Genomic DNA, 72,089 nt, shown 5'->3' with positions numbered 1-72,089 from the left:
GATTCCAAACCTCACCTAAGCTTGGGTATCTTAAAGGACCTCTCATTGGTGTAGGTTTTTGGATCCTTGCTGCATCTTTAATTTTATCTTCACATATAATCAGAGGAGACAGACAGACACAAGAACATGTAGATGTGCACATGTGCATACACAGATTCATTCAACCCAGTCCATAGTTGACCCTGAAATGATTCAGAGGTTAGAAGTGCTGACTAGTGGCTCCAGTGTGGTTGAAAACCCTCCTGTATGCTCAGGATCCAAGGAAGAAGCAGAGGCAGAAAAAGAGATTCAGGGAGTCATCGGAGCAAGAAGAGTCAGAGTCAGAATCCAGAGGTCGGAGTGAGAGTCAAGATCCAGAGGTCAGAGTCAGAGAGTCAGAATCCGGGGATCTGGGATCTAGGAATGAGGGGCTAGGAAGGAAGAGTGTGTGAGATGGGAGAGATGAGAAATCAAATAAATGGCAACTAATCAGCAACCAGCGCGGTCCTCGTTCTTCCTTCACCTGCCCAACACCAACAGCAGTCCTGATCTAGTCCATACACAGTGGCTCGAGAGCACCAAATGCGGGCAGCAAGAGAGAGCCACCCGGAAAGCCCGCGAACAACACATCACCCTTCTGTGTGCGTATATGTGTATTTTTTACACTAGTATATAATATATATTAATTATATTATATCTTATAATATATATGGGCTGGAGCTATAGCACAACAGGTAGGGCGTTTGACTTGCATGCAGCCGACCCGGGTTTGATTCCTCTGCCCCTCTCGGAGAGCCCAGCAAGCTACCGAGAGTATCCCGCCCGCATGGCAGAGCCTGGCAAGCTCCCTGTGGCGTATTCGATATGCCAAAAACAGTAACAACAAGTCTCACAATGGAGACATTACTGGTGCCCGCTCAAGCAAATAGATGTGCAACAGGATGACAGTAATGACAGTGACAGTGATGCTCTCTTTTGGGAGTGGGGAGCTTCCAACCCATGTTCTGGAGGTCCTGTGCCCTCACCAGCAATTCTCAGTCAACCAGAGAATTTGTTTACTGCAAGGGCCCGAGGATGCAAGGTTCAGGCCCTCCAATACTGGGGTCACCCAGGCCACCCCAGCAGTGCTAGGCACCTCTAAGGACACACCTGAAACTCCTCAGGGAACCATGTGGCTCCAGGAGTTGAACCAAAGTGTGTATCAAGTATGGTCCCAACTTCTGTGCTATCTCCAGTCCAATAAATCTTGATTCGCTTAAAACTTAACTGCAAGTCTCCCCTTGATAGTATGCAGGGGATCTGTTTCAGGATCCGCACAGATGCCAAAATCCAAGAATGCCCAAGGCCTGGTGGTCAGGCTGGCTAGCTACATGGGTCCGTGAAGTTAACTGTTCCCTTAGAAATCATCAGACTGGATCAAGAATCATCAGAATCAGGACAGCACTTCCCTGGGAAGAAGCATCCGGATATCAGTCCCCAACCCAGAACATTCACCAGGTTGGTTCCTTCAGGACAGGGCAGGAGGGGGGTTTCAAAGGCTGAAGCAGGAAAGGGCTTGTTTGTAACTTGAGATTGCCAAGCAGGAGTCCATTGCAATGTGGGATCTTTGTGACCATCAGCAGATGGCGTTCCTGTTTCTTAATCAATGATAAGGAGAGAACAGGTTGTTGATGTTTTGTCATAGTCACGGATTAGGAGATATGAGGCAGTGTGTGTGTGTGTGTGTGTGTGTGTGTGTGTGTGTGTGTGTGTCCTTCCCGGCCACAGACCTGAGTCAGGTACTGAGTCAGCTGCTGACTTTTTACCTAGAAATCTCCTCAAGGCAGCTCAGAGAAACAAGGAGTCTTATTGGTTTAAAAAACCCATAGCTGGTTAAATCCATTCAAAGATACATAATGCCAACTGCATTTATGGAACAAAGTCAATTATATGAGTGACCCCATGGAGTTCAACTTTTCAAGGGCAATGATATCTGGATTAGGAAAAAAAAATCTTACCCTTTAGGTAGAATGTTCTGACTCTGAACCAGGTTGTCTTGACCAGGGCACCTGGGAGGGGGACAGGTTTGAGTTTCCCTCCCCACCCCAACAGAGCCCCAGCAACCAAAAACCTCCAGAACCCAACCACTGCCATGCTCAAGGCCACTCTCCACATGCTCGAATGAGCTTCACCCAAGAGAGAACCGGCAGAAAAACCCAGGTAATGTGGGACCCGTGACTGAGATCTCCAAGCCCACTCAGATCGGGACTGGGCCTCCTCCCCCCAGCTCCCCAGTTGTCTAGTAGCTTGGCAGTCACACCCACAAACTGCCCGTGGTGCCACATAATCTCATCAACAGCCAAGATCTAGAGACTATGAAATAAAGCTCCCGAAGAGAACGACACAGAACATCTTGGAGTAAATGTGACCATGTGACCTCTTACACTCTATCTCACCTACTTACCAAAAGTGGCACACTTTTGTGTGGTTTTTTTTTTTTTTTTGCTTTTTGGGTCACACCCGGCGATGCACAGGGTTTACTCCTGGCTCTACACTCAGGAATTACTCCTGGTGGTGCTCAGGGGACCATATGGGATGCTGGGAATCGAACTCGGGTTGGCCGCATGCAAGGCAAACAACGCCCTACCCGCTGTGCTATCACTCCAGCCCCACATTTGTGTGGTTTTAACATACTTGCTTGTATTCTCTTATATATGGGCTTAAAGGCTCCACAATGAAATACAACAACCTTCACACATTTCCCTCTTATTGTGGTGGGAAGGTGCTCGGTGGTGGGATTTGTGTTTGAATACAATCTGTAATGAACTATTGGGAACTGCTTTATGAAAATAAAATATATAAAAATTGCAAAAAAAATCTTATCCTTGAAATACACAACTGTGTACTTGTGTACACAAGCCCATAATGTAAGTAGTTGTTTTGTGTTTTTTTTTGGACAGAAATTGTCTTCTTAATCTAGTCCATTCTTCTTCAGATCTACCTCTAGCTTCCAGGGAATCTAACAGCATGTTTTCTTGAACTTCTGAGCTCTGCTGTACCTTGCTTTGGGCCCCATAATCTTTTAATTCTCATAAAAACTTTGGCAACCATGCCCCACTTCTCAGCATGACTTAATAACAGTGATCTTCAGTAGCTCTCATAATACTGGGTCATCATTATTTGGATAATATATGCCATTAAGAATTAATACAAATAATTGAAACTAAACTACACTTGTAAAAAATAAAGGAAGAAAGCACATACGTTGGCGTGGCCATTCAAGAGGATTCTCCCAGATACCGAGAGGGATGAGGAAAGGGTCAGAGGAGTATAATGGGAAACCAACAGTGAACAACAGTTTCACTCACCTATTGTTGCCTATCGTTTTGATCTGTTGAACTTTGCTTTGGTTTTTATTCACTGAAACTTAAATATACTTTATGACATTTTAAATAGCAGTCTTAAACATCTGTGCTCAGGTCACTAACACGCCCATAATAGACTTTATTCAATCTTCAACAACAGAATTAAAGTATATGGCAGCTGTGCCAGAAGTCCATCTGAATTATCATGAGAATAAATGAATTGCTGAACTGCAAGTCAAGGAACCATAAATGTCCAGCTCCACATGGACACCATTCTATTAAAACTGCCCAAGTGCAGATGTCATTTCTACTGTGATTTTTTGCATCCTCGGAATATATTCCCAGAGTGGTATTGCGGGGTCATACGGAAGCTCAATTTCTAGTTTTTGAAGGACTGTCATTTGTGGAGTATAAAATAACATCACATGAGGCTGACACCCAAGGACAGTAGATACAAGGGCCAGGGGGATTGCCCCATAGCTGGAAGACTGCTTCATGAGCGGAGGGGAGAAGGCAGATGGAATAGAGAAGGGATAACTAAGAAAATGATGGCTGGAGGAACCAGTTGGGATGGGAGATGCATGCCGAAAGTAGATAGTGGACCAAACATGATGACCTCTCAGTGTCTGTGTTGCAAGCCATAATGCCCCAAAGTAGAGAGAGAGTACGGGGAATATTGTCGGCCATGGAGGCAGGGGGGGGTGGGAAAGGAGGGGTATACCCGGGATATTGGTGGTGGGGAATGTGCACTGGTGGAGGGATGGGTGTTTGATCATTGTGTGATTGTAACCCAAACATGAAAGCTTGTAACTATCTCACGGTGATTCAATCAAATTTTAAAAATTTTAAAAAAACTACTCAAGTACCATATGGTTTTCGAGGAAACAGGCACGGAGAATCGCGGACTTGTCTGACATCTCATAGTTGTTGGTGGAACTGTGCGGGGAACGCAGATAGGTCTGACCAACTGCCACCCACCGTTGGTCGCATTTGTGCACCCACAAATATGGAGGGTTCACAGTGTTTATTGAACAATGTCTGCCTATGTGGACTGCAAACCTGGCCTGGCCAATACATTTGGACTAGGCAGAGAGGTCTCACCCTTCGTTGAAGGAAACAGCTTAGCTGCTGTCCAGCAACACTCTGCACTGCCGGGGAGGAAAAGGAAGATTCAGCCTCTGAAGGAGCTCACGGCCCTTTGTGGCTGCTGCTGGGACTCTCCCTTCCCTGCTGCGTACCTCGGGCAGGTCCTTGAACCCTCTGCCACACAAGCATGTACTCACTGACAGTGTCTTAGTAAGGAATTTGGGGAGGACAGTATAATTTCCCCCTGATACTGTCTTCTCGTTGCTGTCATGACTTCCAGAGGGGGATTCTCCACTACCTCTCTAAGGCAGGGAGACCCCTCAAGGACGCATTTGAGGAAGGGGTGCCCCTCTGGGCCCCCGCTGCTTAGTAAACAGGCCTAAACACCCACGTGAGCCCCAAGTGAAAATAAATTCATAGTCTGATGTGCATACAGGTCCCAGGACAGGAATTTATCAACAAAACCTCATCGGCCAAAGAAGAGAGATTCATTTAGTTTGTTCACTGTCCACAAAGCTCTATTTCAAGACAATATTTATGTGGGGATTGGGATTGTTTCCATCAAGATTCTCAGTGAGGGAGACTCATGGTCCCCCTCTAGCCAGGTCTCTTTGGGGGAGACATTGGTGGGAAGGCAGAAGACAATAACCTGTGGATCGCCAAAATCACCGAGCCTGGTGTCCACTGCTGGGCAGGACTGCAAACACAAAACTGGATTATTATGGGTCCACTCATCAGGGGAAATAGAGGTGGGCAGGAGGCACTGGGGGTGGTATAACAGTAGACCCTGCTGGTTTCTCCCTCCCTCCCTCCCTCCCTCCCTCCCTCCCTCCCTCCCTCCCTCCCTCCCTTCCTTCCTTCCTTCCTTCCTTCCTTCCTTCCTTCCTTCCTTCCTTCCTTCCTTCCTTCCTCCCTTCCTTCCTCCCTTCCTTCCTTCCTTCCTCCCTCCCTCCCTTTCTTCCTCCCTCCCTCCCTCCCTCCCTTCCTTCTTTCCTTCCTTCCTTCCTTCCTTCCTTCCTTCCTTCCTTCCTTCCTTCCTTCCTTCCTTCCTTCCTTCCTTCCTTCCTTCCTTCCTTCCTTCCTTCCTTCTTTCCCTCCTTCCTTCCCTCCTTCCTTCCCTCCTTCCCTTCTTCCCTCCTCTCTTCCTTCCTCCTTCTCCTCCTCTCCCCTCCCCACCTCTCCTCTCCCCTCCACTCCTCTCCACTCTCCTCCCCTTCCCCCTCCCCTCCCTTCTCTTTTCCTGCTCTCCCTTCCCCTCCTCTCTTTTCCTGCTCTCCCCTCAGTGTCTGTGTTGCAAGCCATAATGCTTGCAACACAGTTACCTAAACTCCCCCATGAACCAGCATTGAACTTTCCAGCCAGGGAGACTGGACATCACCCAGAGGGGCCCAGAGTTCTACTGAATGCTAAAAGAATAATTAAATAAAAACAAAAACAGTTTCATCAATATATAGAATAAAATAAAACTTTTTTTGGGTGGGGGGAAACACGGATTGGCATGTGGCAGTGCTCAGGGCTGACTCCTGGCAGGGTTCAGGGTCCCCTGTGTGGCGCCAGGGAGAAAACCGGGGTGAGCTGTGCACAAGGCGCCTGCCTTGCCCCTGGGACAATTGCTCCAACCCCAAGAGAGCGCTTCTGTTTTTAAACAGCAGAATTCCTATCTATAGGAATTATGGAAATTCAAAATTACCACTGGGCAAACAACAGTCATGTTGGTAAGAACTATGGGTTGATGATTTTTTAAAAATGAATGAGCAAGGGCTGGAGCGATAGCCCAGTGGGTAAGCCTTGCATGCGGCTTACTCAGGTTCGATTCCCAGCATCCCATATGGTCCCCCAAGCACTGCCAAAAGTAATTCTTGAGTGCGTGAGCCAGGAGTAACCCCTGTGCATCGCTGGGTGTGACTGACGTGTTACACTTTTTTGGGTGTGATGCAAAAAGTAAAATAGCACTCCACTGTAGCACTGTTGTCCCGTTGTTCATCGGTTTGCTTGAGTGGGCACCAGCAATGTCTCCATTGTGAGACTTGTTGTTACTGTTTTTGGCATATCGAATATGCCACCGTGCCACCGGTAGCTTGCCAGACTCTGCCGTGTGGGCAGGATACTCTCGGTAGCTTGCCGGGCTCTCTGAGAGGGATGGAGGAATTGAACCCAGGTCGGCCGTGTGCAAGGCAAACGCCCTACCCACTGTTCTATTGCTCCAGTCCAATGCCAAAAGCAAAATAATAATAATAATAATAATAATAATAATAATAATAAATGAGCAAAAGGATAAGGAGCAATAGAATAGTTGCACCGTGTCAAAGTATCGTTCTGTGAGAGAGTTCTTAGGGGCAGAGAATCTTATGCCGTTTGGTGCTGGTAGGGTATAGTCACTTTGCACCCTAATATCATAAACATTTGGAGTATTATAATTACCTAAACTTGTTACCTAAACTATCATAAATTAATTATATATAAAAATATATATATATTTTTATATATATATATATTTTATATATATATATAAAAGAACTCTGTGCATTACAAAGATAAAGTAGAAACCTGTTAGGTATCACCAGACATGCACCATGGAAGCCAGTGACCCCCCACCCCACCCCTGGAGGCCTTGGGCATCATGTACTGGGAACAGGAGGGTCTCTGCTGTGGAATGTCACCCCCAAAACATCGAGTGGATCTATCAGGCCAACACAACTCGAGGCACAGGCTATAGGAGAACTAGCTGGGACTCTCCCCACATGTCCCAGGGACAAAAGGCTGACCAAGACAGGAACAGGACTCGAGTTAGAAATGACTTAGGGTAGCCTGAGCGAAACCCAGTGGTTCACAACGACTTTGTAATTGTGTATCTCACGGCGATTCAATTAAAAAAAAAAGTGGGTTAGGAAGCGTTGAGGATTAGATACACAGCATGGGAGCTTGGCCCGGCTCCCAGATCAGATAGTGGCCGCGAGTGGCACCATTAGTGGAAGCAAAATAAGGTTTTCTGTGGACGAGTTAGAAGCATTGCACAATGTTGATTTTCTGCCTTTGATAATTGTTCTGTGGTTATGTACAACGACGCTGCAGAGCACTAAAGGAGCAGGGAAGGGCCATTCTTCTTGGATTGAATCTACCGTGTTTGTGAAAAGCCAGACATTATTTGAAAAAAAATCTAAACCCCCCCCTTTTTTTTTGTTGTTTGAAAACTTAACTTATTCTAAAATCCAAGCCTTGCCACTTCCTGGCCCTGTATAAACTTTAGGCAGTCAGATGGCACATACTGTCTCCTCAAAGTGACAAAAGTTCTCGCTCCACATGACTCCCAGTGGAACCATTTATTGAGCATCTACTATACCCTGTGTAAGTTCTCCAGGTATGGGCCTTGATGGTTAGGCTATGCTCTTCAGCATAACTTTCTGCACTCAGATGGAGAACTCATAGAAGTCCATTTTCATCCTTCTTTGGGATTTTCTATAGGATGTTTGGGACAAAGCCATTTTTATAACAGGTCCTCCATAAACATCATTGGGTGAATCTCTATTGCCTTATCTCTATTGCCTTCCTTTCGGGAATATGGATGGTTGGTCACCTGTCCGTTGCTCACGTAAAGGCAGGCTCTCCCTGGACCCGCCCCGTCTTCTGGGATGGAGCCATGCTGGCTGCTTTGGTCTGGCACGCCGCCAGCTGCCGGCACATTCCCACCACTCTTGCCCCCTCCAACTGGCAATAGCTCTGTGGGAACTAAGCATTGTCCCTGCAGAAGCAGGTATTGATGGAGAGATACGGCTTCCTCTCTGACCTTTGGCAAACGGCCTGACCTCACCGCGCCTCGCCTCCTCTGCCTCTAAAATGGGAATACGCTGGTAATCATTTGTCAAGGCCTTTGCCATCCTTCTTTCCCAAGGCTAAGTGCAAATCATCCCTCATTAAGGCAGCGATAAGCAGAGACCTGTGAGGAGTCGGCTCGCCCGCTGGGAGGCTGCAGCCAGAGGAAGCTCAGGCGCTCCAGAGCGGCCTTCAGCCAGGCTCTCGCCTTTAAATCAGGGCTGCCAAGGGACTCGTTCGTTCCTGAGAAACTTTATCTAGAAAGTCAACAAAGTCCTATCTCGGATCCCTGCTCCCCAACCCACTCTCTTTCAAAGCGTCACAACCATCAGAATAAATGGGGAAGATGCCTTGGGCAAGTGTGTAGAACCTGACCCACCCCCAGGAAAGAAGGAGAGCATCCTTTTTAAGAGGAAGACTGGAGTAACTGGGAATGAAAGGAGGGAAGTCCTCTCTACTGCAGAGGAAAGAGGCGCTGTGTCCTTCCTGGGGGCACGGGGGCCTAAGAAGGGGAGCCCCCACCCTTCCTTTCTCTTCTGAGCCTGACTTTGCTTTATCTAGAAGGTAAACAAAACCCTCTCGCAGGTGAGGGGGCTCTTTGGACAGAAGGATAAGAATTATTTCCCGTTCTGTTTTTTTTTTTTGGTCACACCTGGCGATGCACAGGGGTTACTCCTGGCTCATGCACTCAAGAATTACTCCAGGCAGTGCTCAGGGGACAATATGGGATGCTGGAATCGAATCCGGGTTGGCCGCGTGCAAGGCAAACGCCCTACCCACTGTGCTATTGCTCCAGCCCCGAGAATTATTTCCTTTCTTTCTTCCTTTCTCTCTTTCTTCCTTCCTTCCTTCCTTCCTTCCTTCCTTCCTTCTCTTCCTTTCTTTCTTTCTTTCTTTCTTTCTTTCTTTTCTTTCTTTCTTTCTTTCTTTCTTTCTTTCTTTCTTTCTTTCTTTCTTTCTTTCTCTTCCTTCCTTTCTTTCTCTCTTCCTTCCTTTCTTTCTCTCTTTCTTTCTTTCTTTCTCTCTTTCTTTCTTTCTTTCTTTCTTTCTTTCTTTCTTTCTTTCTTTCTTTCTTTCTTCTTTTCTTTCTTTCTTTCTTTCTTTCTTTCTTTCTTCCTTCCTTCCTTCCTTCCTTCCTTCCTTCCTTCCTTCCTTCCTTTCTTTCTTTCTTTCTTTCTTTCTTTCTTTCTTTCTTTCTTTCTTTCTTTCTTTCTTTCTTTCTTTCTTTCTTTCTTTCTGTCTTCTTTCCTTCTTTCTTTCCTTCTTCCTTCCTTCCTTCCTTCCTTCCTTCCTTCCTTCCTTCCTTCTTCCTTTCTTCCTTCTTTCTTTCTTTCTTTCTTTCTTTCTTTCTTTCTTTCTTTTCTTTTCTTTCTTTCTTTCTTTCTTTCTTTCTTTCTTTCTTTCTTTCTTTCTTTCTTTCTTTCTTTCTTTCTTCTTTCTTTCTTTCGTTCTTTCTTTCTTCCTTTCTTTCTTTTCTTGCTTTTTGGGTCACACCCAGTGGTGCACAGGGCTTACACTCCTGACTCTGGACTCAGGAATTACTCCTGGTGGTGCTCAGGGGACCGTATGGGTTGCTGGAAATCGAACCTGGGTTGGCCATGTGCAAGGCAAATGCCCTACCCACTGTGCTATCACCCCAACCCCCCCAAATTCTGTCATTGTCACAAAAAGTGTCATTCTGTGGATAGCATTGTAGCACTGTCATCCCATTGTTCATCGATTTGCTCAAGCGGGCACCAGTAATGTCTTCATTGTGAGACTTGTTCTTACTGTTTTTGGCATCTCAAATATAACACGGGGAGCTTGCCAGGCTCTGCCGTGCGAGTGGGATACTCTTGGTAGCTTGCCAGGCTCTCTGAGAGGGGCAGAGGAATTGAATTGAACCTGGGTTGGCCACATGCAAGTCAAATGCCCTACCCGCTGTGCTATCACTCCAGTCCCATTCTATGGGTACGGGGGACAAAGGGGGGTGCCCCCACTCTACCTTTTGCTTGCTGATCCTGAGTATGCCTGTGATGAAGAAAGGAGGAGGTTCATGGGAAACCAATCTGCTTCCTCACTCACACCCATGGCATCTGCAAAGGCATCATAGCAGCTCGTTACTGTGCCTACTAAAGTGGTCAGCATGCACATAGAGCTCTGCTTCTGGGGACAGGATGGGTCTGAGCTGGCTGATATCTGCAGGTATAAGTTCACTGGTGCCTTCACCAAGAACTTGGCCTAGAGGGGCTGGAGATATCCAGTCCAGAGTTCAGGCGCTTGCCTTGTATGAGGCCAAGCGCTGTTCAGAATCTTCAGCACCACATACAGCCTCCCAGCACTGCCAGGGGTCACTCCTGAGCACTGTTGTGTGTGGCCCAATTTAGAAAATAAAAAATAAAAATAGAAGCAATCACTCTCGAGCTGCCCACCCAAAGCGGCCAGGTGAGGATTCGGAATGAACTGCACACCTTTCAGAATAGTCGGCGAGGGGCTGGAGTGATAGCATAGCGGGGAGGGCGTTTGCCTTGCATGCGGCCGACCCGGGTTCAAATCCCAGCATCCCATAGGGTCCCCTGAGCACCACCAGGAGTAATTCCTGAGTGTAGAGCCAGGAGTAACTCCTGTGCATCGCCAGGTGTGACCCAAAAAAACAAACAAAAAAAAAACCCAGCATAGTCGGCGAGCTGCTGTGTCCATGGCGAGTGCAGCAAGAGGTGTATGAAGACTCAAAAGGAACCAGAAGACCAGGGCAAGCACATGTATGGCTAAGAAACTGTGATGGGGGCCATGTGCCAGCTTCCAAGCATGTAGCGGCATGTTCCCACGGGGGGTGGGGGGCCGGAGTTCTGCAGTTATGCTGAATGTCTCAGAAACAAACAGTATTTCAGGATTGGGAGAGAGAAGGGGGAAACCCACGTCTCTGTTAACTCAGGGAAGGGTACACAGAATATCCCCCCAAGGATGGGAAATTCAATAAACATATGCATGCTGTAGCAGCCGATAATAGGGACTCCGGCCGGGGAGGGGGCTGGATGGTGGAGACAGTCATTCACATCTTTGGTGTGGGCAGGAGCGATAGAAAAATAATCTCATTAACACCCTGGGTGGTAGCCAAGATGCCCCAGATGCAGCTGGGTCCTCCATCCGTGGGGTCTGTCATGCTGTGATGGGGACGTCACATCTCCCTCAGAAGTGGTAAACTGATGGAAATGGACCAGCTAGAGATGCATGATTAAGGAAGGAGACAGAGAGTGAGGGAGAGAACATCTTTAACGATAGATAAATAAGCCACCACAGCATCTTGAATCAGACAACTCTGCCTTGTCAAATGCAAGCTCCAAACGTTTTGTGCCTCCTGCGAGTAACTCCTTAACATTCAGCTAAGCTACCACTATGTTAACTTCAGCTGCTCACTGACCAACAGACCAAGAGCTGGCCAGCTAAGCAACTCTGGGACGTGAACTTACAATATCCTGACGAACAAGGAGAAGCGGGGGTACAAGCGGACCGAAAAGAAATGTGGTCCCATCTGATACAGATTGTAGATGCTGCCAACTGGTTGAGCATAAGAAATGGCTTGAAGAATGAAAGGTTGCTTTTCAAGATCTCCTGGGAAATGGAACACTGAAACTTTTCCTCCTTTTCTTCATCAAGCTCGATCATGCTACCATGTATATGTCCGAGCAGATGTTGGGAACTTTCCACGGGAAATTTGCCAGCTCAATGGGGCACCCAAATTGGTTTCCTAGCAGAAATTGGGTAGTTAATGGAAAGACTGGGCACCTGGAATGAGCCACACCCCTTCCAGCAGGCGATTTTTTTCCTCTCTTGGTGGACAATCTTCATGACATTTCTCCTACTCCAGGGTCTTCTGTCTCCATTTGCAAATCAGTGAATACCTCCCAAACCCAGTCCTTTGCAGATCCTCCTGTACGGTTTGCAGAGACCAAAATGGGGGTACAATGAAGGGAGGGCGTGGGATATGATAGATGACTTCTTGATGAAGAGCTTCCATGGAAATGTATTGTTAGGTTGACAATCAACTCTTTGCTTTGGGGTAAATATTGTAAAAAGAAGGTAGTGACTGGAAGCACAGCTGAGTGAAAATCAACATAAGCAATTAAGAGCCAGTATGAGGGTGACCTTTAGGATGGACACAGCTGCAGACAGTGGACACACAGAAGAGCAACAAACCTGGTAAGAAAACTTTGGAGAAGAAAATAGACACAGACAAATGTATTTGGATCCGCTTGCTTATTGGTTTGAGGGCCACATCTGCAGGTCTCAGGGCTTATTCTTGGCTCTGCACTCCAGGACCCACTCCTGGTGGGCTCTGGGGACCATATGAGGTGAGGGATCAAACCTTGATGGGCTGCCTGTGAAGCAAGCACTGCACTCACTGTACTATCACTCCAGCTGTGGTGAATGTCTTTAATATTGTAGGTGACTCATTCGATCTTGCACCTGCCTTATTTTCTCATTGCCTAGGAGATAGTTGGTTCTCCTTACCAGTTTACTCAGCATAACCCATTGATTCTTTCAGGTCAGTGACATCCACCCTTTTCGGAACAAGGGACCCATGGAGGAATTTTGAAGGACTCAGCTTTTATCCGTTTTAGGCTGTGCTGTCAGTGCCAGCACCACCAACCAGGGCAGAGCCGGGAAGACTGCTGGCATCAGCGTCTTTACCCAGGTCCTGAAGATTCACTTGTGGCTGTCAAGAGTGTGGAGATTGAACTGTGACGGTCCCTTACATTCTAGGAATGCACCTAATCTCAGCGTGGCTCTTCCGAGGGTTATGGAAAGTGTTTATGAAGAAAACTTTGTAGCGGTGGGGTTGTGTAGAAGTCACAATTAGTAAGTAGCTGGGAAGGATTCCTATGTGTTTATTCTAATTGGATTCTTTTGCGGTGCAGTGTCTTAATGAAAAGGAATCCAGAACTAGCATCGTCAAATCACGTACACAGACTGGGATCAGAGATACTAACTTGAGAACAAAAACTTTTCAGAAAAAACTCACCTTAGAATAGATATCAAGAGCTAGAAAAATAATTAACTAATTTCTATGGCATTAATTCCTGTGTAAAAGACCACAGGGGATAAGATATTTGGGAATCATTATTAGCAGCCTTGAAATGATAGGCGTGTCATGTGACTTTAACACTCACAATTTGTATGTTGAAAACTAAGGCGTTAATAGAAGGGCTGGCATGTGTGCGACACCTCATAGCTTCCAACGCTGCTTCTCAGCACTTTGTGGTCCCTGGGCTGGGAGCACTGAGAGGAACCACTTGGCTTTCACATGTTTGTCTCTTACTCCATGACACAGTGGCCTGAGTGTGACATCCGACATTCTGAACCCGAGTTTCCTTATCTAGGAGGTGAACCTACCAACAGCTTGAGGGAGTCGTTTTGTAGATTCAAGAGGGGTCATTTTCGATTAAATAGGTTTCTATTTTCTCTAGCGTGGGTACTTGGGCTTGAAATGTGTGTTAATCTCTACTGAGGTGAGATGGATGAGTTTGGGCAGCTTTCGGGAACCCACAGCGAAACGCCATGGACAAGGAGGACATTGAAGTCCGGAAACAAAGCATACGCGTAGTGCCACCTGTGTGAAATGTATTTGCTCTCTCCTAGCAGTGCAGCTCACGGCAGGTATTAATTTGAGTGGATCTGGTATAAGTTTTACTGGGGAGAGATCTATAGCCTAACGCCGAGCCTCAGCCGGCAGCAGCTCAGCACGCATTTGTTGAACACATGAATGAGTGAATGAACGACAGTCACCCCTCATGTGTTTCCTCTCCCCTACTCTTTTGGCTTGATTTTGAGCATTCCTACAATTTACACTCACACCATTTAGAAAGATTTTTCTCCGTGGACTTTCCTACCTCCTTGCCGCAGGTTGAGAATGCCCTCCATTATAGCCTCACCGAATAGGTTTGCCTTTGAGTTTTCTGCAGGTGTGTCCAGTGCAAAGCTCTGGCTAAGTGCTAAATGCTCAGTACAGATGAGACTTAGCCACCTCCCTGATGCCTGGCCCCTGGGTACTTCCACGCACAGAATTCTTTCTGCAGAGTGGCTGGCATGATCCTTATATTCCTCCCCACCTTCCCACTCCATGAATCTCTCCATCTCCTGGTCAATGTCCTTCCTTCCTTCTTTCCCTTCTTCCTTCCTTCCTTCCCTCCTTCCTCCCTCCCTCCTTCCCTCTACCCTTCCCTCCCTCCTTCCCTCCTTCCCTCCCTCCTTCCCTCCTTCCCTCCCTCCTTCCTTCCTTCCTACCTTCCTTTCTTCCCTCCCTCCCTCCCTCCTTCCCTCCCTCCTTCCTTCCTTCCTACCTTCCTTTCTTCCCTCCCTCCCTCCCTCCCTCCCTCCCTCCCTCCTTCCATCCCTCCCTCCAGTCTTTTCTCCTTCCTTCCTTCCTTCCTTCCTTCCTTCCTTCCTTCCTTCCTTCCTTCCTTCCTTCCTTCCTTCCTTCCTTCCTTCCTTCCTTCCTTCCTTCCTTTCCCCTTCCTTCCTCTCTCCTTCCCTCCCTCCCTTCCTTCTTTCTCTCCTCCCTCCCTTCCTCCTCCCCTCCCTTCCCCTTCCCTTCCTTTCCCTTCCCTTCCTTCCCCTTCCCTACCTTCCCCTTCCCTACCTTTCCCTTCCCTTCCTTTCCACCATCTTTTCATCTCTCTCTCTCTTTCTCTGTCTCTGTCACACACACACACACACACACACAAACATACACACACATTAAAAGTTACTGACAGCTCATTAAATAGTGCCTAGTCCCCAATGTTAGATTTTAAAACTCTGGAGTCCAGGATGGATCCATGGCAAAAAAGTACCTGCCTTGCTAGCACAAGGCTCCGAGTTCAAGGCCTGACGCTGCCCACATGTGCCCACTTCAGTTTGGAGACCCTGTTGATTGCACAACAGAGTATGGGCTGTCCAGCATTACAGCCAAGTGTGTGTGTGTGTGTGTGTGTGTGTGTGTGTGTGTGTGTGCAATGCCATCACAACAATAAAGGCAATGATGCAAGGCAGGAAAACCAACAGGACGAGGACAAAGAAATAGTTCAGGGATTGAGGCACTTGCCTTGTGTGCGGCCAACCTGGGTTTGATCCCCGACCACCTGGTGCTGTGACCACTGCTGGGTGCAGGCCCCCAAAGCCTGGTACAGGTCCCCAAACCTGGGTGGTCTGCAAGGCCAGAGAAGTCCCACATCCTCAGGCCCTTGCATTGCAAGCCCAGTTGGCTGAGAATGGATCAAAGGAACCCCCAGTCAGAAGCACTTGGGGATGCCCCCAATATGAAATGATATTTGTATGTTAAGATTGTATGTTAAGGAGATATAGGAGGGCTTGGCGCTGGTGAATGAGCCCGGTGTTCATATATGCAAGGCTTGTGCTTTACCACATGTTGGTTCCTAAAGCATGTTTTAGGAGTCCAGGTGAGGGGTGGGGGCAGGACTCCACTCGTAGAGCCTTATACCAGTGTAGCGTCTCTTAATCGATCATTTCCGTATTCCCAGTAATCCACTCTCTCAGTTTTTCCATCCAATAGATATGGATAGGATATGGTAATTTCTGTCCAAATCAGAAGAAATGACCACTTAGTGGGTATTTTGTTTTAAATCGAGAAACTGTAGGGAAACAGTAGGAAATTGGCAGTTCTTCAGTGTTTATAGAGTGTCTTTAATATGACAAGACTTCCATCAAATTCAAAAGATAAAGCATTGCCACATCAGGCAATGCTCTGGGATCACTCCTGGCAATGCTCAGGAGACTGACCTCAGAGCCTGGGCTACAGAGCAAACACCCTACCCACTGCCCTATCTCTCGGACCCATTGTGTTGGTTTTGTAACAGGAGTTTATGAAGCATTATTTAAAATATGTATTAATTATTCTGTCTGCCTGTGTTGTCAAAGTGTGAGTTTACCAGTATGTCTGCCCCGTGCACGTTTTCTGAGTGAGAAGGAGCAAGCCTAAAGCACTCAGTCTTAGTCATAACCCTGGGACCCCGCCCCCCACCCCCAAGTGAAAGGCTCCTTTAAGAAACAACAGCTAAACAATAAATTGGCTCCGGCATTTTTAGAGCAAAGAGCAGAACAAAAGTTGTCTTTTCTTTTCTTTTCCCTTTGAGGCTTGCACATAATTCAATATTTTAAAATTGAAAAATGTGCTGCCTCATGGACATGCAGAGACCGTTGTCTTTGGAAATTCGGGGGGGTGGGGAACAAATCAAGGAAAACTTTTCCTTAAACTGTAAGTGGGAAGTAGAGGAATGAATGTCTAGTAAATTATGCACTACCAGTCACAGTTCCAGCCTTAGAGGAAGGATGAAAGATTTCAGCTTACATATATTTCAGAGATCCCAGCTCTGAGGTCTGAGTTAAGATGACCTTCGAGGCACGACCAAGAAGTTGATCTTTTTTATTTTTATTTTTTTTCCTTTTTGGGTCACACCCGGCAATGCACAGGGGTCATTCCCGGCTCATGTACTCAGGAATTACCCCTGGCGGTGCTCAGGGGACCATATGGGATGCTGGGATTCGAACCCGGGTCGACCGCGTGCAACGCAAACGCCCTACCCACTGTGCTATCACTCCAGCCCCGAAGTTGATCTTTTTTAAATTAAAAAAAAAGTGATTTATTTACTTTTTGGTTTGGGGGCCACACCCAGCAATGCTCAGGGCTTAGTCTTCACTCTGCACTCCTGGCAGTGCTTGGGGGCTAGTATGGGATGCTGAGGATCGAACCCGGGGCGACTGCGGCCAGCAGGCACGGCAAGCACCCTACCTGCTGTGCTATCGCTTCAGCCCAGAAATTGATCTTTTGCAGATTTAATTATCTTTTAAGTCACCCTTGACAGTAAATTCAGGTGAGTGCGAAGGAAGCCCTTAGAGGGAGAAGAAGAAACGCGCGCCTCCAGAGCCCTGCAAGGCAGGCCCTTACATCACCTTCCACCAAATGAACTGCTTTGGAAAGAAAAAACGGCCTGAACCACGTCGCTGATTCTGCCTAGTCAGGGGAGGATGCCTTATAAACATCTCTGATGAATGAAATAGTTCTTTGCTTAGTGTTGATTTGAAAGACTGGGGGGGGGGGGGCGAACAATTAAAACCAAGCGGTGGGGCGCTGTCCACGGGGGCTGCGGCCGCAGCTGGGACCCGCAAAGGGTTTGCCAAGGTTTGCCAAGAACACGCCTTCAGTCCGCTCGCCGCCTGCCTTCTCGGGGCCGCAACTGACCTGAAATAACACCCGGCCGGCCGCTCAAGTTCACAGTTTCGGAGCCCAGGGCTGGCTGCCGCATAGAATTTCAATCTCCGTGTTTGGCCGGCACCGCGGCTGACTCCGTGCGTGCTACTCCGGGACTCCACCCCGAGCCCCGAGCTTCTTAAGTTACCCGGGAGTTGGAGCAAAAGACGGGGTGAGGGGACTGGGAGTGGGGTAGTGGGTGTGTGTGTGTGTGTTGGGGGGGAGGGTGTCTCTGCAGCGGAGCCGAAAAGGACAGCTCTGCTTAGGCGCTCAGGGCGGTCCTGGCTTTCCTCGCTCGTCCCCTGCCACCGCTGGAGACAGAGAGAGGGAGATGCTAGGGGCAAGCAGTGAGGGTTTGGGGTTTGTGCACGCAGACTCGGGATGCTGAGGCTGGAGCTGGCCGGAGAGCGGGGAAGGAGGGAGCTAAGACCCCTCAGCCGCGGGGTACCGAGCTGCCCGCGGCGGTGCTGACCGCGCCACCCACCACCCCGCCCCGGCTGCGCGCGCGCGCGCGCGCGCGCGCACTGCTCCGGCCCTTCTCCAGCGCGCGCAACGGAGCGGGAGGGGGGGAGATGGGGAACCGGGTCGGGGTCGCTGGAGATCAGAGCATCCCCCCACCCCCACCCCCTTCCGGCCCAGGAGGGGGCAACCGAGAGCCTCTGGGTCTCCGGATTTAACTTGCAGCCCGCTCTCCCCTAAGCCTCCCTCTGCTGCATCTAGTGCCCCCTCCCCTTGTCGCCCGCACCCCCCCCCCGGCCACAAAGCGCGCCCGGGACCCCCTCCCTCGCACGCCTACACCCCACACCCGACCCCTCCTCCAACACCACCACCGCGTCCGAGCCCGCATTTCAGAGGCGAGAACAGAAGGGGGAGCCAGGGACCCGTGCCCAAACCCGGAGCTGCCTCAGGGGTGGAGGAGAAGGTGGGGAAGGGGAGCCCCCCCAAACACCTCCGGGGAGGGGCGGTAGGGCGCGCGGGTAGGGGTGGGGGAGGAGTCGAGCTTGCAAGAGCCACCAAAAAATGGGGGTGGTGGTGGAAGGGCACCCGCTGCACCGATGCCATCTTCTGCACTCCCCTTCTGCCCTCCTCTTTTGGAAGGTCGAGGGTCGGGGGGAGGGAGCCCAGGCCGCACCCGGGGCTGCGCCTGGAGCCCCTTCAAAGCTATTGAGAGCCAGGCGCAGCTGCACCCCTGTGGGTTGGCAGGGGCGGGGTGGGGAGCGGGGTGTCCCCCCTCCCCGGGCGCGAGGGCTCGGCTGCACCGTCCCGCCCAGCAGGCCCCGCTGCTGGCTCGCGCCCGGTGGACGCGTGGAGGCCGGGCCGCCCCTGTCCCCCCGTCCCCGCTCCCAGCGAGCCCTGGGGGTCCCCGGCCCGCAGCAGCGCGGAGACCTGTTGAAATTTCTTGCACGCCAACTCGAAAGACAATCGGCAGCGCCAAACCGGGTCCGAGTCGCACTGCGGCGAGCCGGCGGCTCCCTTACACCCGCCAACCCGCCCCGGCCGTCTCCCCGGGCGCCCTCGGAGCGGGGACCGCGGCGGCGGAAAGCCACGCAAATAAGAAAAAAGCCACTTGATTGCTCTTCGAAAATTCGCATGCATTTATTCTGCTTAAAATTTGATATAGGGCATTTATTTTTTTGATATTCCCATTTATCGCTTGCCAAGAAATAATTAAGAATAGGAGCCCGAAGATTAATTTTAAATAAAAAAGTCTTCTCAAATGAAAATGTCAGGTCATAAAAATTCCTTTTAAATCATAACAGCATATAAATCTTTGAAATTAACCATGTAATTACAATGTCTATCAACTTTTACCTTGAGCTTTGAGCCTCTCTTTTTAATCTTCCATTCTTTTTTTAATGAATAGCTATTTTGAAATTAAAAAGTACTGTTCATTACACATGCCCCACTATAATAGGGTTTTTATCATATTTGCTCTATGTAAAAATACTTGCTACTTTGTAATTATTCACACACCGATCCTTGCCTATATTGAGTAGAAAATAAAAAATGAAATAGAAGTCAAAGGTGCTTTAGAGCTGAATGATTTACACAATTCATTAAGGACGGCGATTTTTCAGTTAGCATCAGATTAAATGGTTACTTACTCTCAAAGAGCCCTTGGGGAGTTGAATTGCTGGGTAGCAAACAGATTAAAGTTTGCATTGAAAGAAAAATTGAATTCAGAGGTAATCAATAGCATAATAGGGGCAGTGAGTGGTGCCTGCTCCCTGAAATGAAATTACCATATTTTTAATCTTAATTTTCCACTCTGTTTATCTGACAGTGTGGATGTGCAATCCAAACAGATAATGAGAGAGTGGGATATTGACACTGCTGTCCTCTGGAGTGCTTGTTTTCAGTGATTAAATGCTGTGATCTGTGATTACTTTGTGCTAGGATGTCGGGGCTGCCGGCCAGAAGCAGGGGCGGGGCTCCGCACGGCAGCTGGAGCTCTCAGCTCTCCCAGGTCCTAATGTCTGAAAGTCATTTTCCACCCGGCAATCCGGGGAAAAATAAAGATGACCTATTTATGTATATACTGCGGCTGCACAAATTACAACAATTAATCCCATTATTATTGTTGTCCTGACTCCAAACCATTTAATTAGATCAATATGGAGTGAGCCCTTCTGTGTAACTTTGGGGTTCATGAACCAACAAACTTGCTGCGGAGAGGAAGATGTGAGTTGTAGCAGGCGGTAGGCTGGGAAGTTTGGAAGGAAGAGTGTATGACATCCTGGAGAAGCTGTAGAGCGAAGAAAACTGGGGACACTGTCAAAGGCAGCGGCTGTGATTACATAACAAGCTGTGATAATTTTTTTAAAAAATGCAAATTGTCTTCTTTGGCTATTGAGAGAAAAGTCCTCTTGTTCATTTCATTAAATGAATACCTCTCTCCAAACAACAACAGCAACAAAATCCCAAAGTTTTAAAGTTTTACCAACTCTCTATTTTCTAAACTCAGTGTTTTAATTCTAAATACACTTTGTGCAGGGTTAGCACGGTCTGACAAATGCCTTCTATTGAAAGCATCATGCCATTTTGAGACAGGACATTTACAAAGCTTCACACTAGACAACATACTATGGATCTGTCGTTTGAATTGGAATTCAGTTAATCCTGCTGTGGACATAGATATGCAATCAATGACAGCTATCTCACCATCTACTCCAACAACTAGCCACGAATAGCGGATGTTTACCTCCACTGGATAAAGTCCAGATGTGTTTAAAGAATTTGGTATTTAGGCATAGTTTATTAATTTCTCCTGCCTTTTTATGTATGTAGACCCAAATAAAAAATCATGAAGAGAAGAGCAATGGCAGTACCAGTTATCTGATACTAGATTATTGCCCAGCACTTATTTCTCCAATGGGGAGATGACAGAAAAAGTGATAGTGTCAAATCTCATTCAATCATTCCTTGGCTTGGGCTTGATGGATTGTCTTTAGTTGTTAGTGCACACAATAACTTTTTTTTCCCTCAACCATTTCTGATATGCATAGTGTTCTGAGTTACTAGACTAAGTAGTCAGAGTGAGAAGTCCAAAATAACGTGATGAAAAGGTGAACACCCTAAGAATGGCTGTGAATTGAAACTAGCTTGCTTTCTGATTCAAATTCCCCATTCAAATTCCCCCACTTCCAGAATTAAGTAAGCTAGTACTTTAACCTTTAGGTGCTGTAGGCAACTCTCCACTTTGTGATAGGTATTTACTGGGTATTGAAACCAGGGAGGCATACTTGATAAATATTGACTGATGAATGACTGGTTAATTTTGTGTTTGGAGCAACAGACTAAAGAAATTTCCTATTATAGAAACCTGCAACAAGAACCACATCTTTATTTTCCCTTTACTTTTGGATTTATATCATGTATTGTATTATTTTAAAAATTTCTCTAAAATCAGGTGACACTAGGTCTATATAATCAATGAATACAGGAGTTTATATGGTTAGTGTTGAATGAGCCTAATGCTTTAGCTTATGGACTAAACACTCTGACCTAAATAAGAAAGGCAGAATAAAGGTTGCCACTGATTCTTTGACAGAGTTCTAGTATTGTTTTGACAATTTCTTTAGTATTCAGAAAAATCCATAAACTTGAATATAAACTACGTAGTCTTCTCTTAATTACAACAAACTCATCTTTTTTCTCTTTTCTTTTCTTTTTTGTGTGATTTGTATCGTGCCCTTTTAAAAAATATTTTTTAAATCAAGATTTAAACGTGCTGATCGTTATAGCAATGGGCTACGGCTGATAGATATCCATTGACATGGAAAGTAGTCAAAGTGCTATTTGGACAGCTTTGCTCTATCTCCTGACTACCTCCATAATCCAACTGAGACCTAGGTTTTCTAAGAATACAAAAGCTTTCCTCTACCCCTATACCTGCAGTCACCATTCGAAGTTTCTTGAGCTCTAGGGGCACACAAAGGGAGTGAGAAAATCCAAACCAATCTCTTTCCTTTCACTTTCTAAATCCTGACATGGTCCATCACCTTTCAAAAATAGTGTGCTGGCCTACCCCCCAAAGGAGAAAGGAAACAAAATGTAATGGAAAACAATGGAAGAAGGATAATCTCATCTTTAAATAAGGAGACATGTTTCTGAAAGCCTAAGAAGGGTGGGTTTCACACTGATGTCACCTTCTTCTGAAAAATGCAAGCCCTCCAGGAGGTGAGGAGGGAAATATTAATGCCATTATTCCTTTGTCCCTGAATTCTCCCTAAATAGATGGGATTTGAGGGGAGGCTCCAGGTCACAAGAAGTGGAAGTATTCATGGAAAACAAATGGCTTTGCTCCTGATTGGCGTTTAGTTTGTTCAACCACTAACAAGCCAGTCCTGGGAAAACCTAAATGTTCCAATGAACCACACATAGAAAGGAAGGACTACTGCTTCCTGTAGGTGACCTCGCGTTTCGTCGAATGCTTCTCCCTTGCCAACTCAGCAAAGGCAAAAAATATTGTACTGATCTCAGACCCTGGATGTGAAAGTCCCTTCTGGGGACACGTCTAGATTAGTCAAGTCTATGCATATCTGTGTTAAGAAATGCTCTGTGAGTGCCAGAAGCCATCGAGGACGCATTTCTGAGTTTATTGCTCCATGTACCGACCATAGCACAGTGCCCGGCATGTGCTAGGTGTTCATTATTTGCTGAGTCAATAAACACAGAAATAGAGCCGAAAGCTGATGACTGTCAGTTCTGATTTGAAATATAATTTATAATCCAGACTTCCAATGAATCCGGGTGAAAGGCCACCAGTCTCAGGATTTGTGGTCTATCCCTTGTGATAGTCTATCGGAAAATTCATTACTCTTACCTGAGTGGGGAAGGAAACAGGAGCCTAGTAAATGCAGGAACTTGCATGCTCTCGGCTTCTGCAGCCCCTACTTTCTCCTCCTACTCAATAAAGGCACAGAGGACCACCTTTCAGATACTTCTTTCGAACTGCTCTCTAGCATGTGCTCTCTGCAGCATGCTTCCACTCCACGTACCCTCCACGAGACCAAATGGATGCTACACACTGGTCCCGCCCTTGTGGTGATGTTTGGCCTTTATTTCTCCTTTCCCTAGCTGAGAAGGCCTTCCTGGTTGTTGGTTGAATTAGTTAAAATAAGACTCTGCATTCTCCTAAAAAACCTCATTCTGAGAAGTTCCTTGGTGAAAAACAAAACAAAACAAAACAAAAAAGTCTTAAGTGTCAACTCATGGAGAGAGAGCTTTCTGGTTCAAATTTTGCCTCTGTGTCTCGAAGTCACCTGGGAAGACAGTTTCAAGCTTCTCTCTTTCCTTATTTATAACATGGAGACTTGTCTGGAGCCAAAGAGATTGTACAGAAGGCAGGGTTTTTGCCTCACAAATAGCCAACCTGAGTTCAATCCCCAGCATCCTGAGCATGGTCAAGAGTAATCTTGGAGCTCAGAGCCAGGAGTAAGTCCTGAGCACCACCATGTGTGACCCCCTACCTCCTCCACCCCCTCAAAAAAAAACCCACCCAAGCCCAAAAAGTAAAAAGGAGGCATGGCTTCTAGTTTTGAAATTCTGTGAGTCAAAATGATTTTTCTTGAACATGTAGCCTGTGACTAGGTCTGTTTACAAACTAGATATTTTTGGAGGCTGCCATCATGACAGGTGAAAGGGTTTTCCAAATCACCCTTCATTCCACGTAGAAAGAATCTGGCTGGAACGTAGACTTCCAAAATGCAATTCTTTTTTCATCCCATATGGGAAGTCACAGGAAGCACTGTTTTCTTTTTCAGAACTATAACCATAACGTGCATGTCCCAAGTCACTTCACATTGAATCCATCTTTCCCTTTGAACCTGCTCTCAGCCCTTCAACCATGAAGTCTGTCTGTCCTCTTTCCACGAGAGAACGTCCACAGACTCAGCACCCAGGAGAGCTGATCCTGCTGTGGCTGCTACAGGTGTGGCAGTGGCCAGACACCTGAGATGGCCCACAAGATCTTGATGTCCCTGTTCTCACCATTTTTGTGTGTCACCCCACCAAATTGTGTACATGACTCCTGGAAAACAGAGAAGTGGGAACTGGCATCCTCCCAGCGGTGGTTACAAAAGACTCTGGTTTCACAATCAGGCTCCGTCTCCTCCCTGTTGCTCCAGAGCAAGCCAGTTGCTCTGCTGCACGCTGCCCCGTGTTGATGCTCAGGAGGCAGCAATAGACATCTTCATTCATCCGCCCACTAGCAACTGGAGACTCCAACTGCCAGCCTGGGAAGTTTTTCAAGGTAACTTCCCAAAGGGCCATAAAACCGGAAAGAGGAACCATGCTGATCACCGGTGAGGACCTGAGGCCCCTCCACAAGCCCACGAGTGATCTTGAAAGTGCATGTTCCCCTAGTCAAGCCTTCAGCTGACACACAGAAGAGGCAATCATTTTATTATTATTTTATTAAGCTAGCCCAGTTTATAATACCAAAGAAGCCATTTCAGAGATGCAGGAAATTTTTTTTATTGAATCATGGTGAGATAGTCACAAAACTTTCATGTTTGAGTTTCAGTCATACAATGATACAATGCCCATCCCTGCACCAGTGCACATTCTCCACCACCAATGTCCCCACTATCCCCCCCCACCTTTCCAGCCCTCCCCCTGCCTCTATGGCAGGCAATTTCCCCTACGTTCTCTCTCTACTTTTGGGCTTTATGATTTGCAGTACAGATACTGAGAGGCTATCACATAGTCCTTTATCTACTTTGAGCACACATCTCCCATCCTGAATGATTCCTCCATCATTGACTTAGTGATCCCTTCTCAATTCCAGTTGCCTGCAGAGGATATTTTTTTTTTACAAAGATGACCGCAGGTTCTCACCACTTTATTTGGACCATAGGTCCTTGTAATACAAGTGTTTCCACATGTCAGTTGACATAAACTAAATTGTACATGCAGATTACATGAAAATCTTGTGGCAGTATGCAGTTGAATGTGTCCATCAAAAAGGTACAAATTGCCCTTTTAATTTATTTTGTAAAGAGTATCATAAAAATAAATAATGGTAAGCATAACTAATCTGAAATACACTGAATGCATTCATAGATCTTGGTTTGATAAATAGTATTAAGTAGAATACTGATGGTGGAAAAAAAAAGATTTTGGATTCTAAATCCTAATTTGTATTTAAATAATGTTGTAAATTTTAAACCCTAGATCCAGTATTAAAGAAGAGCACTGAATAATAGTTAAATCTGATGCCAGGGTTTGACATGGGCTATTTTTTTTCTACTTTTTTTTCCCTTTTTATTGAAACACCATGAGAACAGTTACAGAGTTTTTGGTTTAAGTTTCACAATGGTGAAACATCTGACCCTTCACCAGTACACATTTTCTTTTTTTTTTATTATTAGTTTATTTTTAATTAGAGAGTCATCGTGAGGGTACAGTTACAGATCCATACATCATTGTATTCATGTTTCCCCCAAACAAAGTTCGATAACCCATCCCTTCACCAGTGCCCATTCTCCACCACCAGTTAACCCAACATCCCTCCCCCCCTCCCCAGTCCCATCTCCCCCCACCCCACCCTGCCACTATGGCAGGGTATTCCCTTTTGTTCTCTCTCTCTGATTAGGTGTTGTGGTTTGCAATAAAGGTGTTGAGCACATTTTCAAACACTGAAAAACCCAGTATCCCCCCATCCCAACCCCTCCCCCTACTTGTGTGGCATATGATTCCCACGTTACTCTCACAGAGGATATTTTTATTATTATTTTAATCCCCTTCCCTTGGTGGTTGTTGATATTGCTATTGTGCTGTCTGATGGTCTCCCATAAGCCTGGCACACTGCCAGGGGGAGGTGGTTGCTGGGATTATACTCACTGTTATACTTGCTGGGATCACACTTCCTGGTCTTGGTGATTGCACGTCTTTTGGTTACTTGCTAGCTTGCAGCTCTTTGCTGTGGTACTATACGTACCAGCTGTAGTAGGAAATCACTTGTGGTGCTGGGGATCAGAGACAGGCTGTCACTTGCCACAGGTGGTATCACTGGGGATTGAGCTGCCAATGTTTCACACACAGAGCATGTATCCTAAGACACAGAGCCATCTGCCAACCCCCAAAGGACCTTATTCTTGAGGCAGCACCATCAGGCAAAATTACTTCCAGATTTTTGCCCCTAGAACCTGTGAGATCACATATCTTTACTGTTTTAAGGTGCCAGGTTTTGATATAATTTGCTCTGAAGGAAGACAAGGTATCAAAGTACAATAATTAATGGTTTCACTTCAGCATCATGTCAATATCAATCGCACATCCAGAGAATCCTTTCGATTGCCAATAAACCCTTTCCTACCATTTCTAGAAGATGTGGCGCCTGCACAGTTAAGGTATTGGGTTTTAAAGTTCATGACAAAATTTCTTCTTGATATTGTGCCTTTTGATAATTAAATCTGAAGGCTACTTTCCTGGGACTTATGTTTGTAAAACGGGTAGAGATTTTGGCTGGAGTGATAGCATGGGGGTTAAAGCATTTGATTTGTCTGTAGGTGACCCTGGTTGATCCCTAGGTTGCATGGTTCCATGAGTATCACTGGGAGGGTCCCCTGAATACAGAGGGGGGTTGTAGACTGTGAGCACCACTAGGTGTGAGCACCAAAATGATTTCCCCCAAAAAAGAGAGATTTGATTCAGATCAATATTTTTTCCAATAACAATTTCTTTTTAATTAAAAAATTTAAGCATATTATAGAGGCCAGTCAATATCTCTATTGCAAACTACAACACCCAAAAGGAGAGAGAACAAAAGGGAATGCCCTGCCACAGAGGCAGGGTGGGGTGTTGGGGTTGGGGTGGGTGTGGTGGGAGCATTGGTGGAGGAGAATGGGCACTGGTGGAGGGATGGGTAAATGATCACTGTATGACTGAAATGCAAACACGAGGGCCGGAGTGATAGTACAGTGAGCAGGGCCTTTGCCTTGCACGCGGCCGACCCAGGTTCGATTCCCAGCATCCCATATGGTCCCCCAAGCACCGCCAGGAGTAATTCCTGAGTGAAGAGCCAGGAGCAGCCCTGAGCATCGCTGGGTGTGACCCAAAAAGCCAAAACAAACAAACAAACATGAAAAGTTCATAAGTTTGTAACTGTACCTCATGATGATTCACTAATAAAAAATTTTCAAAAATTTAAGCATATTTTCTATAAACTTAGAGTTTGATTGAGAACAGAAAATACACTATAGGGTTTTTTAAGACAATACTTTATTGGTTTTGTACCCAATTTAAAACATCAGGATAGTGGGCTCATATGGAATCAGAGAAGATGGCAAAAGCCAGACTTAATTGTAAACAGACTCAACAATGTTATTCAAAAGATGATTTTTTTCCTTTTGAATCCCCCCAAATATATGCCATCATAAAATGACATATATTTACATATTAAATAAATGTAACTATTTGGGATTTTGATAGAATATGTATTGCACATTAGCTTAGAAAATATAGAACTAGAAACGTCCTCTATTTGGAATATATTTTCCTTCATCTCTTAATTAGAATATTAAATAATAGTAGCAATGAGCTTATGACAAGACCAACAGAAACCATTCCCTAAGAATTATATAATTTGCATATACATTTTTTTCACATCTCATTCAGACATGCCTTTGAATTGGATTTGAATAATAGGTATTAAGAGCCTATGTAAGTGGAAAATCAGTGCTCAGAAGATTTTAATCATTGACCCAATGGAGTCCAGTGTTGATGCCAAATTTTGCTTTTTGGGGGAGGGGAACCACACCCAGCAGCACTCATGGCTTACGCCTGGCTCTCCATTCAGGGATCACTCCTGGTGGTGCTCAGGAGACAATATGGGATGCTAGGGATCAAACCCGGGTCAGCACTGTTCAAGGCAAACGCCCTTTCCACTCTACTATCTTTTTGTCCTAGCCAAGTATTTTTGCTCCCACAGTTCACACTCTTAGGAGCCTGCTGTCTTGTTATTATTATTATTTTGATTCTTTTTATTAATGACAGAGTAGCCATTGTGAAGTCTTTAATATAGACTTATCACGAATCTAGAACAATCACTAACAGCAACAACAATACAAATGTCCAGAAAGATTTTTAAATCAGCTCCAGGTGGGAAAAAAGAGGTAGCAGATGCTGAGAGACACTTAGAAGGGGACCCTGGGTAGAAATGATGCTTTTTTATTTCTGTATTCTGCCCACACGTCTAGTGAAAAGGGCGTCCAGGGTATCTCACGGAGAGACTTTCGTTCTTTCTCTGCCTTTTGCCACTGTCACCATCTCCCCAGTTTCAGACTTGGCCTTTTGTCTCAGGATAGCATTTCCCTTTCAATTTTCCTATGGAAGGTAAATATGATTTTAATACATTTCTGAGTTGTCCATGCCAACCTTTAAAAAAAATCCATACACAAATAATTAGATTCTTTTCCCCCCAAGGGAGAAGGCCAGTTATGTTATTTATCTTCCCCTGGAGTCTGAGCTGGGGTCCATTGGTTACCTAGTTAGGATTCAAATCAGGCACCTCGCAGGAGCATTTCCGGGGGGGCGCGGAGGACACTGGTGCTGGGCAACGTTTGCTGGTCTGACCTGGAGGGGCACCGGGAAAAAGGGCAAAGGTGCTAGCTTCAGGCTGCTGCTTTCTCTGTTGCCTTGCGTCTCTGAGGAAGCAGAGCGAAGAGGAGTGATCCCCGCTGTGTGTTCATTCACCTCCAGAAGTTGCTGAGCACTTATTGAAATGCCTGAAGTAGGAGTCTGATCACCCCAAACCCATCATTTCTGAAAACAAATGGCTAGCTTTCTAAAAACCAGGGAAAAGCAGGCTGGTGTTTAGAGCATTGGTTTGTAGTGCCACTGTGCATGTGTGTCTTTAAAAAGTGCTACAATCTAGATAATAATGTGATTCTGCCCAGTTTCTTTTTCATGAGAAAGCCCTTGGAATGGTTTCACATGGACAATGATTTACTAGGACATTCCTGGCACTGCTAGGTATAAACATTGCAGGAAAATAGAGAGCATACATTTTTGTTCAATTAATAGGACCTGACTTACCTCCCTTTCTTAAATTCAGTTTCTTCATTGCCGAAGTTCAGAACTTTAGATTCTTTGTGTGTGTGTGTGTATGTAGCATGGAGGAGCGGAGGGGTCAAACCTAGTGATGCTCTTGGCTTACTCTCAGCTCTGTGCTCAGGGATCAATCACCTTGGCAGACAGACTCAGGGAGCCATATGGGGTGCCAGGGATCAAATCCTGGTTGGCCATGTGTAAGGCAAGTGCCCTACCTGTTTAACATCTCTCTGGCCCCTTAGCTCCTTTTCTTTATTTGTGGAATTTGGGGTCACACCCACTGGTGCCTGAAGGCTACCTCCCAGCCTGGTTCTCTGTGTTCCTCTGAGGGATATTACAGTGTTGAGGATCAAACCTAGACCTTCTGCACTGCAAAACATATGTGCTTTAGCCCTTTGAGTTATCTGCCTGGCTCTCTTTCTTCTTTCAAAATAGCTGCACCTTCGTGCCCCTGTCCCTGTTTTACTTGAATTAATTTATTTTTGGATCTGGGGACATTCTCAGTGGTGTACAGGGCTACTCCTGGCTCTGTGCTCAGGGATCACTCCTAGTGGGGCTGGTGGGGGGAGGGGCAGCTGCAGTTCTGGGGATCACATCCAGGTCAGACATGTGCAAGGCAGGCATCCTACCCCCTCTTCGGTCCAAAATGTCAACAGAGTTTTATTTTGTTTGTTCGAGGACCACACCCAGTGGTGAATATGGTCAAGTCCTGCCTCTGTGCTCAGGAGCCACACCTGGCCACACTTAGGGCTGACCCCTTTTAAAGAGGGAAAAAGAAAGAAGCAGCAGCATTTTGTTCAGGATTACACAAAGATTTGAAGAGAGATTTGCATGACCTAATTCATATGATGTGTATCAGGGTAAAAGAATTGAGGTCTGCTAGCTGTACCCCAGAAAGAATTAAGGTGGGCTCAGAGAGACCATCACCCACTCAACAGCAGTACTGACAACCAACAATCTCTAACGGAAAATGTTTCATTATTTTTTAATAATGGCCCGATACATGAAAAATAGAAACGTTAAGTCAGTTGCTGCTAATTTAATTAAATTGATGTTAGAATATACCTTGGACTATCTCTTGTTCTGTTAGATTAGATTTTGTGTACAAATGTCTTATTTTAGAGAAATTTAGATGAACTATACTGGATTTGAAATCAAATTTTATTTCACTTGGGGGGCCATATCTGGTGGTACTCAGGGGTCACTCCTAATGATGCTTGGGAGATCACATGTGGCGCCAAGGATTTGAGCCTGGGTTAGTGATATGGAAGGCAAGTGCCTTACCTCCTAGATTATTTCTCTAGGCAGAAATTAAAAAATGTCTGTCTCTGAACTCAGGAATTACTCTTGGTGGTGCTCAGGGGACCAAATGGGATTCTGGGAACTGAACCTGGGTCAGCTGCATGCAAGGCAAAAACCCTACCCGCTGTGCTATAACTTCAGCCCCAAACACTAGTCTACTTTTCTTACAGAAATTGACAACTTAGATTAGCATATTAATGGATATTCAACAGCACGTTTAAAAAAAAAAGCACGTTTTTTTTTTAACGGACTGGGGTCTGTGATTCACAATACTGTTTTTTTTTTTTAATTTTATTGAATCATCGTGAGATAGTTACAAGCTTTCTTGTTCGGGTTACACTCTCACAATGATCAAACACCCATCCCTCCACCAGTGCACATTCCCCACCACCAATATCCCGGGTATACCCACCCCTTCCCACTCTCCCCCCTGTCTCTAAGGCAGACAATATTCCCCATACTCTCTCTCTACTTTTGGGCATTACAATTTGCAACAGAGACACTGAGAGGTCATCATGTTTGGTCCATTATCTACTTTTGGCATGCATCTCCCATCCCAACTGGTTCCTCCAGCCATCATTTTCATAGTGATCCCTTCTCTATTCCATCTCCTTCTCCCCTCCGCTCATGAAGTAGTCTTCCAGCTATGGGGCTATCCCCCTGGCCCTTGTATCTACTGTCCATGGGTGTCAGCCTCATGTGATGTTATTCTATACTCCACAAATGAGCTCAGTCCTTCTATGTCTATCCCTCTCTTTCTGACTTGATTCACAATACTGTTAATGATGTTTCCTCATGCACATAATTTCAATACCTCACCCTTAATCAGTGTTCTCACTTCCTTCTCCCAAGAACCCCAATGCCCCACCCTTCAGCTTGGCCTGGCTGTGTGAACCAACCAAGTTCTGTTGTTTTGGATCTTAGTTACTACCTTGCTGTGTATCCCGCATAGGAGAGTGGTCATTCTATATCTGAATGTACCCTCTAGTTCTTATAGGATATCAGCATAATATCCTCTAGTTCGTCTATGTCACAGCAAATTGTGTGATTTTGTTCTTTCTTAGAGCTACATAATGTCCCATTGGATAATCAACTGAGTTCAAACCAGAAGACTCAAGATAGTTAAAATAGTGAAAATAAGTAAATAAATCTGGACTTGCACCCCCAACTAGTGCATGCTTACATAGAAAGTACATGCAAGTGTTACTTCATATAATACACATCAGCCAGACTTTCTTCCCATCTTACTTTTTGAATTAAGAAATACCAATAACTGGCTGAGGAAATGACTCGAAGGGCAGGACAGTAGGTGCTTTGTATGTGGGAGCCTCAGGTACCATCCTCAACATTGCACTGGACTCCTCAGCACTACTAAGAGCCCTGAATACCATCCCCAGCATTGCACGGGACCCCCAGCATTGCCTAGCATTGTTGGGTGTGGCCCCCAAGCCAATGTATATAAACATATATATCAGTTTCTATTATATATTTTTCTTCCTCAGTCTCAGAGGATTATTTGGTGTATGTACCATTTTGGAGACAACAGATGTAATCTGTTGTGAGGTTTCTACTTTTCAAGTAAAGGGTTGTGTATTTTTTAAACTTTTGCTGTTGTTTTCTTTTTTTTTTTTTTTTTTTTTTATGCACAGGGGTTACTCCTGGCTCTGCACTCAAGAACCACTCCTGGCGGTGCTCAGGGGACCATATGGAATGCTGGGAATCGAACCCGGGTTGGCTGCGTGCAAGGCAAACGCCCTACCCGCTGTAATTTTGATGTATTTAATGTGTTTATTATTTATATACGAAGTTATGTTTTCTTAAACTGTGATGTTGGTGATTTTGATAGAACCTTATTGTAATATAAGTTCTTTGTAATATAAATGCAAACAGGGACCACATCGTTAAGGACTGAGACCTAATCCAGGCCTCTGATCTGTAAGCCAAGTAATCTGCTGTGCGTATCACCAGAATGTCTATATGCACTTGGTGTTGAGTAGGGGAGGAGCAAGACAGAATCGTCAACCAATGAGCAAGAAGTTCCAGCTGTTCTTCATCTCTCGAGAATGACCACTGGAAGACAGTGAAAGTTACTCAGTGGAATACTTGGTGTGACATTTTCACTGACAGATTATTATTATTATTATTTTGGTTTTTGGGTCACGCCTGGCGATGCACAGGGGTTACTCCTGGCCCTTCACTCAGGAATCACCCCTGGCGGTGCTCAGGGGACCATATGGGATGCTGGGATTAGAACCCGGGTCTGCCGCGTGCAAGGCAAACGCCCTACCCGCTGTGCTATCACTCCAGCCCCTCACTGACAGATTATTGGCCTTCTGGCTGCCCCATAACAGAGCACGGACCCCTGAACTTGAGCATCTCATTTCAGAGTAGCTGCCTCGGGTTGAAACTGTGGAACTATGCAGGCAGATTCCTCCCTAGGAGAGAACATCAAAGTTGATCATTTCTAATGCAATTTTCCATGAACTCCTCAATGAGTCCAGAATGATAGCACAGTTTTGAGAATGTTGGCTTGGAATCTTTTTTGCCACAAGCTGCTTTGTTTATTATAATTTATTTTAACCCTGCTTGAAAGTTCAAAGGTCAGGAAAGAGGTTCAAGGAAGGGTCAACTTGTCTAGGGTGACCACAAGAAACCTGACTTCATTGCCTCAGAAAGCCACAGGGAACTTCCCTCCTGGACCTCGGGTGGAATTAAGGTGGGAAACTACAGTCCACACACTGAGTGGCTCTCAAGGTTGAGGCACCAGAACCCCCCAAAGTCAGCCATTCTGCAGCTGGGTCTCCCCACTCAGAGATTCTTCTGATGTCATAGGCATCATTTGGTTCTGTCCCTGCACTGTTTAATATTAAGGAATATTAGAAAGACATTAGGGAGGAGAACAGCTCTCCAGGTGATTCAAAGGAGGAAAGCGGGAGACAACCTCTGCCTTAGAGATCTTTGACTGGGAAATCAAGTTTACCTTCTGGGAAGGTCTGAACCTAACGAAGTAAGGAGAAAGCTGATCCTATAAAAAGGAAGCAGCTCCAGATTCTCTGGGTTACAATTTTCTATATATGAATGAACTAATACCACAAAAAGGAAGAACTAGAAAATATGCCCAGAAGCAAAAATCCCAAAACCATCACCAAGAAGCCCCAAGCACCACGGGGTGTGGTCCCAGCCCTCCCCGCAGCCCCACTATCTCCACCAATTTATTTAATCTGGACTTGGGGCCACGTCCCCCTGTGTGAATCTACTCTCAGCATTCAGGGGATCATGTGGTGCCAGGATTGAACCTAGGCCTCCTGCATACAAAATCATCTCCCTGACCCCAGGAAGCATCACTTTAATGTTCTCCTTTGACTTGCTTCTTTGGGTTAGGTACCGATGGGCAGGAAAAGGCACTTTTATCTTTCTTTTATTAAAAAAATGTTATTAATATTTGGGGAAAGGGGGTTGTTTCGTCCCAGTGATGCCCAGGCCAGATACTCTGGCCTCTGTGCTAACGGTCTGTTTCTTTAGTGGTGTTTGGGGCAAACCATGGGACCAGGGATCTCACTGGGATCTGCAACATGCAAGGAAAGTGCCGTAACCTCTCCTGCGCTATCTCTTTGGCCCTCATTATCTTTGCGTGGGGGGAGGAATGATCAAAGGCTAGTGATATTCTGTCTCCTAGATGCAGAAGCAAAGGCTGCTGTGTGGGTTTCTGCCGCAGTCTCAGACAAGTCAGTCCACTGGCAAGGAAAGAGCCCAGTTCTGTCCCTTCCAGGCCGGCGGCAGAGGACCTAGCGCTCTCTTCCTGGGTTATAAACAGGGCAGCGCGCGCCGTGAATAGTTCCACTCATGGAGAGGGCAGGGAAGCCCAGAGGCCGGCGGGGGGCTGCCAGGGCAGGTGCCCGCGCATAAAGCCGCTCAGTGCTGGCCGCGCGCTCAGAAATCATGAGATCATACAGCTCGCACCGGCCGCAGGGAAGCTGCCAGCGCGGCCCATCTGGAGGCCGCTGTCGCAGATCAACTCCCCGAAGGATCTGGGGCTCACAGCTCGTGGCGTCCCCCTGAGCCTGGGCCAGCTGAAGCAAACTCGCTCTTTTTGGGGCCGGCGCGGGCCGGGGGAGCGCTCAGATCCTCGGGGCAACTGCCAGGCGTTCCAGCTGGACAGCGGGCAGTGCGTGCTGCTCAGATCATTCAGAACCCGAGTCGGGGCACGGGCCTGCACAGGGAAAGCTAAATGTCCATGGTAGGTGCTTGATGAAGATAGGCCCCTTCAAGTTGTTGTGTTTGGTCCTTCTTTGAAGACACAGGAGGAGCCAAGAACAACTCGTCTTGGAATCCTGAAGACGTGGCTTGGAATCTTCTCTAACGGGCTCCCAACCAGGAGTGTTGTGTCTACAGCTTGCTCGCTGATTCCGCTGTAAAGAAATCCCTAATGCCATGTGCACATAATTAAAGTCCATTGAGTAGATTTTTCAATTCTATGAGCCTAGATGTTTTGCCTCTGTGTGTGTGTGGTGTATGTGTGTGTGTGTGTGTATGTGTGTGTGTGTTTTCCGGTTGGTTTCGGTTGGTGCCTGGGGAGAGAACCCAGGGCCACACATATGCCAGACATGTGCTTTACCTCTGAGTCACATTCTCAGTCCCGAGACTTGTTGTTAATGGAAGTTTCAGTGGTCCCTCAAATTCCAGTGAGAGCCCCCAAGTATAAACAATAGTAGCTAATTCTACTGTTTGTCATTATCTGTCACTTTGGATAAATTCTGGGCACTCAGCGAGCTCGGCTAGTGGCCTTGCTTTGCTTCTAGGAGAGCTGGGTAGATCCCAGGGTAGGGACTAGGGTTAGCTCCTGAGCGCCACTGTGAGCGACCTCTAAGCAAACCAGTTCTGGGTATCAACTCATCTTGGCTTCGGCAATGTTTAGGGCCCACTCAGACCACCTCTGGTGTGCTCAGAATCCATATGAAGCTGGGGATCACCCACTTTTGCGAACATCAATGGCAGAAAGTCTCAGACATCTAGTTTCTTTTTCTTAGTATAATGTTAATCAATGTAGCATATGTCAGTATTTCTTTCCTTTTTAATTGTTGAATACTATTTCACATTATGGACAGACCATAGTTAAGTTTATTGGAGTCGGGGGGACTTATCCAGTAATACTCAGGGCCACTTGTGGTTCAGGGAGATGACGAGGTGCTGGGGGTCAAACCTGGGACTTCTGCAAACAAAGTATGTGTGGCAGGACTTTCTCTCCAGCCCATAGAGCACATTTAAAAACACACCCATCAGATAATGGACATTTTCATTGTTTCCACCATCTGGCTTCTATGATAAATGCTGCTAAAATATTTATAAACAAGGCTTTCGAGGAAAATGTCTTTGGGGAAGATATCTAGGAGTGGAATTTCTGGGCGCTATGATCCATTTATGTATTCCACTGGAATGAAATTGTCAAATCATTTTCTGAAGTGTCTGTCTTAGCTTATGCTCAACTAACAGTGAATGACCACTCCAATTTCTCCCCTTCTTCACCAAAATTTGTCACAGACTTTTTTTTGGGGGGGGGTTATATCTTTTCTGTCTCTGATAAGCCTTCGATGCATATGTCTCATTTAACATGCGGGTAACTGAGGTTCAGTGATCAGAAACACTATGCTAGGTCCCATTCAGACAGCCAAAGTCCAGTTCAGTTAGTGCTTAACCCATGCCACTGCATTTCTCAATGGGAAGCACAGATATGATCACACTGGGGAAAAAAGACATGGTAACTAGGAGTCATACTCAAGAGAGGAGATGCACAGAACCATGAAGAAGAAAATGCAGGGAAATGATGAGAAGAGGATCACGGGTACTCTTTTGAAAAGAAAACATCATTTGGGTGGTCCTAAGAGAATTAAGGAACTAGTCATGAGAGGATTATGATGATATTCTGGAAACTGAGGGAGAGGATGATTTCAAGCTAATGGATGTGGTTGTCAGTATCAAACACTGAAAATTTGTTATAGAAGAAGAAACTTGAAGAAGGCCCTTGATTCAGTGCTAGGCTCACAGAACTAGGAAGTTCAGTGGCAAGGATGCATGTGAGATGCATGTATATAGGGCATGCTTTCAGGGTATAATGAAACTGAAAATAAGGTACAAATGACCATGTGGCAAAACCATTCAGGAAAGAAGAGGAGAGACTGGTAGAGGAGTTAGCCGTCTTAAGGAAAGGCTGGTTCTCTTTTCCCATGAATGTTTAGAAGCCCCAAGGGTGAGGAATTTTAAATTTTCTTTCAAAATACATTTGCATATTGAATTTCTGAAAGAATGAAGATAATGCCCAAGTAATCTTCATACTCAGTAATGGCTAGAAGAACCATTATGGAGGCTGCCATGAGACTCATCCCGACCAACTGGTCTACCACTCCAGCTATTTCTTCTTTCTCATTTCAACACAGCCCAACTCCCCAGACTTAAACCTTTATCCCTTGCTCTTCTTTGCCCTGTAAGCAGTGAAGACAAGTGACTGCCACTTCTGGGATGTCTTGTGCATCTTCTTTCTCTGGATGGTCTCCTTAGAACGGTCTTTCCACCACAAATCCCCCAGCTTCCCTGATCCATTAGGGAAGCCACATCCCTGAAGGTTGGGTGATTGGGTACATTCCTCTCCTGAGCTTCCCAACCTCAGACCTGGCATCGAATCCATGCACAGAAACTCAGAATTCAAATATGTAGGAAGAATAGGAACCGGAGACTCGGGTTGGGCTTGGCTCTCCAAACCTTACCAGAGATGTGATGATAGAAAATTATTTCTTACCCCCAAAACCTCCTTAGCTTCATTGTCTCTGGGGTTGGTAACGCCTCTGGGTTAAGACATCAGGAAGTAGAAGGAATTTACTTGCAGTTTGGTGTAGACAAGCTAGAGAACGCCCCCCTACTTCATTGCAGGGACTCTACTGCATTTCTCTTCCATGATAGGAGCTGCACATGGGCTCCTGCAGGGAACACGTGCTTGACACTCCTTTTGTGAGGATCCTGAAGCCATACAGTGAAGAGGAATGTCCAGAAAATCCCAGGATGTGAAGGGGAATGGAGCATAATCAAATGTGAGGGTGTAGTGGACAGGGAGAAAGCTGCCAGCAGATGGCCTCTCTTTGCTTGGCCTTCCTCGCTCTGGTCCTTCTCTCATGATCTGATTCTCCTGCTACTTACAGCAGCAACAGGGGAAAGAAAAGAGACATCAGATTCTGGACTCAATGCAGAGCAACCTGAACCAAAGTGACTTTATTCCAAGAGAATCCTACTTTTCCCCAAAAGATTATCACCTGCCTAAGGGTTGATTGTATCAGGGCCTGTATTATTGAAAGCTTCCTTTTCTACCACCTTGGGCCTTGACCGAGATGATCACTAGAAGTATAAATAAAATGTCTGCTGGTTTTCCAAGCCCTCCCATCGGCTTTAGTGAGCATTACCTATGGGGAGTGGTATTGGTGATGATTTCTTACACGTGTCTGTGGGACTTCTGTGGTGCTCGTGTTGCTGTACACATGGACTAAGTCACAGTCAGATTTGGAGGTTAACTTCCAGGTTCAGCTCCAGATAGAACCAGCTAATTGTTTTGTAAAATTCCATCTCTTTTTTAAATTTGGGGCCTCTCAACTCATACTCAGAGGATCTGGGGGCTACTTGCTGTAGAACTGCACTAGAACTGGTGGTTCAGTGACAAGGCCCCAGGACATAGTGCCAGGGTCACCCTAGAGATGCTGGGATCCTTCAGGGTTATACTCCAATGAGGCTTGAAAGGCCTTGTGGTCTCAGGGATTGAGCCCAAGTTAAGACATGTGCGCCGGAGCCAGAATCCCAGTAGATAGAGGGCTTGTCTTGCATGCAGCCCATCTGGATTTGATCCTCAGCACTCCATGTGGTCCCACTGAGTCTGCCAGAAGTGACCCCTAAGGACTGTGAGGAGTAAGCTCTGAGCAATGCTGGGTGTGGCCTCAAAAACAAAAACAAAAAATCATGTGCCCTAACTTAAAGAGACACACCAAGGTAGGAACAAAAGCCCAGGTGCAACCCAATGGGAGAACTGATTCACAAAACAGAGTTGTACGGGGAGTGTGTGTGAAAAGAAGGGCCACTGGGGTCTTCAGAGAAGTTGTGTGGGTCCACTGGTGATGGGTGTGGGGTTGGAATTATGCACCCAAGAAACCATCATTAACAATATTGTAAACCACACAATCTCAATCAATAAGAACATTAAAAATTGTTTTTTAAATAATAAAAATCATTAACAAAATGGGGGAGGGCAAGGGGGAGGGAAGGTGTGTGTCTTAATCCCTGTACTAGCTCCTTGGTCCACTTGCTACTTTCTTCCTAGGGACGTAGCAAATCCTTCTGTAGGCAAAGCAAGTTAACCAGTAAGGGTTAACAATGGAACAGACAAGAAAATTAAATGGAGACTCAACCAGAGGTGGAGGTAGGTGGAGGGGCCTATAAACCAATGCTTTAAGGTAATTTTGCATAGAGTACAAAGGATTTTTTCCCCTCAAATTTTCCTTATCTGAGAATAATCTGTGGTAGAGTGCTTGTACTTTTTTAAAAGTACAGTTTCCAAGATTCTAATAGAATTAGAATATGTTGGGAAAAGACCTCCCCAAGTTGCTTCCTTAAATGACAATAAATCATGTAGACTCAGTGAAATATGGTACCCATAAATTATATTCTAGTAATTACATAAATGTAATAAAATATTATTTACATGCACTATGCTAATATTATTATTACATGAGTGCAACATTCGAGAACCACTGCTCTAAAGAAAAGACCATTTAACATAAACAGTATCTACCAAAATCCTTATTCAACATTGTCCATGACAGCGGCAGTCATATCCTTTGTACAGAACACTTTTTTTTTTCTTTTTCTGGGCCACACCTGGAGGTGCTCAGGGGAACTTGCGGTGCCTGGGATGAACCTGAGACTACTATGTGCAGAGTAAGAGTTTGGCACTTCTGCACTATCTTCCCGCCCATACAGTACAGCTGAAAAGTGCTCCGGGTTTGCAGTTGCTAGGCCAGAGAACTAATCCCGTCAGTGTGTGACTCAGACCAATCACCTTCTGCATCTGAGACCCTTCTTCTGCCACTGTTGGTCTTCTAAAACAGTCCAGAATATTTCCCTGCTGGCCCCAAAATTAAGTAGCTTTTTTTCTTAGACCCTCCCCTGTTGTTTTAGAGACAAGTGGCAAGAATAGCAAACACTTACGTGGCTTACATGGTCTTTCCCAGATGCCAGTTGGAGGAGTGAATTAAACCCTCAGCAGCAGCTCTCTGCAGTGGTGGGTTAGCTCCATCACACAAATAATAAACCCACGGGGGGCAAGATTAGGCTAATGGTCATGATTAACAGCTGAATCAGAGGTCCCCCAACTTATTCAAAACAGAACTACTCAGAACGCCCCTCCCCCCAGCCTCCACCCCAACACAGACACACTAGCACCCCAGAGGCTGCTATGACTCACCCCACATTGCTTCAATGGCCTGTAAGGGGAAAAGAGTTCAAATCACCCACTTTGCAAAACTCCTGGCCATATTAGTTTACACTGAAAATACCACCCCCCCTATTTTTTTTAAAATTAGAATATTCCTATGTTCGATAGTACAAGGAGATAGGCCATCTGGGCAAACTGGTCTAGCCTTGATGTAAGCTGTTCTTAGTAAGTTACAAGATTTATAGCTGGTCCCTTTATGCCTGGACTCTCATTTCTGCCTCAGCAACAATGACGTTCCAGAACATTCTGGGGTCCCTTCTAAAATCTTCTGTGCTTCTCACTAATGTTCCTCTAAGTATTTGGTATACCCATTACACTTGAAAAAAAAAGAGAGAGAGAGAGAGAGGGGCTGATAGCACAGCAGGTAGGGCGTTTGCCTTGCACGCGGCCGACCAGGGTTCTAATCCCAGCATCCCATATGAGCACCGCCAGGGGTAATTCCTGAGTGAAGAGCCAGGAGTAACCCTGTGCATCGCCGGGTGTGACCCAAAAACCAAAAAAAGAAAAAAAGAGAGAGAGAGAGAGAGAGAGAGAGAGAAAGTCAATGTGCATCAAAGAATGACCACAGATTTACGTCAAAAATCCTAGCACTTTATGTACCTCAAGAATCCTTATAAATTAGTTTTCATCTGAAAGAGGGGAAACCTCTTTGAAAACAAGACTTTAGGCGTTTCCAAGGTCAGTGCAATGTAATAAATAATTGACTTTTCTTTTTCTCCATGCACCTGGTGAAGAAAACGAGTGGTGTCCTTCCAAGGACCCCCCTCTTGGGCCCCAAAGAAGCTGCCAGAAACGGTGAATAGCTTCACGAACCCAGCTGCAGGCCGCTCTTCCTGCTTTCAAATGCAGCGAGTGCTTGCACAAGGATTCCTTTTGCTGCGAGCATTTCATCTGTTTTCGCCGATGCGTTTCCCCCACGGGTGATATAGAACCCTATAAGTAAGCACACCCCAAATGTTTCCTTTTCATAATTATCTAAAGCACAGGCGAGTTCTGAAAGGCCAATTGTCTGGCTTCTTGTGTTGCTTCATGGGCTTTAAGTGCTCACAAAGAGGATTCCTTATGCTTTAATTTCTCTTTATTTGGCTGACTGCAGACCTTGGGGTAAATGCCAGCCCCACAATCCCGCCGTTATATGGTTGCTGTCAGCCCGCTCCTATGATGCTTCCTGTTCACTAGGTCCCTTTCATCTGACTACAATGTCTTGGCTTTGCGGCAATTCTTCGTCAACGCCCATCTCTTCAATAGCCTGTGAATAGTATTAAATGGTGTTTATGCTAGCTATTGTGGCCTTTTGTGCGGTTTGTCTAATTCACAGAGAAAAGTCTGCTTTTGTGGCAGAAGACCAGCTACGTCAGGGCACACCATGTGCCTTGTGAGGGGACCCAGTCCCGCTGAGTGATAACATTGCGCCTTTGCAACACAATCCTGCATTCTTCCCCACAGTCAATGCTCTCACAGGCCGCCCCGTTTACTCCTTTTTATTTTTATTTTATTTTATTTTATGGAGAGGGAGGGGAAGATAAAGCACAAACAAATATCAGTCCCTGAAATAACCCAGAAAAGAAGCGGAAGTGTAACTGATTTGCAACAGACTCCGCCGGGGCCCAAGAGGGAGAAAAGCAGGGAAAAGGAAAAACGCAGATTTCTTCCAGGCGTGCCAGGTGGAGCCACTGTGGCAGCAAAATACCTCACATTTCAGGGGGTCAGATTGCATTATGGTTTCCAGGTATTGTTTCAAAGGACACTTGATAGCAGCGTCACTACTCCACCGGGGCTGGTTCTAAAGTGCTCACAAAAGAGAAAGGATCGTGTATTGATGATTACATTATCCTCTGGTTCAAGAGTCTTTGCAGGGCAGGTATGTTGCTGTGTCTTGAAAGGGCTTTTGATGTAAGAAGATCATTACAGGCTCAGTGGTAACTGATCGCCACAAGCCTCTGGCTTACGAGAGCTGTGGGTTTTCCATCCGTTTGCACTGTGTAATCCCTTTGCCGGCTATCTGCGATCTTTTTTATGCCCCTAATGGTGGCTTATATTTTAGTTCCCGTCTTTTTTCTCTCCGGAAGAGAAGTGCTTTTCTGATGAAAAGAGTCAGGTGCATGGAAACGAAAGAGCTACTCGTAGGCCAGGACACAGAGTCTCTCCAGAGGGGAAAGTGTGTTTGAGTGATCAACCCAGCTTGTTTTTCTCATGTCTCTCTGCCCGCTGATATAAAATCCAACCCCCCAGGGTAAAAAAATGAACCCAGGCACAAAGAGGGGAAAAAAGAAACCTGGAACAATAACTTAGAAATGTCACACAGTCCGCGATCCCTGAAAGAAAAGAAAGAATGCCAACAGGGTGATTGCATTGAAAGATGCTGAAGTGAAAGGAGGTTTTGGACAGTTGTTTGAAATTCTGAAAATTGAGCTTTCCTCCCTGAGAAAGTCCAAGTGGCTTCTTGCCTTCTTACTCACTGTCAACCCAAGAAAGCAGGAGGGCTGCTTTTTTTTTTCTTTCTGCTTTTTGGGTCACACCCAGCGATGCACAGGGGTTACTCCTGGCTCTGCACTCTGGAATTACTCCTGGCGGTGCTCAGGGGACCATATGGATGCTGGGAATCAAACCTCCCCCTCCCCGCTGTGCTATCACTCCAGGCCCCAGGAACTGCTTTTCAAAGGAATGTCTTCCTTATTTATTTTGTTTTTGTTTGAGGTGTGTTTCGGGAACCATATGTTGCCAGGGATTGAACCTGGAACCTCCTGCATTCAAAGCACACACTCAGCCCTTTGAGCGATTTCTCTGACCCCAGAGATTTTTTTCTCAGCTAAATTATGTTCACCCATGGACAGCCACCTCCTCCAATTTGGGTGACAAGTGTTTATTTATTTTGGTTTTGGGGGCCACACATGAAAGTGCTCAGGGATCACTCTTTGCAGGGTCTGGGGGCCGTATGGACAACCAGGGACTGAACCTGTGCTGGCCGCATACAAGGTGGCCATGCAAGGTGCCAGGCAAATTTTTGCCCTACCTGCTGTACTATCTCCTGGGACCTGACAAGTACCTATTGTACTTGGGTTGTACCTCTGTCTACCACAGAGCAGGCTTCTGTGCTAGGTCTCCAGGAAAAGGAGTTTGCAGAAATTCTTGCAGCAAACAGTCACATGATAAAGAAATCCAAGAGCAGTTGAGTGAGGCAGCCAGTGTGAGCTAGAATAGCAGGAGCCAGATCTATGACATGTGTGTCCTGGAGGCTTCTTGCCCAAGCTCTCAGGGGTAGCACATGACAGGCACGTGCCAGTGTCACTGCATTTAGGTAACTCTCTTGGTGAAGGGTTTAAATAAAATTTAAAAAAGGGTGAGGAAGGAACAGAGGGATCGTTGCACACGTGGAAGTAAGGAGACCAAAGTGTGGAGGCAGGAGGGAACGTCGTGGGAGGAACTGAGCCCCCAGCAAGGGCGTCCTGAGCCACCTGCCTCTTACTGAAGAGCAGCTCTTGGCCTGGAAGAGTCACCAGTGAAGTGGGCGATGGCACTGTTGGGGAGGGGTAGGGCCGGGGGAGCCTTCAGAAGAGTGAAGTCCAAGCTTTCAGCCTGTGGGGAATAGGGAAAGGAGATGTTCTGGATGTGTCAGTTCCGTCTGTCACCCAAACCATAGAAAAATGTTCTAGAAGGAAGTAACGTAAGGGTCCACAACAGGGGACAGGCCAAATTTTGTAGGCATCTTGACTTAGGATCAAAGGACCTATCCTTGAGGGGCCAGAGAGAGAGAGTACAAAGGGTAAGGTTCACCTTGCAATGCAGCCGACCTGGTTCAAGGCTGAAGACCCCATTATGCTCCATGTTTCCCCGCCATTGCCAGGAGGACCGTCCTGAGCACAGAGGCAGGAATAACCACTGAGCACCACTGGGTATGTGTCCTCCGACTTCCCTCCCCACAAACAAAAAAAAAAGGTTAGGAATGATGATTTTTTTTTCCTATAAGGACAAGCCTGAGGGTTCACAGAGAGAGACACTGAAGGCCTCTTGCTCTTCTTCTAATTCAACTAATGACGAATGGGATTCTGGTAGCTGAAAATGACATTATAGGGCTGATGCTGAAGCTGTAAATATTGGCCCTGTTTTAACCACCTGTAACAAATTACTAATAACGATCCATCTCAACGCAAACTTGAATCCTCCTTCAACACCTCCATACCACTACTGGAAATTTCCCAGCAATGTAAATCTCACTTTCGTAGAACAGTCTTTCAACTCTGAGGTAGTTCCAAATATTAGGCAAATCTTTCATAAGCAGAGCAGTAGAGAAGAAGATATAGGGAATTTTTTTTCCCTATATCTACATTTGTCTCACTTCCGTACTTGGTGACTGCATCAGATAAATATAATCATGCCTTTCCACGACCATTCTTTAAATGTCTAAAGATGACCACTCAATGTCCAATAATAGTCTCTGTTTTCTAGTTTAAACAACCCAATCCATTATAAGGGAGCTTGATTTTGTCAGTGCGTCCTTTAAAATATGACACTCGTATCTAAAACAGCTCTCCCAGAGTAATCAGTAAAGCATACATCTGGATTTCTGTTTTTATTCTGGATGAAGTATTTCTATTCATGCAATTCAACAACTCATTAGCTCTTCTGGCAATTCAGTCTATTGGCCAGCATTACAATTTTCATTTAATTAAACAACCCCCTAAACAGTTTTATTTGAATTGCCAATGGCTCATGTGTCACTCATCTTCTAATTGGTGGAGTATTTTTTTAACCTCATTGCAGAATTTTACATTTATTTCTATTGCATTTCATTTTATTTGTTTTGCTGATTGTTCCAAGCTGTCAAATCTTTTTTGAGCTTATATCTTATATTTATATGTTAACCATCCTTCCAACTTGATGCCATTACTAAATGTAGCAAGCAAGCCTATTTCATTCTAACTCAAATATTTAATCAAAATATTGAGCAGGAGAGAATGAAACACAGACTAGAAATATGCCACTAGAGACCATTCTTCTCTTTCTGGATATTAATTAATATAATTCATATGAATAGGATAAAATATTTTAATCAATTATGAATCCACCAGACTTTAATTTCATCTATCCCATTTGACCATAGCTAGATCATGAACAATATTTTCAAGATATTATATTGGAAATAAAAATATGCAATTATTTGGAAAAAAGCCTTTGAAAATGCAAATTCAGATTTTAACTAGGTGCACTTTTATACATGGAACAAAAGGTCTTGAAGTTCTCACCAATAGAATCAGAACAGAAACCTGTAAAATGATAGATTAGTTTAATCTCACATTAGAAAAATAAAAACAAAATAAAGTCAAAAAATGAAGAAAATACCTGGAAAACACACACACACACACATATACATAGGTATGTATATATGGGCTAATTTTATTAATATCAAAAAAACTCATGTAAGTTTGTAAAAAAGATAAAGATGATTATTCAAAAGAGAAAGTGAAATAGGCAGTACACACACACACACACACACACACACACACACACACACACACCATCAACACATTTAGGGTTCAAGGAACCCTAGCACTGTTGGGCTTGAGCACCCGAGCACAGTTAGGGCATCACTGGGAGTGAGCCTGGACATCCAGGGCATTGTCTGGGAGACCTGCCTCCCCCATGTGCCATTTACGTCCATACTGACCAGAGGAAAATGCAGCTCGAATTTGCAGATAACACATCTTGGAGGGGGTCCAGAGGCTAAGGACCCATCAGCTCACCACAGCATAATACTAGGGTCTTGAGCTCCCTGTTGTCTGTGGCAGGGCTTAAAAGAATCCGAATTTTCACGGAAGGAGTAAGATTAAGCTTGATTTGCAGGGGCTGCTGCCAGTCCCCAAAGCTAGAAAAGCAGCAAATGTTAGTTCTAGAATTTTACTCTCTAGAGATCAGGCTTTTTAGGTGAGCCTGGCGCAGCTCTCTCCCTAGATCTCCAACATTGATTTGCAACGGGTGAAATTTGCACAATAAAGGAAATCGTTGTTTTCAAGTCTGTGGATAAGAGAGACAATGTAGGGACCTCCTCCCTGATTGCCTCTAGTGTTGTGGGAGAGAATCGTTAGACAGAAGAGAAAATGATTTGTTTTCACGAATCGGATGATGTGTCCAGCCCTCAGCCAGAGTTTGTATATTACAGTTATTAGGCCATTAATGTAATTTGTGGGTTTGAAAAGAAATCACACAGGACCCGAGGAGAATGGCTTGTTATGGTTATTTTTTTAGGGCGTGTAGAGATAATACTAGGATTTAGTCGCTCACTTGCTTTGCATGTACCATCCCTGGTTTGACTGCACATGCTGTCCCTGACCGTCCCCAAGAGTGATCCCTGAGTACAGAGCCTGGAGTAACCCTTGACCACCTCCAGATGTGACCGCCCCCCCCCCAAACTACAAACCAACCCTCCCCATAAAAATTATTTCAAATATTTTAGGGGAAATGCATCTTGTGACAATAATGAAAGGTGAGAAGACCAACTGTTCATTTTATGAACCACCACACACCCAAAGAAACTTTCTCTGAGTCCTTCAGTGGCCCAGGCAAGAAACCCGGATTTCTCCAGTGTTGTTCTTTTGTGTTGTGACATTTTTAGGATCACTGCTAATTACAAGTACTCAGGAAAGATGACTTCTGCTGTTCATTGAAATTCCTTCCCCGTTCTCACAACTATTTCATTGCTTAAGGTTAACACGCTGTGTGGAGCGTGGGGAAGCGGGCTTGATTCGGCTTTCCCTGAAGTCTGCCCTGAACTCTGTGTTCCTACTGACTGGGGAGATTGTGTGCTTGTCTAATTCTCAACTAACTTTTCTCTCCCCTAGCGATAATTGCCAAGAAATTAATTATGACGAGCAGAAACTCACTCTGCTCTGCTGCTTGGCTCTGGCTGAATGCAAAACCCCAGGCTCGGAGCGAAATGAGTGAGGATTAAAATGGTGAGAGCCCTTGGAACTTTCTAAAAAAAAAAAACCAACAACACAACAACTTTGAATCAGTACTATGGCTCGTTAGATTTTAGGAGTTGTCGCCTTGAGTTCTCCTGTAACTGGGGAGTGCAGGGTGGCTTCACCGACTAAGACAGGTAGCCGAGAAAGGTCCCCTTTCTTGTTCCTACAGCATCAGAGCTGGCTTCATGGATGATAAAGACCATCTGCCTCATAGACCCTGCCGTTGTTTAATGGTCTGTAGGACTGGAGTGATAGCACAGCGGGTAGGGTGTTTGCCTTACACGCAGCCAACCCGGGTTCTATTCTTCCGCCCTTCTCGGAGAGCCTGGCAAGCTACTGAGAATATCCCACCAGCATGGCAGGAGCCTGGCAAGTGACCCTTGGTGTATTCGATATGCCAACAACAGTAATAACAAGTCTCACAATGAGACGTTACTGGTGCCCGCTCAAGCAAATCAATGAGCATCGGGATGACAGTGCTACAGTGTTACCGTGCAGTTGTTGTCTTGGTGGTTTTTCAACAAGGAAAAGTCATTGCATTTGTGTGTGAGTCCACGCTGATGCCTCCTGTTCTAAGTGGAAGGAGGGCACAACCGTGTTCAGTGGTCAAGTGTCCTGTTGGTTCGACACCACCGCCGCTGACATGCCTGCTTCTAGGTATGGAACGTGAATTCCATCAGTGTAATTTCCTTGGTTTCCCCTCTCCTTTCCTTTTCCGCAATCATGGAAAAACGCTGCTGTGGCACTTTTTACCATCTTTGAAGAGTGAAGAGAGGTTAAATCCTGAAGATTGTTTTTGCCGGGCTAGAGAGATAGTGCAGGAGCTAAGGTGCTTGCCTTGCATGTCGACCGCCCCAGCTCAATCCCCGGTACCACATAGGGTACACTGAGCACTGCCAGGAGTGACTACTGAGTGTGGGACCAGCAGCAGCCTCTGAGCACAGATGTGCTCCCAAGTCCCTAAGAAAGATACATTTGCTGAGAGTAGAGACAAAAGTCCTTCAGGAGAGGGTAATTCTCAAGCCTAAGAAAATAAAGAGGAATTTGGAGGTCTTCTTGTTAAGCCACATGTGCAGTTTTGTTAAGTAAAGGATTTTAAAATAAAGAATTGCATCTTTATTTAAAAATGAAAAGAATACGGAACTACGTAATGCAGATGAGAAGACCAAAAAAACCGTGTGGCGTGTGCTCAGTGTACCCTATTCCCAGCCAGAGAACCGTGTGGCGTGTGCTCGTTTGTTCTCCCCGTGTCTGAGTGGGTACACCCCCTCTACTCTGCTTCCCACGCCCGACAGCCCCACACTGCGTCTTTGGGGTCCACCGGCATGTCTCAGGGGTAGCAGCAGGAGTGAGGGAGTGGATGTGGGGGGTGCTGTGTGGTGGGAAGAATGTCCTGTCCAGGGTTGACCCCCATCTGTACCCTGAGCTGCCAGGGTAAGCTCTTTTCTCCCAAGCCCTGGGATGAAATAACGGGGATGGAGAATGAATGAATATGAATGATCACTGCACATGAGGAATGTGTGGGGTCTAGACTTACAAGTCTGTAAGCAGAAACGAGCTGTAGAACTGACCTCTTGTTCATAGAATCCACCTAGGGTTAAGTGGGCTAGCAATGGGTATTTTCACTCGAAGTTTGTTTCTAAGTTAACGATCGTTGGAGAGATCCCTAGGGATGGTAATGCGTGCTGAAAATAGGCTGTGGACCAAACATGATGGCTGTCTAGTGCCTATGTTACAAACCATAACACCCAAAAGGAGAGAGAGAGAGTGCGAAGGAATGTGTTTGCCATGGAGACAGGAGGAGGGAAGGGATGGGGGTAGTGGAACACTGGAGCACTGGTGGTGGAGGATGGGCGATGGTGGAGGGATGGGTACTCAAGCATTGTTCGATTGAAACATGATCATGAAAATTTGTAAGTCTGTAACTGTATCTCATGATGATTCATTAAAATACTATACACACACATATATCACGAATCATGAATCACGAATCATGAAATCCCGTTGATCGTCGAATTTCTTGAGCGGTCTCAGTAACCTCTCCATTTGTCCTATCCTTGAGATTTTAGAAGTCTCTCTCGACTGGGCCTTCCCAACGATGCCACATTGGAGGCTTTTTCAGGGTCAGGGGAATGAGACCCAGCTTGTTACTGGCTTTGGCATATGAATGCACCATGGGAAGCTTGCAAGGCTATCCCATGTGGGCAGGAAACTCTCAGTAGTTTGCTAGATTCTCCCAGAGGGAGAAGTAGGTTATAAGATATCGTTCGGCCTCGAAGCGACTTTGTGCTTCTGGGAGCTCGCTTTTAAGTCTCTGGATGTTGGACGTTGATGGGATTACACACACCTGGGTTCCTCTGCCGGTACCTTCATGCATGAGGCTTGTCCGAACGTGTGGAGAGGGGCCTCGAGCATGGCTGTAGCTAGGTTCCGGTGGTCTTTGGCTGTGGAGAGCTCTGCTTGGGGTGGGGAGAGAAGCTGGAGCCCATCCCCTCTGAGGGGCCCCGGGGAACTCTCTTGTATATATATGTACATATATATACAAGAGAATAAAGAGGAAACGTATACAAGAAAAATAAAGAGGAAAAATAAACAAACTTTGTTATATATATATAATTTATATATATTATATATATATTATATACATCATGTTTGGTCCATAGCCTACTTTCAGCATGCATTACCATCCCTAGTGATCCCTCCCACTATCATTTACTTAGAAACAAACTTTATTTATTTATTTATTTTTAGCTTTTTGGGCCACACCTGGCGATCCACAGGGGTTATTCCTGGCTCTGCACTCAGGAATTACTCCTGGCGGTGCTCAGGGGACCATATGGGATGCTGGGATTTGAACCTGGGTTGGCCGCGTGCAAGGCAAACGCCCTCCCCGCTGTGCTATTGCTCCAGCCCCAGAAACAAACTTTAATATAATATATATATAATAATAATAAAGTTTGTTTCTAAGAACCTTTCAAAGACAGTCATGAGGACTGACTGCAGAGAACAAGATGAAGGAGCCAAGCAAGGGCAAATGTCCCAAGATCTTTGTAGCTTCAGGATAAGATAGTGTGTCAGGAAGAGGAGAGAAATCAACACATGTGATTGGAATTCACTTATGGAGTAAACACAACTTCGATGCTCCTGTTTCGCAATCCAGCACATCTCAATCCTAGTCGATTGACTCTGGAGCTGCCTGGCTAAATGTGAGCAATAGGGATGAGGGGCGAGGGGACGGGGGTGGGGGTTAGGCCATAGCCTTGGGGAAGTAGACGAACGACTGGTTGTCGAAGCTTATTTAAAAGTCACTCATTCAGATTTGGCATAATTTAGCTTTAAATTTCTCTCTGCTGAACAAATCCATTTTATAGAGATTATGCAAAATAATAGGGCAACTGTTATTCCAGAGCAAATATTTAAAGTATTTTGAAGAACAAATGGTTTTATTCACTCTTGCCTCTGAAATTAGTGTGTATATCTATTCCTAACATTTGGTGCCTTTAAGGCAATATTTAGTTAATTCCAAATATTAAAATGTAGTTTACACCTGAAAATAACTAACCTCATTCAAAAAACTGATTTTTTTTTAAGAAAAATGAACTAGTCTGACTTCATTACTGTGAATGCAATTTTGTGAAGTTTATATTACACTTTAAAAAAATTAATCATGGAACTTTCCCCCTTACTTTAAAAGTGGTGTTTTGGGGGTGCATTGTTCTTTATTCAAAAATCTTAAATTTTCCAGAAACACTATTCTGTCTCGAACCACCATCTGCCAGGAATGTTACTGGAGTAATCTTGGTAGCTTATTTTCCCCATCTGAAAGTGGGCTTGTTTCAAAAATTGATTCGACAAAGTTATTTAAAACATTGCATTGTCACCTCTTCATTATTTTGTTCCCTCCTCAACTTGTGAAAAAAAAATATATATTTTTTGCAACACTAAGGATCAAATCCTAGTGACATACATGCTTTATCTGTTCCCAGCTGGTCACTTCCTATCCTTCTTGTTCAAAAGAAGTTACCACAGGGGAGGGGTGGAGAGATAGTACAGGGCAAGGGGAGAGCTTGCCTTGCATGTGGCCCACCCTGGTTCAGTTCTCAAGCACAGAGCTCGGAGAAGTCCCCACTAAGACCTTTCAGGTATGGCCCCCAAATGAAACAAAGATAAAAGCCAAAGAGGCCACCAAAGAAGATATTGGCATTACAGTCCTCTGGAACATTCCAGCAGGCCAATTTGAATAAGTAGAAGCTGACGGTGTCTATACCTATACTTGAGGTAGATGGATCCTACTTTCTGATTTGACCCAGCTGGACAGCTCCAAGGTGATTTCTGGGGACTCTAGACTGTCCCTCTTAAGGGGCTCAGTCATGACCTCAAGCAAGCTTTTTCTGTAAACAGCGAGTATTTCTGGTGGTGTAGACCCTGAGGCTCTCCTATTTGCTAGTGAGAGTGGCCCGAGGTCATACACTAAAGCAGGGGAGAGACTGGAGTGCCAATAAAATTTTTTAAACATTGAATTTCACACGTTGCCTAATTTTTACAAATCAGAAAATATTATTCTCTCTTTTCTCTGACTATTAAAAATTGTATAAACTGTCTTTTTCCCTAGGTAAAGGTTGGGTCCATGGCCATGTGTGGAACCCCCTGACCTAAGGTGGCCGTGGGTTCAGAGGCAAACTGGAGTGCCTTGATTTGGGGTGTGGGTGCTGACCGCGGGCAGGTAGACTTTGCTTCTCAGCTCTGCCTTATGTAGCAGCGGCATCTCAGGCAGTTATTTGTGTTAAAAAGCGGGAACACTGGGACTGCGTGTGGCTGGTCCAGGTTCAATCCCTGGTATCGTATGGTCCTCTGAACTCACCAAGAGTAAGCCCTGGGTGCAGAGGCAGGAACACATCTTGAGCACTGCCAGATGTGGCCCCAAAACCAAAAAAATAAATAATTTTTTTCGTGATTGAGTTTCAGTCATATAATGTTTCAACACACATCCCTTCACCAGTGTACATGAATAAACATGTAAAATAGAACTATTAATTATCCATTTCCACACTTTTGTGAAGATGGAATGCTTGACCGCTACCAAATATGGTATCCAAATGAATTGTTTCAGTTTTCATTGTAACAAAACTGTTGGAAATTCTGTTTGTTGTTTTTTTTTTCAAAATATGCAGAAGAAAGAGACTCGTTCCAGGAAGACTACTGAACTGTTGATTCTAATTTGACCTGCTCGCTTTATCTGGGGGGATCTTTTATGCACTACAAGCTCATGCTTCTGTGGGTACATCCAGATTTTTTTTAGTTTCCCAAATGAAACCATATTTCCCTTGACCTGATATTTACAAAATTATCTGTAATAAAGATAATCAATTTTATATCTAAAATCTAATAAAGTGATAAGCACCCTAATATAAAATACTGATATTTTTTCTAAAATAAATCATTTTGGTGAGAGAATTAGGGCTTGGGGGCCACACCCAGCAATGCTAGGGGCTACTCCCAGCTCTGTCTTTGGGGTTCGTTCCCAGCAGTTCTCAAGGGGACCATATTTGGGTGCAAAGGACCAAAATATGATTAGCTACATGCAAAGCAAGCACCTTACCCCCTATGCTAATATTTCAGTTTCTATAAAATAAATCTTCATTTTTCTCCTAGATCTTCCTTCTCTATAATATTAATCAGGTATGTTGTATGTACAATTGAAAAAAATAGCACAGATCATTTATAGATAATGACTAAAGGAATGGTGTGTATTATTTGCATGTGTTTTCATTAAGATTCAGAGAACAGTTACAAACTTAATTCAGAGTTTGTAACCTTACATCTGCTACCAAAGGAAATGTTTGTGGCATTTCCCCCTCTTTGTTGGCATCATGTAGACACACTAGGTATGTCCTTTCATCTGTTTGGGGTTCTTAATTAAAGTTTTCTCGCTTGGTAAAATGAAAAAGAACACAGGAACAACTTGGACATCAGGCCACCGAGTCCACAAAATCACACACAGGGGCAAACACCACTTGGTTCTAATCCCCACCCCTGGCTCCCCAGCAGGGAACACGGGGGATTTCCAGGGGCAGCTCCTCCCCTTCACAAGATCCTTAGAACTGACTTCGTATGTCACTCGAGATCGCTTTCAGAATGAGAGAGCAAATGGTTACAGACCCGTCCACAATTCTGACCATTTCCCTCAATTCTCTTCACGTTAGACACCCAAAGAATTCAAACAGTGTCTCTAAATTGTGACAGCAGGTTAACACTCAGACCACCACAGTCTTCTGCTTTATTTTATTTTATTTTATTTTATTTTATTTTTTTGCTTTTTGGGTCACACCCAGCGATGCTCAGGGGTTACTCCTGGCTTTGCACTCAGGAATTACTCCTGGCAGTGCTTGGGGGACCATATGGGATGCCGGGGATCGAACCTCAGTTGGTGCATGCAAGGCAAATGCCCTACCCGCTGTGCTATCGCTCCAGCCCCGAGTCTTCTGTTTTAAGACTCTTTCATTTACGACTTTTTTATCTTTGCTTTTTGGGCCACACCCAGCGATGCTCAGGGGTTACTCCTGACTCTGCACTCAGGAATTATTCCTGGTGGTGCTTGGGGGACCATGTGGGATGCCGGGGATCGAACCCCAGTCGGTGCATGCAAGGCAAATGCCCTGCCCGTGGTACTATCACTCCAGCCCCTCATTTACGACTTTTTAATCTTGCCTGTACCAACTTTTTAACAGTTCAATGTTGGTAGAGGTAAGACAGGCAGATAGGTCGGTAGGCAGGTAGCAGTGTCAGAGCAGATGGGACAGTGGGGCTGGAGTGATTGTTCCGGGGAAGGGTGTTGCCCTGCATGTGGCTGACCCAGATTCAAGCACTGGCATCCCATAAAATCTCCCAAGCCCCGACAGGAGTAATACCTGAGTGCAGAGCCAGGAGTCAACCCTGAGCTTCCACAGTGTGACCCCCCCCCCAAAAAAAAAGCAGGTGGGGAAAAGGGGACAGGGGATTCTCTATCTGGGCTTATATTGCTCCATATCCCTGCTCTATATCCATTGCTCCATATCCCTGCTCTATAGTTATTGCTGTTCTCTCATTGGTTACATCCTATGAGCTCATTGGTTTGGAACAGCCAACCTTGTTGCAAATGAGAGTATAGGGTGATTATGCGATGACCAATCAGGTCACATACCTTACATAGGCCACATTACATGGGTGTGTGAGCTGATGTCATCTTTTCTATGCAAATAAGATCTGGTGGACAACCAATCACATCACATAATGGATATTAGGGTGAATACTACGATCCCTCAGAGGTCAGACCCCTCCCTCTTCTTTCTGGTCCCTTCTCTCTCACCTCCTCTGTAAAGTTATTATTTAGCCACAATAGCCCCCACCCTGACATCCTGGTATGTCCTGACCTCGGTGGCCTCCAACTCTAAGTAAGCCCTGTCTCAGGAGCCACTGACTTGAACTGATACTTGGCTTAGTATAAAGGTGGGTCCCTCAGCCCAGTCCCTCCCCTCACTGCATCTGGCTTAATTTCAAAATAGTAGACCATAATGCACACAAAAGCCATGCTATGAGAGAAGCTGCTTTAAATTTTATTATTTATAGAAAGGAAAATGTGCTCCATTTATACAAATTAATCTAAATTAGTATCACATGCTACTAATTATGTTTTCAATAACAGAACCTTAAATCTTGAATAAGTCTTAAACTCAGCTATTTTTTTAACATAATGCCAAGTGGCCAAAGTCCTTTTATTAATAAATTGGCAATGAGTGGAAAAAGTAATATCATCTTTTACTGTATATTCAGCAACATTCAATTTATTCTGGATAAATATGCTTTATTGGGTCATAAAAATTATAGTCAAAAACAATGAACCAACAAAAATCCACCCCCCATCCAAAATAATGAGGCTTTAAAAATGTATGCTCATAATTTAAGCCCTACTAATTTCGTTTCAGTATTTTAATAAGGCAAAACACATCTGGAGAGTCTGTAGGCATGATTTAAATTCAGCACAAAGAAAATAAAGAGCAGAGATAGATGTCTTTTGAGACTTTGGTTTAAAGTGAAGAGTCTTGAATTTCCTAGCATCTGAAATGGTAGCTTAACTTCCTGAACAGCTAGGAAAATTGTTGTTTCTATTAAATATGTTTTCCATATGTCAACATCCTAGAGGACAAGATGAGATTTTATTAGCACAGGCACACATTCTAAATCTTACTAAACTACTGTTACCTATAAAGCTTATAGGTAACACACAGCCATAATGTGCAGTAATTGAGGAAAAATTATTCTGTCTGTTCTAAATTGTCTGGGTAACTACCTTAATTATCTTCTCAGGGTGCCAGTGTGGCGCCTGTCCCAGGGAGGATGTGAACCCCAGATTTGAGGAGAGGTGATGCAAGGATTCTGACATTAGCTCTAGAGAGGGTAAGATTGGGTGTTGGCACTTATGGGAGTGGTGACTGACATCAAGGTGGTCTTGGCCCAAGGGGATTAGCGCCTTTTATTTGGTCTGATTTTTAGTCGGGGGTGGGGTGGGGTCTATATTTGGCAGTGCCTTGGGGTTTACTCCTAGCAGTGCTGGCAGGAGATTCATATGTGCTTCTGGGAATTTGTCTGGGATTGGTCGCATACAAGGCAAGTGCTTTACTACTAAACTATCTCTCCAGTCCTCCACATCTTTGTAGATTGTGTGTGTGTGTGTGTGTGTGTGTGTGTGTGTGTGTGTGTGTGTGCTCCTACCACCACTGTAGAGGCAGAAGTATGGCGATTGCTTTGAGAACCATTCATCTAACTTCTTTCCCAATGGACAGTATCCCCTCTCCTCTGAATGTTCCACTGTTCCTCCAACTTCAAGACGAACAGCAAACACTGGTGCTATAATGCAGCCCTAAACCATGGATCAAATCCACTCAAGGCGAAGTATCCTTACCCAGAGAATGGGGAACTGGGTAGATTTCAGCCATGTAGATATAACTAAACCACTGGTTGGACAGACTCATCCCCGACCTTGCTTTGGTGTGGGGTTAGCTCTGAAGGTTCCCTGTGGCCTCAGAGTTCGCTTAACAGAGTTATGGGGGTGGAGAGGGGAGGGGAGTGAAATTTAGGGCCCAGAAAAGGGTGAGCTGGTCTCCAGTTCTTCAAAGCACTTTTAACTTCTAGCTGTGGCATTTCATAAACCTTCCAACAGGCAAGTGCAGAGAGCACACAAAAGAAAAAGGGAATCGAAACCAACCGACTCCTGTCATCTCTGTTGATTTTTCACTTAGTAGACTTCTTTATGAATTAAAAAACTTTTTTTCTGCTTCTTGTAAAGCAGTGTTCATTGGAGCTTGGCCAATAGATGATATCATCTCTCCCAGAGTCTATGCTAAGGGCGGCCTATGGACGCATATCTTTTCAAAGCATTCATGCAAATTATTGCTTACTGCCCTATATGCTCATAAATTAATAGCTTCTCTGTGGATGAAAAACAGAAATTAGACAACCATTAAGGTTGAACAATGTTTAAAGAATATTAAATATTAATATATGAAATGAAAAAATACCACGAGTGATATCAGTAGATATGCCCAAAGCATAACAAGCCAAACCTAAGAATGCTAATAATAAAAACATGTTTTCAGCTAGATATTCTGGATGGTTTGGTATTCAAATTAAAGTTGATCTCCCCCCCCCCACTCCCTCCACTTCAGCTAAAAACAAAACAAAATTATTTACTGCGGTTGTCATAGTGGATGACTGTTCATTTTCATCCTCAGAACAAAAACAAATTTCAGGTGAATAAAGTTAAATCAAGGTGGTCTGGGTAATTTTGGTCACTGAACTCGGAAGAAGAATCTTCTCTGCAATATTGAAAATGCACACCATGAATATTTAGGAAACACGGTTTTATCAGTCTGCATTTTTTTTTAAATCCCCACATTTTAATAAATAATTGTCAAGTTGGCGGTGCAGTCTCAGAACTTGGCCAGATGCTAGAAAATTGGAATGGAAATTGGAGGAAGAGACTGCTGAGTGAGGAGAGGGCGTGAACTCCTACTCTTCGGGCGATGGGCCACGGGCACTGATCTTTGGCAACAAGAAATTGAGGAGAGAAATTTTCATGGTGAGATGCCTACCTTAAAAATCCAGTGTCTTCCCAAGGGGCAGATTTATCGATAGTGGCATTGACCTTGCACATGTGACAAGTCCCAAAGAGCCTGAGCTGTGGGCTTGTTGCTACTTCAAATTCATCGCAACATCTTTCTCAGACCAGGGCTGTCTTATTTATCACATGGGATTGAAAATGCAGCTCTTGAGGCCGGAGAGATAATACAGCAGGTAGGGTGTTTGCCTTGCACATGGCCAACCCTGGTTCTATTCCCAGCATCCTATATGGTCTGTGGAACACCACCAGGAGTGAGCACAGAGCCAGGAGGAACCTCTGAGCATCACCAAATGTGTTCCCCTCCCCCCCTCAAAAAAAAAAAAACCACAACAACAACAAAAAGGAAATGCAGTTCTTATGACCTTTCCTGAGAATCTAGAGTTGGTGGGTGAAATCAGAGTGAACCCTAATTAGTAAAATAATGCATTCATCCCTTTAATATTTTATTTGAGGCGCAGTTCCTCAGGCCAAGCACTCCAGCAGTCACTGAGGGTCCCAAAGCTAAAGGCATCAGAATTATAGACACAAAAGTTGTCATCACCCAAATAGCAACTATCAGCTCATTTCCTCCCGACAACTTTCTCAGTGTCAACCTTCCTAAGGATCTCGCAGCAGAGAAGAGGAACCTGAAGCAGAGAGTAAGTAGCTCTGGGGCTGCTCTCAAAGGCACCCAGCTTGTCAGTGATGGGGCTGGAAAGTAATTCCTGACAACTGGCTCCAGAGACCGTATTCCCTTACTCTGTTGAACCGAAACCCTAGAACAGCCTCATTTCTGCAGGCCCTCAGATCTTTTAGGAGAAACAGGTTATTTCAGGGGCTGAAACAGCACAGGTGTTAAAATACTTGCCTTGTATATGGCTGATGCACTGTAGTCTGCATTGAACTGCATGGAGAGGTATCTAACCAGCATGAGTGTATGAGAGAGAGAGAGGGACAGAGAGACAGAGAGACAGAGAGGGGAGGAGAAGGAAGGGGAGGGGAGGGAAGGATAGGAAAGGAGAGGGGGGAGGGGAGAGAGGGGGAGGGGGGAGAAAGGGAGGGGAAGGAAGAGGAGGGGAGGGAAGGTGAGGGAAGGGAAGGTGAGGGAAGGTGAGGGAAGGGAAGGGAAGGGAAGGGGAGGGGAGGGGAGGGGAGGGGAGGGGAGGGGAGGGGAGGGGAGGGGAGGGGAGGGGAGGGGAGGGGAGGGGAGGGGAGGGGAGGGGAGGGGAGGGGAGGGGAGGGGAGGGAAGGGAAGGGGAGGGAAGGGGAGGGAAGGGGAGGGGAGGGAAGGGAAGGGAAGGGAAGGGAAGGGAAGGGAAGGGAAGGGAAGGGAAGGGAAGGGAAGGGAAGGGAAGGGAAGGGAAGGGAAGGGAAGGGAAGGGAAGGGAAGGGAAGGGAAGGGAAGGGAAGGGAAGGGAAGGGAAGGGAAGGGAAGGGAAGGGAAGGGAAGGGAAGGGAAGGGAAGGGAAGGGAAGGGAAGGGAAGGGAAGGGATGTTATGCCCCAAATGTCCAGAAAAGTCAGTACTCCAGCAAAAGCTTCTTGAACAAATATACTGTCCCAAATACCCAACCTAGCAATTCTATTCAACCCTGGGCATTGGGCTGAGCCTCCAAAGGCTCCCACAATTCTTTTTTTTTTTTTGGGTCACACCCGGCAATGCACAGGGGTTACTCCTGGCTCTTCACTCAGGAATTACCCCTGGCGGTGCTCAGGGGACCATATGGGATGCTGGGAATCGAACCCGGGTCGGCCGCGTGCAAGGCAAACGCCCTACCCGCTGTACTATCGCTCCAGCCCCAGGCTCCCACAATTCTTCTGTGGCTTTTTAGCTTGTCCCTCAATTTAAAATAAAAAACACTGATGTTGGAATGGAGAAATAGTGCTATGGGTAGGGCACTTGCCTTACGCACAGACCATCCAGGTTTGATTCTTGACACCCCGTATGGTCCTGTAAGGCTGCCAGGAGTGACAGGTGAGCACAGAACTAGGAGTAAGCCCTGAGCAGCACTGAAAGCACAAAATCAAGCAAAAATGTTGACGTGATAGACATGTATTCTCGTTGGTGCAGGGACAAATGTATGCACTAGAACTTTTGGGGGATAATATCTAAGTGTAAAGACAGCATCAACTCTTCAATCTTATATTTATTTCTAGGAAGCTTTGTATCCTTACGTGGATAACATTATGGAAATTTGTATGACTTCAGTCAAGAAGAATTGGTCTGTCGCTGATTTAAGTCTTGTTGTCTGGTCTCTACTAGGATTTATTTGGTCCCCTCTGTGGTCCTGAAGCCACATGACCAGGACACTAGAAAAGACTGAGATCTAGAAGTAGATCCAGAACATCATTTCAAGATGTGAAAGCTGTCACTATACAAATGAAATAAATTGGTAGGTGAACTTGATCTAATTCAGGAGAAAAATTTCCACGATGCTCTTATATCTTTTCTTTGTTTTCAAGTTTCTATCAAGTGTTTGTATTTTCTTTCCTTGGATAATGGTGTGGCATTATAGCCCTTGCTTTGTGCATTTCAATAAAAAGATTTTATCTCTTGCATTCAAGTCTGGTATGTCCTGCTAGAGATGCTACAGTGGAGAACGCAGAGGGAAACAAACTAGGCAGATCGCTGACTAGTCTGTGAATTTACTAGTTGTTCCACAATGATTTCATGTTACTCTAATTAGAATTCTCCAAACTGAACACCCTCCCCCCACCCCCAACCCTGACCATTTCTTCCTGTATCTAATTCATTTCTTGAGCTACTGGTTCCTACAGCTTCTAACTCACTTTAGAAACTACCCACAGATGAAGGATACGTGGACATAGTTTGGATGAAAGGGAGGTAGAATTCTCTCAGCTTACCCTACAAATGTGATGGGGGGAAACATCACTAATGCAGTTTCAAAAATGCCCTTGATTTTGCTCTTCAAAGAAAGTTTACTGAACATATATTAACAGGTTATACTAAGCATTTTGAGGACTATGTCCTGAGGATGCAAAAAAATACAGTAGAAATGACATCTGTACCTATATGTTCATTGCAGCACTGTTCACAATAGCCAAAATCTGGAAACAACCCAAGTGCCCTAGAACAGATGACTGGTTAAAGAAACTTGGGTACATCTATACAATGGAATACTATGCAGCTGTTAGGAGAGATGAAGTCATGAAATTTGCTTATAAATGGATAGACATGGAAAGTATCATGCTGAGTGAAATGAGTCAGAAAGAGAGGGACAGACATAGAAGGACTGCACTTATTTGTGGAGTACAGAATAACATCACATGAGGCTGACACCCAAGGACAGTAGATACAAGGGCCAAGAAGGTTGCCCCATAGCTGGAAACCTGCTTTATGAGTGGAGGGGAGAAGGCAGATGGAATAGAGAAGGGATCACTAAGAAAATTATGGCTGGAGGAATCAGTCGGGATGGGAGATGCGTGCCCAAAGTAGATAATGGACCAAACCTGATGACCTCTCAGTGTCTGTGTTGCAAGCCATAATACCCAAAAGTAGAGAGAGAGTATGGGGAATATTGTCTGCCATGGAGGCAGGGGGGGTATACCCGGGATATTGGTGGTGGGCAATGTGCACTGGTAGAGGGATGGGTGTTTGATCATTGTGTGATTGTAATATAAACATGAAAGCTTGTAACTATCTCACAGTGATTCAATAAATTTTTTTTAAAAAACGATTAGAAGTGTATGGGCTCAGCTCATCTGCAGGGAATTCTGATGCTAGAAAGGCCCTCAAAATGTTCTCTATTGAGACAAAAGGTCTGTCATTATTAGCTGTATCTATTTCAATTCTTGAGCTACTGGTTCAAGACATGACTAGCTTAATAAAAAAAATCTATTATATCTCACAAATACACGAATCAGGAATTCTGACAGGTCTTAGCTGGTTGGTTCTTCTGGTCTCCATGCCACTGAGGGATTGAAGAGGATATCAAGTGGCCAATGGACTGGTCTGGAGCATCCAGGACCACTTCACTTATCCCTTGGAGAGGACGAGAGGTTGTCAATGAAATCACCCGTGATTCTCCAGCTTGGTGGTTTTCAAGTAGCTACATCATAGCTCAGGCAACTAGAAAGTCTTTAAAATGAAAGTGGAGGGGCTGGAACGAGAGTATAGCTAGTGGGATGGTTGCCTTCCTTTCCACTGACCTGGATTTGATCCTCAGCATCCCATATGGTCTCCTGAAACTGCCAGGTGTGACCCCTAAGCGCAGAACCAGGAGTAAGTTCCCAGCACAGCCAGCCAGGTGTGACCTAAAACAGCAAATAGATAGATAGATAGATAGATAGATAGATAGATAGATAGATAGATAGATAGATAGATAGATGGGGAGTAGAATGTGCCGGTCTCCATCCTGTGTCCCAAGAACCAGAAGCATTCTATTGATCTCCTGCCAAATTCTACTGATCAAACAGCCAGAGCATGCCCCCACATTCAAGGTGGATGAATGGAACCTTGATTGAACCTCTCCTTTCTAGAGAAGTAGTAAGAAAGAAATTTCTACCCCCTTTCATTCTGCCTCGGGGCATACTCTTGGATGAGGCTGCTTCATGGCTCTGGGGAATTAATTCCTACAGCCATTATGTCATCAGTAGTTGATCTTCCAGGAACTAGGGGTCTCAGTGCCTAATTTTAGGGAGCAAACCTGGCAATGAAGCACAGTGTCCACTGCAGGAACAATATTCTATTCCCCAGAATCAGTCCCTGCAGGTAACTAGATTACATTTTGGAGAGGAGAGAAGACTGACAGGTCGGGGCTGGACACACACACAGTAATAATGAATAATAATACCTTCTTTTGGCTTTATATATATTTGATTCCAATAGACTCTTAGGGAACACACATAACAATGATACTTTTGCTGTCTACTCATTTCCGTTCAGTACACTGTCATGAAACTGCTCTGAGGTTTTATCAAATAGCTGAGAATCATCAGTAGAGAAAGGTCCTTGAAGGTCATTTCAGCTGCCTGTGGATAACAGAATCACAGATGATTTTAAGCAGGGGAGAGGGGGAGAGGGGTCGAGCTGTAGTTGAGTTCAATCTCAAGCAGGACCTACAGCGCTTACTCATTTCTTTTCAAACTTCTCTCCGCCTCCCATTCTTTTTATTTTCTTTTTGGGTCACACCCGGCAATGCACAGAGCTTACTCCTGGCTCATGCACTCAGGAATCACTCCTGGCGGTGCTGAGGGAGGGGGAGGGGGGCGGGCGGAGACAGCATATGGGATGCTGGGAATCGAACCCTAATCAGCCGCGTGCAAGGCAAACGCCCTCCCCGCTGTGCTATCGCTCCAGCCCCCGCCCCCCCCCCCCGCCCCCAGTCCCGCATTCATTTCTAAACAGGAATGCAAGAGCGAGACTGCAGAAGGCCGGACACCTGAGGCGCGGTCCCACCCTAGGCTCAGGCAAGGGGGCTCTGCAGCAGACGCCTTCAAAACGGGCCCCGCGACCGACCAACGAAAACCCAGACACACATGAGTGGGCGGAGAAGGGCCCCATTTGTCTGTTTGTGTTGCTTTACAAACGCTCAGCAAAAGCATCCCCGGAGCTTCAATCATCCCATTTTCCCTTTTTCTTTTCTCTCATTACAGTCATTATTGGTCACAAAAGGCTGCTCCGCAAACAGCCAGTGATTATAATTTAATGCATCCTTTCTGAAACCTGCAGGGAAATTAAAGCAGGTGCCACCTCGTGGGGGATGGGCGGGGAGGTGACAGGGAAATAGGCCGGGCAAATTTGAGGCTGTAGCTTTTAACTGCTCATTGTTTGGCTTTTCCCAGCTGTCTGATGCTCCCCCCCATCCCCCACTGACCTTAGGCCACCTGGGGAGCCAAGGTTACCTCCTTGTGCATTGAGTCAAACTGGGGAGGGGGTGGTGTTGGAATTGGGGTTCCTGACTGATTTCCCCTCTCAGACTGAGAACTCTTATTTTTTCAGGGGTCTGGCTCCAGAACTCTAAGTGAGCCCCGGAAGTGCCTGGCGTGGCATGCACAGCCTCTGAAGTCAGCCCTGCACCCCGCGAGTGTGTTTGTCTTTTGGCATCAGCTCCCAGGGCCAGCAAGAGCCGCTGAAAGCGTTTCCTGCAGCATTAGCATGCAACCTCACCAAGCAGTAAGAATTCAATTTAGAATGAATTCTCTCTTCATCACTCTCTACTACTCCCTCCATCACTGCCCTCTCGAGTAACTTGAGGTCAGATCCAAATGGTCTCATAATAAAAACCCAAATCATTGAAATGAAAGAGAAAGCTACTCAGCTGCTGCAAGAAATGCTCTTCTGATAAGTCATCGATGAGATAGATAGCTTTTTGCAATCACCCCCAACTCCCTTCCAGGGCCACTGGCCACGTGTGGGCTATTTAAGTGTAAATTGATGTAAATGAAATGGAAAGTGCCCTTCTCCACTCCCCCTAGTCAGTTTCGAGGATCCAGTGGCCGCTGGCGGCTAGGGGCTGCCATATTGGACCCTTGCAAGCCTCAGTAAAAGCTGGGATGGCAAAACGTAAAATCAGAGTGGGTGAGGGGCCGGAGCGATAGCACAGCGGGTAGGGTGTTTGCCTTGCACACGGCCGACCCGGGTTCGATCCCCGGCATCCCCTATGGTCCCCCAAGCACCACCAGGAGTAATTCCTGAGTGCAAAGCCAGGAGTAACCCCTGAGCATCGCTGGGTGTGAGCAAAAAAGCAAACAAACAAACAAACAAATCAGAGTGGGTGAGTTCGGGGTAGGTGCTACCCTGGCTTTTAATAGAATATTTCAGAATACGTTCGTGCAATTTAATTGTATTAAACAGTGATGCTGCTTAACCACCAGCCCACAAAATACCTGACAACAAACGAACTCCTGCAGTCAATAAAAACTAGCACACTCGCAGCCCACAAGCACCACTCACTCCAGCATTGTGGAAAGTTCATTTGTAGAGTGATGCCCAAACAATGTATAGCCCTTACTAGCAGGGCTGCAGAAATCTCTGGAAAGAGACCCTCCTTGCAGCAGAGATTAAGAGGGAAATTGACAGTGATAAAGAGGTTGGTGTTGGAACATTGTATGCCTGAAACTCAATCATGAGTAACTGTGTTAACGTAGGTACCTTAATAATTTTTTTTTTAATTCAAGGGCTGAAGTGATGGAGGGCAGTGGGTAGGGGGTTTGCTTTGCATATAGTCAGCTGGAGTTTGGTTCCTAGCATCCCATATGGTTCCCCAGGCCTGCCAGGAGTGAGTCCTAAATGCAGGCACAAAATGAAACTTTGAACAGGCAAAAAAAAAAAAAAAAAAAAAAAAAAAACCAAAAAAAACGAACAATCAAACCGAGTGAGGTCTTTAAGAATGGTAATTTCCCCCATCTATTTGTCCTCCCTCGAAACTAAATTCTTCCCTGCTGCCACCCAGGAGGGAACACACACATCATTGTTTTAGAGGGTCCCATCATCAATTCAGACACTTGGCAACCAACTCTCATCACTGCTGTCTGGCACACTCCATAAACCTTTTCTTCCTTCATTTCCTTTCTCTCTCTCTCTCTCTCTCTCTGACTATTTTTTTTTTCTCTCTCTCTAACTTCATCATCACAGTAAGGCCCGAGGCCTGTGATTATCCAAGTCACCTTCCAATTCACCAGCATCCCTGGTGTTTTGCTTAGAATTCAGGACAATGCTGCAGGCTGAAACCTCCCCAGACATTTATACAGCACCTCCCCTGTTCCGGCTTCCCCCGAGGTCTTGCCTTGATTGGAGCCGGGATCCCCTGGCTTTTTCCAGATACCAGCCTTTGTGTGTCATCCCCGCATCCTCGCCGCCCCCTCAGAGAAGCCAGACGGTTGTTTGTTGCAGAACAGAAAGAAGCACTTGGCAGACTTTCTCACCAAAGCCAAGATAGAAGCTGCTGTTTTTCTCTTCCTTTTTGACCAAGAAGAAGATGCTGGAGAGAGTAATAGTGACGACAGAGATCTTGGTTTTAATTTTGGTTTGAACTTGACAGATGCCGCTGGGTTCTGGAGATGAGCATCCCCCTGGGATTCTACGGGGAATCTTCTTTTTGATTGGTTTGTGGGCCACACCCAGCAATGTTCAGGGGTTTCTCCTGGCTCTGCTCTCAGGAATTATTCCTGGCAGTGCTGGGCACGGAACCTGGGTGGGCCACATGCAAGGCAATCACCTTGCCAGCTGTGCTATTGGTCCTACCGCAGAGGGGGTTTCCTTAAGGCTAGTTGGTGTGGCAGAAAACATCAAGCGGTTTAGAGGACATCACCGCCCTAGCCCCACTCACTCTTGGAGAATCTGGACAATTAGTACAGGCCTGGGAGCAGTGTTTTGAAACATCTGTCTCTCAAGGAGCCCGGGTCAATTTGGCCTGAGCCTGGCATTAGTAAATTTAAAACTAACCATGATTTTCATAAATAGGCACCAATAGACCTGCGTGGGATGATTTTAATGCTTTTATTATTAATTTTTTTAAGAATAAGAGATTGGAGTCACCTTGGCAATGTGGGTTATTCAGGAGTTATTCCTGGCCTTGTGCTCAGGGATTTCTCCTGGGGACACTCCGGGGTCATGGATGGTGCTGGGAATTGAACCAGGGTCAGCTGCATCCAACGCAAGTGCTTTACATACTGTATTTGTCTCTGGATTGCTACAAAATGATATTTAAGTAAGACCTGAAAGCCAGGACTTGGCAGGGCGCTTCCTTGCTCTCTGTCGACCCAGATTGTTCTCCATATGGTTGCCTGAGCGCAAAGCCAGGAGGAAGTCCTGAGCATCGCTGGGTGCTCAAAACAAAACAAGCAAAACAAACGGACAAAAAAATTTAAAAAGCAAAAGAAAAGGAATCCTGCTTTAATCATGGATTGTCTGGAGTCTGCAAGTAGTAGGTAGATTGTTCACCTGTGACAATGAAGGCCTAATTTTTCTAATTCTTTGGATCAACAATGGGAATGTTGATTTTTCACTTTTTGCCTTTTCTAATTTTTCACTGTTTGCCTTTTCCAAGCACTCCCACGGGACTGAGGTCACTGGCCCCTCGAACCGTCACTGTGGAGAAGGTGCTGTAGGTGGAAGCACTTTATTTCACAGATGAGAGCCAGGCCAGAAGCATGTGGCGCCTTTAGCACGGGTGAACAGTTATTATTGCAATTCTCAAAGGTGAGCAATTTCCTGTCCCATTAAGAAAGGTGTTGTGCTGGACCAAATCTTTTGTTTTAAACACTTAAAAAAAAATCTGCCAAGGTATATGTTTCCAAACCAAATTTAGCTTATAGTGTAGGAGAATTGTAGTTCCTCCCTACTATTCCTTCTTCATGGAATGGGCAACTAAAAGTGTTTAGTTAGAATAGGTGTGTATTGGAATCTCATTGTGGTTTTAATTTGTTTACATCTTCTTTGGTATATGTCTCTGCAAATAACAGCTCAGTTTTTCCAAAGCAGCGGTAATATTAATAGTCTAACATAGCTATTTACACATGTTGGCATGTCTCCAAAGAACAAAAACAGAAGGCAAGAGTAAAAAAAAAATTAATCTGCTTTCAATCAAATGAAAATGTTATAGATCTTGAGCCAGAAAATATTCTTGGAATTGAATTTTTTTGAATGCTCAAAATTGATCAAAGTGAGACTTTTTGGGAAAAAATCCATCTCAGTCCTTGGAAATAGGCAATTTGATTTTTAATAAACATCAAAACTACAGCACATTGTCTTAAAATGATATACTATTATGAGCAGAAGATAACTTATCTATGATTACATTCAGTAATTATAAATCCTTTTGTATTGTTAGCACATTTTCCAGTCTCGAAGTATGGTGATGACACTTTAGGGGATTGGGTGAGGTAAATACACAACACACATTAGCAATAATTACTCAGAGTTATTCTGACTAGACCCTCTTTGTTTCTAGGTATGATCTTATATAGAGACTCCCTGTTCTACGATTATTTCTTTTTCTTTTTCTTGTTATCTGGTAAAGCGGAACTAAAATTAGACCTCTGGAAGGCCCACCAGCGCCATCCTATCCCTTCCTATCTCTGTTCCTCTTCATTTATACCTACTATGTCTCCTAAGAGAAAACTGTACTTATCTATTGTACATCTTATGGATTCTACCTATATCTCACAAGCTACTTGCTTCCAAATTTAGTTTTCTCTCTCTTTGCCCTCTGTCACACTTGCGGCTGCAGAAATGAATAGCCCTGAATAGCACACCCTGCGCTTGCTGCGTGTGTCTTTGAAGAATCAAACCAGCGGTCAGCCTAAGTCATGAGTTGAATCCAGAGAACCTCGCCTCCTTTCGCAGTGGAAGGTACGCCTGGCTACTCAGGGAACTTGTTGACTGGTTCCTGGAAAGGGCAGCCAGCAGAGTGAAGAATGCAGAACGCCCGTTTACAAACTGGCAAGATGGGGCCACCCTGGAGATAGTAACAACTCCATGCATAAGAGGAGGCATGATGTTTGGAGAAAGTAGCCTCGTTCCCAGAAGGCAGGTGTGGTGTCCCCTCTGCACTGCCAGCATGTGCTAGAGACTCAGAAATCTTTTACTTCTAGAACACAGAGCCAAGTACTAGAGAAAGGTTTCTGGAAGGTCACAAAATTGCTGCTTCTTTGTGGCAAGTTGCAAATATCATGCATTGCTCGAGGGTAAAGGTAGGTTCAGAGAAATGAATTATTAGATGACCTTGTCATTCCAAAGTCATGGAATATAGTGATATGAACCCAGACGGAACCACCTGCTGCATACCAAGGATACATGGAATAGCCCCTGAGACCTTAGTATGCCGACTGAAGTGTTATTTAACAACCCATAATTACTATTTCATTGATACATTACATCACGGGCTTTAAAAATAAAAGAACATCCAAACAATAAGTTACATTCAAGTGGGCATAATTCTGTACAATTTTGTACAATTCTAATTGTATTAATTCTATACAATCTCGTTATGACAGCTAATGGAATATTAGATATTGTTATTAATAGCACTGTAGCACTGTCATCCCGTTGTCCATCGATTTGCTCGAGTGGGCACCAGTAATGTCTTCATTGTGAGACTTGTTGTCACTGTTTTTGGTATATTGACTATGCCATGGGGAGCTTGCCAGGCTCTGCCATGCAGGCGGGATACTCTCTGTAGCTTATTGTTATTAATACCCATTTTAAAGAGGATCCAAAGAAGAGAAAAGATGATTTTTGTTTTTGTTGTTGAGTTTTGTTTGGTTTTGGTTTGGGGCCACGCCTGGCAGTGCTCCGGGCTTACTCCTAGCTCTGTGAACAAGGATCACTCCTGCTGATATTCAGAGGACTGGCGAACATTCCAATATTGGCTGCAAGCAAGGTAAGTGCCTGAATACTTGTATTAGCTCTCTGGTACAAGGAACAGTGAGTTTTACAAGGGGCTCATTTAGTAATTAGTCACATTTCCTAGTCATTTTTGGAGCTGTGGAAGAAAAGTTCTAATGTCCCCCATCTCTCACCTCTTGGGGAAGCACTGGGGGTCCAAAAGGGGGAGAGTGTTGAAGCCCAATCCATTCCACTGCCTTTGGAGGTTCAGAGCAATAATCACACAGAGAGGGCAGTGCCAGGGGGTTGGAGGTCCCCACTCTCACAAGGCAGGTGGCACCTCTTCACACCAGGCTTGGAAACAGGCTTGATGCTCATCTACTCCAAGTCCATCATAAAAAATCACAAACCAGGGATCCTCCTTGTTCAGGGCACATGCCTTGATTTTGCTGTTAGAAAAATCTAGGGATTCTGGGAAGAAAAGGACTTGGCTCACTCTGTTTTAAGGCTAATCCTCATTCCTAGAATCACTGCAAAATGGGCCATTTATACATCTACTCTCTCCCTGTAGCCCATCATCACACCACTCATGTGATCTTCTGCATTCTCCAATCTTTGGCAACTAAACATAGAATCTGGGATAGGAAAGGTGAAGAGAGAAAGTGAAGGCATCTCTACTGACCTTGACTTCCTTTCTCTTAACATGTGATCTAGGGGGCTGGAGAGGTAGTCACAGGCGTTTTCTTGCAGAGTGCCAGCCCCGGTTTGAGCCTTGGCCCCCTGAGCACTGTCAAGAGTGATCCCTCAGGGTGGAGGAATAGTTACAGTGGAGAAAGAGCTTGCCTTGCATGTGGCCAACCCGGGTTGATTCCTTGCACCTCATATGGTCCCCCAAGCACTTTCCAAAGTGATTTCTGAGTATAGAGCCAGGAGTAACCCCTGAGCATCACCAGTGTGACCCAAAAACCTAAAAAAAACCAAACACATTTACAATGAGCTGGGGAGATACCTCCAACAACTGGAGCGCATTATTTGCAAACAGAAGCCCCAGGTTTGATCCTAGGCATTGCTTGGTCCCCCATACCTCTGGAAGCAAGGTCCAGTCCCCCCTCAACTCCTGCACCTCCCAGCATGGAACCTGGAATAGTCGTTCCATTGTCCTCCAGCACTGCAGGGTGTGACTGAGAAAAACCAAACCAAAAAATGTCCACAAAACTGGTTAGAATTAGGAAGAGAATAAGCAAAAATGCTAAACACGTTGTTAGTCCAATGGTGGGACCGTAATTCCCCTCATTTCACCCAGATGTCTTAAATCCTTGGGAATTGGCAGCAAAGTCACCAGTTCCTAATGCCTTCTCTGCTGCCAGTACAATGACCTGGTTTGTGAGTGTCAAGTAACAATCCGAGCATGTTCTTTTTCAGGAACATGCTGAATGCCAGTACCTTCCAGGGAGCAAATAACTCTCCGCAGAGAACCTTCCTGAAGTATTGGTTCCTGAGAGCACCATTGAGTGCAAAGCCAATAAAATGCAAAGTCGTTAAAAAACAAAAAAAAGCCAAAGCCCATTGACATGAAGATTGGCCAAAACAGGTAGCAGTGTCCAGCTAGCAATTCTGTGGGAACAGAAACCAGCGAACAAATAAATCCTTGGCAGTGTGTAGATCTCATTCAGGCTGAATCATCCTGAGTTTTGTGAGGAAGCTGGTGTGGCTCCAATCCCCTGTTGGCCTCACACATGGGGGAAGTCACACACGGGCCCCAGAACACAGTGTGAGGACGTCTGAATACAGGGCAGATGCTTTGCAGTGAGCGTTTCACAATGGCGAAGGGAAGTCGTTCAATGGGTATTAAAGGCATCGAGGAAATTGCTCTTCTCTGATGAGGTTTTTTTTGTTTCTAACCTTTAAAGCAAACAGATGCCAAACGACGGTCCGAGCAAGCTTTCAGCTCCAAAGGAAAAGATATTATTCAGGAACATGTTTTTGTCAGAGCCTCACAAATTCCTCTCTGGTGTCTAGAGGAAGATGTCTTTTTGCCTTCTTTATATTCTACATTGATTGGTGTTTGATGATGTTTAAGGTGAATTCTGTGAATGATTATTATCATTTTTTTTAATCTTGCTCTCCTGGATTCCATCTATTGAAGATTTGCTGGGGGTGCTACCCCCAAGTTCCTTTCATTGTCATTGGCTAAGAGTCTAAAAACACACTGGCTATTCAGAGGCAGCCTTTTCTTCACCCGGGGGCCCTTGCATGAGTGGAATGTCATGCATAGTGTTGCGGGGGGCTGGGGTGACCCTTTCGACTGCTGGAGTTTGCTCTTTCCTTTCCCATGAGAACAGAATGTGCTACAGAGTTTAAATAAGTGAAAAGAAGGGAACGGGTGCAAGAACTGGATTATTACACAGCACAGGACAAACATTACAAGCCTAACGTTTAAAAAAGAAAAATCTGTGGGCCTGAGATAATGCAGCAGGTTGAGCCCTATCATTTACCTGCATGTGGCCCACACAGGCTCCGCCCCCAGCACCCCCTCTGGTCTCGGAGCCTTGCACGGGGTGATCCTCGAGCACAAAGCCAGGTTTAAGCTCTGAGCATCGCTGGGCATGGTCCCCTCCCCGCACCCCCAAAACTCCGCATGTGGCAATCAATTGGCATCTTTTCATATCAGATTTGCTATATTGTTTCAGAAAAAGAAACATGATTTCATGCTGTTCATTGGACTTTTGTTATTTTGGATTATGCTTGATTCAGAACAATATTGTTGGTATTAGGAAGTTATACCTAGTTCTATATTCGCTTGTCTATCTATACCGGGGGACCAGAGATAAAACTCAGGACCTCACCCATGCAAAGCACATGTTGTACCACGGAGCTACATCTCACCCCTGAGTGCATATTTTTAAATAACAATAATCAAGTGGGGTGGGTGGGATATTGGTGGAGGGATGCAGATGGGAGGTATGGTGTTGGAGGGATGTGTATGTGAAACTATCATAAACAGTACTGTAGATCCCAGCGCTTAAAAAATGAGGGAAAGATAAAATAAAACAAAAATGTTCCCCAAAATAAATAACAAAAGTCAAATCCGTATAGTAATCCTTTGATGGTACGGTTTTCCCTTGAAAAGAAGGCACTCCATGTTTAAGCTTTAAAAAACAAAATCAACCCACTATTCAGAACCTGAGTGATAGTAAAGCAGTAGGGTGCTTGCACTGCATGCAGCCAACCTGAGTTCGATCTCCAGCATCCTATATGGTCCCCTGACCCTCACTAGGAGTGAATATTGAGTCAGGAGTCAGCTGGGCATGGTCCCCAAACAAGGACAAAACAAAAAAATCACTACTCTAAATTAAATTCCTCTCCAACAAGTGGGTATCTTGAATGTGCATGGATACTAAAAAGAAAGGAAGATGGAAGAGGGAAAGAGACAAGAAAAAAAAGGAAGGAAGGAAGGCAGGAAGGCAGGCAGGAAGGAAAGAAGGCAAGAAGGAAGGAAGGAAGGAAGGAAGGAAGGAAGGAAGGAAGGAAGGAAGGAAGGAAGGAAGGAAGGAAGGAAGGAAGGAAGGAAGGAAGGAAGGAAGGAAGGAAAGAAGAATAAGAGCGGCTTCCCCAAGGTGACTTAGAAGTGGAAGGGGTTACTTCTTTGACTTCTGGCATGAAGTGGTTACCTAATACCCATGAAAGGGCATCTATTAAAGGCTTGAGTGATGGAGGCCCCAGGAGTCAAAAGTCCAGGTCACTTTTTTGGTCAGCTGGTTACACTGTCCTTTGGGCCCGCCCCAGCTATCAGAATGTAGAAACTCAATCCACATTTGCACAACCCACTTTCCTCATTAACTCAGTGGTTCCTGAGCTTTTATTTATTTATGTTTTG

This window comes from Sorex araneus, chromosome 1 (assembly GCF_027595985.1).
Source record: "Sorex araneus isolate mSorAra2 chromosome 1, mSorAra2.pri, whole genome shotgun sequence".
NCBI lineage: Eukaryota > Metazoa > Chordata > Mammalia > Eulipotyphla > Soricidae > Sorex > Sorex araneus.
The sequence above is the reverse complement of the archived record's forward strand: the minus strand, read 5'-3'. Positions refer to the sequence as shown.